The following is a 54,488-nucleotide window of genomic DNA, read 5'->3' on the forward strand; positions in this document are numbered from 1 at the left end:
ACCCTTGGGCCACTCTGGACACCTTGAATGACATTTGGGCCACCCTGGATGACCCTTGGGCCACCATGGACACCTGGAATGACCCTTGGACCACAATGAATGACCCTCAGGCCACCTTGGGCCACCTTGCCCGACCCTCAGGCCACCCTCACTCCCCTCAGCCCCACCTCCCCCCCCCTCCCTCCCCTCCCCCACCCCCTCACGTCCATCCTTGACCACAACCACGAGTCCAAACCCCTCCCCCTCCTCGGCGACGTCCGGCCGGAACCGCTCCAACCGACAGAACAAAACAAAAAAAACCAAAAATCCAAAACAAAAAAAATAAAACCACGAAGAGTTCAAGGCTCCGGCGGCTCCGGCGGCGGCGACGGCGTCCGCGAGGGCTCCGGCAGGGACGCCAAGGGTCCGGCGGCCGGGGCGGGGCCGGGCGAGCCGGGGGCGTCCGGCGGCGGCCGCGGGGGGAAGAAGAAGGGGCACTGGTGGATGAAGAGTTCGATGATTGTCTGGTAGGTCCTGGTGGCCGTCAGCGCGTCCATGGTGCTGAAGTCCGGCCGCATCAGCGTGGGCCAGAAGCAGATGGACAGGTTCTCGCTGGTCATCAGGTTGACGCGGTGCTGTTGGCTCACCCTGGGGGTGGACATGGGGAGAGTGGTCATTCAGTGGTCAGCAGATCCAAAAAACCCCAAAATGGCAAAAAAACCCTCCAAAACCCTTCAAAAATGCAGAAATTCCCATAAAAATCGGTCAAGAAATGACCCAGAAATGACCCAAAAGTGACCCAAAAATGACTCAAAGTGAGCCAGGACAAGTCCTTGGCTCAGTGGTCACTCAGGGGTCACTCAGTGGTCACTAAATCCAAAAAACCACAAAACACCCCAAAAAAACCCAAAATTGTAAAAATTCTCATTAAAATCGCCAAGAAATGACCAAAAATGACCCAAAAATGACCCAGAAATGACCCAAAAATGACCCAGGACAAGCTCTCGGCACAGTGGTCACTCAGGGGTCACTCAGGGTCACTTAGGGTCAGTCAGGGGTCACTCAGTGGTCAGTAAATCAAAATTAACTCAAAAAAACCCCAAATTGTAAAAATTCACATAAAAATTGGATAAAAAATGACCCAGCACAGGTTCTCGCTGACCATCAGGTTGACGCGGTGCTGTTGGCTCACCCTGGGGGGTGGACATGGGGAGAGTGGTCATTCAGTGGTCACTCAGTGGTCACTCAGTGGTCAGTAAATGGAAATAAACCCAAAAAACCCAAAATTGCAAAAATTCCCATGGAAATCGGTGAAGAAATGACCCAGAAATGACCTAAAAGTGACCCAGAAATGACCCAGAAATGACCTAAAAGTGACCCAAAAATGACCCAGGACAGGTTCTTGGCACAGTGGTCACTCAGTGGTCACTCAGGGGTCACTCAATCCAAAAAACCACAAAACATCCTCCAAAAAAAAACAAATTGTAAAAATTCCCATTAAAATTGGCTAAAGAATGACCCCAAACCCCCAGGACAGGTTCTCGCTGACCATCAGGTTGACGCGGTGCTGTTGGCTCACCCTGGGGGGTGGACATGGGGAGAGTGGTCACTCAGTGGTCACTCAGTGGTCAGCAAATCAAAATAAATCCAAAAAAACCCAAAACTGCAAAAATTCCCACAAAACTCGGTCAAGAAATTACCAAAAATGACCCAAAAATGACCCAAAAATGACCCAGGACAGGTTCTTGGCACAGTGGTCACACATTGGTCACTCAGGGGTCACTCAAGGTCACTCAGGGTCACTCAGTGGTCACTCAGTGGTCAGTAAATGGAAATAAACCCAAAAAAACCCAAAATTGCAAAAATTTCCATAAAAATCGGTCAAGAAATGACCCAAAAGTGACCCAAAAATTACCCAGGAAAAGCTCTTGGCACAGTGATCACTCAGAAGTTACTCATTGGTCACTCAGTGGTCACTCAGTGGTCACTCAATCCAAAAAAACACAAAACACCCCCCAAAAAATTCCAAAATTGCAAAAATTTCCATAAAAATCAGTCAAAAAATGACCAAAAATGACCCAGAAATGACCCAGGACAAAGTCTTGGCATAGTGGTCACTCAGAGGTCACTCATTGGTCACTCAGAGGTCACTCAGAGGTCACTCAGGGGTCACTCAGGGTCACTCATTGGTCACTCAGGGTCACTCAGGGGTCACTCAGGGGTCCCTCATTGGTCACTCAGTGTCACCCAGGGGTCACTCAGGGTCACCCAGGGGTCACTCAGGGGTCACTCAGGGTCACTCAGGGTCACTCATTGGTCACTCAGGGGTCACTCATTGGTCACTCAGGGTCACTCAGGGGTCACTCAGGGTCACTCAGGGGTCACTCAGGGTCACTCAGGGTCACTCATTGGTCACTCAAGGGTCACTCATTGGTCACTCATTGGTCACTCAGGGTCACTCAGTGTCACTCAGGGTCACTCACTGGTCACTCATTGGTCACTCAAGGGTCACTCATTGGTCACTCATTGGTCACTCAGGGTCACTCAGAGGTCACTCAGAGGTCACTCAGGGTTCACTCAGGGTCACTCATTGGTCACTCATTGGTCACTCAGGGTCACTCAGGGTCACTCATTGGTCACTCAGTGGTCACTCAGCGTCACTCATTGGTCACTCAGGGTCACTCAGAGGTCACTCAGGGTCACTCATTGGTCACTCAGGGTCACTCAGTGTCACTCAGTGGTCAGTGGTCAGTCATTGGTCACTCAGTGTCACTCAGAGGTCACTCAGGGGTCACTCAGAGGTCACTCAGTGGTCAGTGGTCAGTCATTGGTCACTCAGGGGTCACTCATTGGTCACTGTGGTCACCCAGGGGTCACTCAGGGTCACTCAGTGGTCAGTGTGGTCACCCAGTGGTCACTCAGTGTCACTCAGGGTCACTCAGGGGTCACTCAGTGGTCACTCAGTGTCACTCGGGGTCACTCAGTGTCACTCAGGGTCACTCATTGGTCACTCATTGGTCACTCAAGGGTCAGTCATTGGTCACTCATTGGTCACTCAGGGGTCACTCAGAGGTCACTCAGGGGTCACTCAGTGGTCACTCATTGGTCACTCATTGGTCACTCAGGGGTCACTCATTGGTCACTCATTGATCACTCAGGGTCACTCAGTGGTCACTCATTGGTCACTCAGGGTCACTCAGTGTCACTCATTGGTCATTCAGGGGTCACCCAGGGTCACCCAGGGGTCACTCAGGGGTCACTCAGGGTCACTCATTGGTCACTCATTGGTCACTCAGGGGTCACTCAGGGTCACTAAATTAAAAAAACCACAAAACACTCCCCAAAAATCCCCAAAATTGCAAAAATTCCCATAAAAATCGGTCAAAAAATGACCCAAAAATCTCAAAAAAATCTCAAAAAATTCTCTCAAAATCCCCAAAATTCTCAAACTCCCCAAACTGTCCAAAATTGCCAAAACTTGCCCAAAATTGCCTAAAGTTGCCCAGAATTTTTCTGTAAATCTCTAAAAATTGCAATAAAAATTCAAGAGAAATTCAAGAAAAACGCCAAAAAATTGTCCAAAAATTGCGAAAAAAATCCCAAAAAAATCTGAAAAAAAATCCCAAAAAATCCCCAAAATTCCCCAAATCCCCAAATCGCCCAAAATTGCCCAAAATTGCCCCAAAATTTTTATTTGAATCTCTAAAAACTGCAATAAAAATTCAAGAAAAATGCCAAAAAATCGTCAAAAAATTGCGAAAAAAATCGCCAAAAAATTCCAAAAAAATCTGAAAAAAATTTGAAAAAATTCCCAAAATTATCAAAATTCCTAAATTCCCTAATTTGCCAAAAAATACCCCAAAATTGCCCAAAATTTTTCTTTGAATCTCTAAAAATTGAAAAAAAAAATCAAGAAAAATTCAAGAAAAATGCCAAAAAATCGTAAAAAAATTGTGAAAAAATAAAAAAAAAAATCCCCCAAAAAATCCCAAAAATTATCACAATTCCTAAATTCCCTAATTTGCCCAAAATTGCCCCAAAATTGCTCAAAATTTTTCCCTCAATCTGTAAAAATAGAAAGAAAAATTCAACAAAAATTCAAGAAAAATCCCAAAAAATCCCAAAAAATCCCAAAAAAATCTCAAAAAAATATGAAAAAATCCCCAAAATTCCTAAATTCCCTAATCTGCCCAAAATTGCCCAAAATTCCCCAAAATTCTTCTTTGAATCTCTAAAAATTGAAAAAAAAATCAAGAAAAATTCAAGAAAAATTCAAGAAAAATGCCAAAAAATCGTCCAAAAATTGCAAAAAAATAAAAAAAAATTTTAAAAAATCCCCAAAATTATCAAAATTCCTAAATTCCCTAATTTGCCCAAAATTGCCCCAAAATTGCTCAAAATTTTTCTTTGAATCTCTAAAAATTGAAAGAAATATTCAAGAAAAATTCAAGAAAAATGCCAATAGTCCAAAAATTGCAAAAAAATAAAAAAAATTTTTAAAAAATCCCCAAAATTATCAAAATTCCTAAATTCCCTAATCTGCCCAAAATTGCCCAAAATTGCCCAAAATTTTTCTTTGAATCTCTAAAAATTGAAAGAAATATTCAAGAAAAATTCCAGAAAAATGCCAAAAAATCGTCCAAAATTGCAAAAAAATTAAAAAAATATTTTAAAAAATCCCCAAAATTATCAAAATTCCTAAATTCCCTAATTTGCCCAAAATTGCCCCAAAATTGCTCAAAATTTTTCTCTGAATCTGTAAAAATTGAAAGAAAAATTCAAGAAATATTTAAGAAAAATGCCAAAAAATCGTCCAAAAATTGAGAAAAAAATCCCCAAAAAATCTGAAAAAAAATCTGAAAAAATTCCCAAAATTCCCCAAATCCCAAAATTGGTCCAATTTGCTCAAAATTGTCCAAAACTGCCCAAGATTTTTCTTTGAATCTCTAAAAATTGGAAAGAAAAATTCAAGAAAAATTCCCAAAAAATTAAAAAAAATCCCAAAAAATCAACAAAAAAATCCCCAAAATATCTGAAAAAAATCCCAAAAAATTCCCCAAAATTCCCCAAATCCCCAAATTGTCCAAAACTGACCAAAATTGCCCCAATTTTTTCTTTAAAGCTCTAAAAATTGAAAGAAAAATTCAGGAAAAATTAAAAAAAAATCCAAAAACTTCAAAATAATCGAAAAAAAATTGCCAAAAAAATAAAAAAAACTCTCAAAAAAACCCCAAAAATTTCTAAAATTCCCAAACTCCCCAAATTACCTAAAATTGCCAAAAAATGCCCCAAAATTTTTCTTTGACTCTCTGAAAATTGAAAGAAAAATTCAAGGAAAATCCAAAAAAAATTAATGAAAATTAAAAAAAAAAATTAAAAATCGTCAAAAAATTGCGAAAAAATCCCAAAAAATCAAAACAAAATCCCCAAAAAATCTGAATAAATTTCCAAATTTCCCAAACTCCCCAAATTGCCTAAAATTCACCAAAAATGCCCCAAAATTTTTTTTATCTCTAGAAATTGCAATAAAAAATAAAAAAAAAAAATTTAAAAATAAAAAAAATTCCAAAAAAATCCCCCAAAAATTTGAAAAAGTCCAAAAAAATTCCCAAAATTCCCCAAGTCCCCAAATTGCCCAAAATTTTTCTTTGAATCTTTAAAAATTGAAAGAAAAATTCAAGAAAAATTAAAAAATATTCCAAAAAATCCCAAAAAGTCCCAAATATAATCTGAAAAAAAATTTCCAAAAAAATTCGAAAAAATCCCCAATATTCCTAAATTCCCCAAATTGCCCAAAATTGCCCAAAATTGCCCAAAATTTCCCAAAATTTCCCAAAATCTCAGATTTGGAGGTACCTGTTGAGGTGGGCGATGACGTATTTGAAAACCTCGTAATTCTCGCGCGGGAATTTCCTCAGCACGTCCCGGAGCGCCAAAAGCTTCTGCTCCCGGTCGTTGATCTCTGAAAAAATGGGAATTTGGGGTGAAAAATCGGGAATTTGGGAAAAAATGAAAATTTGGGGTCAGAAATGGAAATTTTGGGGTGAAAATTGGGGATTTTAGGGGAAAAAATGGGAATTTTTGGATGAAAAATGAGAATTTTGGGGGGGAAAATGGAGATTTTGTGGTGGAAAAATAAAAATTTTGGGGTGAGAAATGAAAACTTTGGGGTGAAAAATGGGGATTTTGGGAAATTTGGGGGAAAAAATGAAGATTTTGGGGATTTTTGGGGTCAGAAATGGGAATTCGGGGGTGAAAATTGGGGATTTTTGGATGAAAAATGGGAATTTTTTGGGAGGAAAATCGGGGATTTTGTGGTGGAAAAATGAAAAATTTCAGGTCAGAACAGGAAAATTTGGGGTGAAAAATGGAGATTTTTGGGAAAAAAATGAAAATTTGGTGGAGAAAAATGGAAATTTTTGGGTCAGAAATGGGATTTTGGGGGGATTTTTGAGGAGAAAAATGAAAATTTTAGGGTTGGAAATGGGAAATTTTTTTGGGAAAATGGAGATTTTTGTGGTGGAAAAATGAAAATTTTGGGGTAAGAAATGAAAAATTTGCGGTGAAAAATGGGGATTTTGGGAAATTTGGTGTGAAAAATGAAGATTTTTGGGTCAGAAACAGGAATTTTTGGGGTGAAAATTGGGGATTTTAGGAGGAGAAATGGGAATTTTGGGCTCGGAAATGGGATTTTTTTTGGAGGAAAAACTGGGGATTTTGGGAAATTTGAGATGAAAATGGAAATTCTGGGGGTCAGAAATGGGAATTTTTGGGGTGAAAAACGGAAATCTTGGGGATTTTTGGGGTGAAAAACGTGAATTTATGGGGGTCAGAAATAGGGATTTTTGGGGGTCAGAGATGGGGATTCTTGGAGGAAAATTTGGAATTTTTGGGGTGAAAACCAAAAAATCTGGGGATTTTTGGGGTCGGAAATGGAAATTTTGGGGTGAAAAATGAAAATTTTGGGAAATTTGGGGAGAAAAATGGAAAAATTTGGGGATTTTTGGGATGAAAAATGAAAATTTTGTGGATTTTTGGGGTCAGCTTCTGCTCCCGGTCGTTGATCTCTGGAAATGGAAATTTGGGGTGAAAAATCAGGATTTGGGGAAAAAATTACAATTTCAGGAAATTTGGGGAGAAAAAAGAAAGTTTTTCGGTCAGAAATGGGAATTTTTGGGGTGAAAAATGAAAATTTTGGGGATTTTTGGGGTGAAAAATGAGAATTTTGGGGGTCAGAGATGGGGATTCCTGGACGAAAAATTGGAATTTTTGGGGTGAAAACCAAAAAATCTGGGGATTTTTGGGGTCAGAAATGGAAATTTTGGGGTGAAAAATGAAAATTTGGGGGAATTTGGGATGAAAAATGAAGATTTTTGGGGATTTTTGAGGTGAAAAATGAAAATTTTGGGGATGTTTGGGGGTCAGAAATAAAAATTTTGGGGGTGAAAATTGGGGATTTTGTGGTGGAAAAATGAAAATTTTGGGGTGAGAAATGAAAACTTCGGGGTGAAAAATGCGGATTTTGGGCAATTTGGGGAGAAAAATGGAAAAATTTGGGGATTTTTGGGACGAAAAATGAAAATTTTGTGGATGTTTGGGGTCAGTTTCTGCTCCCGGTCGTTGATGTCTGGAAATGAAAATTTGGGGTGAAAAATGGGGAATTTGGGAAATTTGGGATGAAAAATGGAAATTTTGGGGTCAGAAATGGGAATTTTTGGGGTAAAAAATGAAAATTTTGGGGATTTTTGGGGTGAAAAATGAGAATTTTGGGGGTCAGAGATGGGGATTCTTGGAGGAAAAATTGGAATTTTTGGGGTGAAAACCAAAAAATCTGGGGATTTTTGGGGTCAGAAATGGAAATTTTGGGGTGAAAAATGAAAATTTTGGGGAATTTGGGATGAAAAATGAAGATTTTTGGGGTGAAAAATGGAAATTTTGGGAATTTTTTGGGGCAGCTTCTGCTCCCAGTCGTTGATCTCTGGAAAATGGGAATTTGGGGTGAAAAATGGGGAATTTGGGAAATTTGGGGATGAAAAATGGAAATTTTGGGGTCAGAAACGGGAATTTTGGGGTGAAAAATGAAAATTTTGGGGATTTTTGGGGGTTGGAAATGAAAATTTTGGGGGTGAAAATTGGGGATTTTGTGGTGGAAAAATAAAAATTTGGGGGTGAGAAATGGAAAATTTGGGGTGAAAAATGGAAATTTTGGGAAATTTGGGATGAAAATGGAAATTTTGTGGTCATAAATGGGAATTTTGGGGTGATTTTTAAGGAGAAAAACTTAAAATTTTGGGTCGGAAATGGGAATTTTTCAAATGAAAATCGGGGATTTTGTGGTGGAAAAAGGAAAATTTTGGGGTGAGAAATGAAAAATTTGGGGTGAAAAATTGGAATTTTGGGAAAAAAATGAGAATTTGGGGAGAAAAATAGAAATTTTTGGGTCAGAAATGGGAATTTTGGGAATTAATGGGAAATTAATGGGAAATCAACAGGAAATTAATGAGGAATTAATGAGGAATCCAGGAAAAAAAATTCAGGAAATAATGAGAAATTAATTAATTAATCAACCACTAATTAATGAACCAATTAATATTCCATGGGGAACATTAAAATTCAGCAAAATTTTTGTGAATTAATCTGAAATTCACAAAGAATTAACGAGAAATTCCTAAAAAAATCCAAAAAAAATTTGCGGATTTTATGAGAAATTGACCATTAATTAATTAATGAACCAATTAATATTTCAAAGGCAATTAATGAGGAATTCCTGAGAAATTCAGAAAAATTTTTGGGAATTAATGGGAAATTAACCATTAATTAGTTAATTAATGAACCAATTAATATTTCACAGGGAATTAATGAGAAATTCCTGAAAAATCCAGGAAAATTTTTGGGAATTAATGGGAAATTAATGGGAAATTAATGAGTAATCTAGGAAAAATTTCAGAAATTAATGAGAAATTAACCACTAATTAATGAACCAATTAATATTCTATGAGGAATTAATGAGGAATTCCTGAGAAAGTCAGAAAAAATTTGGGAATTAATGGGAAATTCATGAGGAATTAACGAGGAATTCCAGAGAAATTAATGAAAAATTCCTGAGAAATTCAAGAAAAATTTGAGGAATTAATGGAAAATTAACCATTAATTAGTTAATTAATGAACCAATTAATATTCCATAGGCAATTAATGAGGAATTCCTGAGAAACTCAGAAAAACTTTTGGAAATTAATTCAAAATTCACGAGAAATTAACGAAAAATTCCTAAAAAATCCCCAAAAAATTTGGGAAATTAATGGGAAATTCACCATTAACCAATTAATAATTACTTAATTAACCACTAATTAATTAATTTAATTAATTGGGGGTTTCTGTGACTCACTGTGAGCCTCCACCAGCTCCAGCTGCATCGAGTAGGGCACGAGCGGCTCCGGCAGCTCCGAGAAAAAACTTTTCATGGCTCCGGCCACGGTGTTGACGGTGAAATCCTTCTCTGCCAGGTCCAGCCCGTGGTCTGGGGGAGGAAAAATCATGGAAATTTTGGGGGAAAATCCTCAGGAATTGGGGAAATTATGTGGAAAATTTGGGGTGAAAAATGGGAATTTTATAGGGAATTTTGTGTGGAATTTCAGCCCCAAAATCCTCAATTTTAGGTCTAAAATCCTGAATTTCAGGCCCAAATTCCAGGGAAAAATCATGGAAATTTTTGGGGAAAATCCTCAGGAATTGGGGAAATTCAGAGTAAAAATTTGGGTGAAAAAATGGGAATTTTGTGTGGAATTTCAGCCTCAAAATCCTGAATTTTGGGTGTAAAATGCGGATTTTTGGCCCTAAAATCAGGAATTTTAGCCCCAAAATTCCAGCGAAAAATCATGGACATTTTGGGGAAAAATCTTCAGGAATTGGGGAAATTGTAAAGAAAAATTTGGGGTGAAAAATGGGAATTTTGTGTGGAATTTCAGCGTCAAAATCGTGAAATTTGGGTCTGAAATGTGGATTTTTGGCCCCAAAATACTGAATTTTAGCCCCAAAATTTTGACTTAAAAAGTTAAAATGCCAAAGAATTTTGGGGTAAAATCCTCAGGAATTGGGGAAATTGTAAAGAAAAATTTGGGGGAGAAATGAGAATTTTGTGCAAAATTTCAGCCCCAAAATCCTGAATTTCGGGTCTAAAATGGGGATTTTCGGCCCTAAAATCAGGAATTTTAGCCCCAAAATTCCAGCGAAAAATCATGGAAATTTTGGGGAAAAATCTTCAGGAATTGGGGAAATTGTAAAAAAAAAATTGGGTGAAAAAATGAGAATTTTGTGTGGAATTTCAGCCTCAAAATTGTGAAATTTGGGTGTAAAACGCGGATTTTTAGCCCCAAAATCCAGAATTTTAGCCCCAAAATTCCAGGGGAAAATCCAGGGAATTTTGGGGAAAAATCCTCAGGAATTGGGGAAATTCAGAGTAAAAAATTGGGTTAAAAATGAGAATTTTGTGGGGCATTTCAGCCTCAAAATCGTGAAATTCGGGTGTAAAACGCGGATTTTTGGCCCCAAAATCCAGAATTTGAGCCCCAAAATTCCAGGGAAAAATCATGGAAATTTTGGGGAAAATCCTCAGGAATTGGGAAAATTGTAAAAAAAATTTGGGTTAAAAAATTTGAATTTTGTGGGGAATTTCAGACTCAAAATCGTGAAATTTGGGTCTGAAATGTGGATTTTTGGCCCCAAAATTGGGAATTTTAGCCCCAAAATTCCAGGGGAAAAATCCTCAGGAATTGGGGAAATTGTAAAGAAAAATTTGGGTGAAAAAAATGAGAATTTTGTGTGGAATTTCAGCCCAAAAATAGCGAATTTCGGTTCTAAAACGGGGATTTTCGGAGCCAAAATTTGGAATTTTAGCCCCACAATCTTGACTTAAAAGGTTAAAAATGCCAAAGAATTTTGGGGAAAAATCCTCAGGAATTGGGGAAATTGTAAAGAAAAATCTGGGTAAAAAAATGGGAATTTTTTTTTGAATTTCAGCCCCAAAATCCTGAATTTTGGGTCTAAAATGGGGATTTTCGACCCTAAAACCCTGAATTTTAGCCCCAAAATCTTGACTTAAAAGGTAAAAATGCCAAAGAATTTTGGGGAAAAATCCTCAGGAATTGGGAAAAATGTAAAGAAAAATTTGGGTTAAAAAATGAGAATTTTGTGTGGAATTTCAGCCCCAAAATCGTGAAATTTGGGTGTAAAATGCGGATTTTTCTGAGCCAAAATCTTGAATTTTAGTCCCAAAATTCCAGGGAAAATTCAGGGAATTTTGGGGGAAAATCCTCAGGAATTGGGGAAATTATAAAAAAAAATTGGGTAAAAAAATGGGAATTTTGTGTGGAATTTCAGCCTCAAAATCGTGAAATTTGGGTCTAAAATACGGATTTTCGGAGCCAAAATATTGAATTTTAGCCCCAAAACTCCAGGGAAAAATTCAGGGAATTTTGGGGAAAAATCCTCAGGAATTGGGGAAATTGTAAAGAAAAATTTGGGTGAGAAATGAGAATTTTGTGCAAAATTTCAGACCCAAAACCCTGAATTTTGGGTCTAAAATGTGGATTTTCGGCCCCAAAATCCAGAATTTTAGCCCCAAAATTCCAGGGAAAAATCATGGAAATTTTGGGGGAAAATCCTCAGGAATTGGGAAAATTGTAAAGAAAAATTTGGGTGAAAAAATGAGAATTTTGTAGGGAGTGGAAGCGCTGAAATTGGGAATTTTGGGTCTAAACTGCGGATTTTCGACCCTAAAATCCTGAATTTTAGCCCCAAAATCTTGACTTAAAAGGTTAAAATGCCAAAGAATTTTGGGGAAAAATCCTCAGGAATTGGGGAAATTCAGAGTAAAAATTTGGGTGAAAAAATGGGAATTTTGTGTGGAATTTCAGCCTCAAAATCGTGAAATTTGGGTCAGAAATGCGGATTTTTGGCCCCAAAATCTTGAATTTTAGTTCTAAAATTCCAGGGAAAAATTCAGGGAATTTTGGGGGAAAATCCTCAGGAATTGGGGAAATTATAAAAAAAAAATCGAGGTGAAAAAATGGGAATTTTGTGTGAAATTTCAGCCTCAAAATTGTGAAATTTGGGTGTAAAACGCGGATTTTTGGCCCCAAAATCCAGAATTTTAGCCCCAAAATTCCAGGCAAAAATCCAGGGAATTTTGGGGTAAAATCCTCAGAAATTGGGGAAATTGTAAAGAAAAATTTGGGTGAAAAAATGAGAATTTTCTAGGGAGTGGAAGCGCTGAAATTGGAAATTTTGGGTCAGAAATGCGGATTTTCAGAGCCAAAATATTGAATTTTAGCCCCAAAATCTTGACTGAAAAGGTTAAAATGCCAAAGAATTTTGGGGAAAAATCCTCAGGAATTGGGAAAAATGTAAAGAAAAATTTGGGCGAAAAAATGAGAATTTTGTGTGGAATTTCAGCCTCAAAATCGTGAAATTTGGGTGTAAAATGTGGATTTTCAGAGTCAAAATCCTGAATTTTAGCTCCAAAATTCCAGGCAAAAATCCAGGGAATTTTGGGGTAAAATCCTTAGGAATTGGGAAAAATGTAAAGAAAAATTTGGGTTAAAAAATGAGAATTTTGTGTGGAATTTCAGCCCCAAAATCAGGAATTTTAGGTCTGAAATTTGGAATTTTCGGAGCCAAAATTTGGAATTTTAGCCCCAAAATTCCACAGATTTTTCCTTGGAATTTTGGGGGATTTGGGTCAGAAATTTCCTGGGATTGGGGGAAATTCCAAGGAAAAAATTGGGTGAAAAAATGGGAATTTTGGGGAAAAATCCTCAGGATTTTTTAGGGGATTTTGAGGTAATTTTGGGGTGAATTTGGGACAAATTTGGGATAATTTTGGGGGATTTTGGGGTGAATTTGGAATAAATTTGGGATAATTTTGGGGTGAATTTGGGGTGATTCTGGATTGATTTTGGGTTGAATTTGGGATAATTTTGGGGTGATTTTGAGATGAGTTTGGAGAGATTTTGGGGAGAATTTTGGGGTGAATTTGGGGTGATTTTGGGGTGAATTTGGGATAAATTTGGGGTAATTTTGGGATAAATTTGGGATAATTTTGGGATAAATTTGGGATAATTTTGGGATAAATTTGGGATAATTTTGGGGTGATTTTGAGATGAGTTTGGAGAGATTTTGGGGAGAATTTTGGGGTGAATTTGGGGTAAATTTGGGGTGAATTTGGAGTGAATTTGGGATAATTTTGGGGTGAATTTGGAGTGAATTTGGGATAATTTTTGGGTGAGTTTGGGATAATTTTGGGATAATTTTGGTGTGATTCTGGGTTGATTTTGGGATAATTCTGAGTTGATTTTGGGCTGAGTTTGGGCTGATTCTGGGTGAATTTGGGATAATTCTGGGCTGATTTTTAGCAGATTTTTGGCTGATTCTGGGCTGATTTTGGGATAATTTTGGGATAACTCTGGGCTGATTTTGGGCTGAATTTGGGCTGATTCTGGGATAATTTTGGGCTGATTTTGGGCTGATTCTGGGCTGATTTTTGGTTGACTTTGGGCTGAGTTTGGGGTGAATTTGAGCAGATTTTAGACTGATTTTGGGCTCATTCTGAGCTGATTTTGGGGTGAATTTGGGTGATTTTGGGATAATTCTATGCTGATTCTGGGCTGATTCTGGGCTGATTTGGGGCTGATTTGGGGCTGAATATGGGCTGATTTTGGGATAATTCTGGGCTGATTCTGGACTGATTTTTTGCTGATTTGGGGCTGAATTTGAGCAGATTCTGGGCTGATTTTGGGCTGATTTTGAAATAATTCTGGACTGAGTTTGGGCTGAATTTAGGTGATTTTGGGATAATTTTGGGCTGATTCTGGACTGAATCTGGGCTGATTTAGGGTTGAATTTGGGATGATTTTGGGATAATTTTGAGATGATTTTGGGGGATTTTGTGTTGATTTTGGTTTGAGTTTAAGATAATTCTGGGCTGAGTTTGGGGTGTCTTTGGGCTGATTCTGAGCTGGTTTTGGGTGAATTTGTGCTGATTCTGGGTTGATTTTGGGATAATCCTGGGCTGATTTGGGGGTAATTTTGGGCTGATTTTTAGCAGATTTTGGGCTGATTTTGAAATAATTCTGGACTGAGTTTGGGCTGATTTAGGGTTGAATTTGGGCTGATTTCGGGATAATTTTGGGATGATTTGGGGGGATTTTGTGTTGATTTTGGGCTGATTTTGGGCTGAATTTGGGCTGAGTTTGGGATAATTTTGGGGTGATCTGGGGCTGATTTTGGGATAGTTCTGAGTTGATTTTGGGTTGAGTTTGGGCTCATTCTGGGTGAATTTGGGATAATTCTGGGCTGATTTTTAGCAGATTTTTGGCTGATTCTGGGCTGATTTGGGGATAATTTTGGGATAATTCTGGGCTGATTTTGGGATAATTCTGGACTGATTTTTTGCTGATTTTGAGCAGATTTTGGGCAGATTTTGAAATAATCCTGGACTGATTTTGGGCTGAATTTGGGCTGATTTTGGGCTGATTCTGGGATAATTTTGGGCTGATTTTGGGTTGATTCTGGGCTGATTTTTGGTTGACTTTGGGCTGAGTTTGGGGTGAATTTGAGCAGATTTTAGGCTGATTTTGGGCTCATTCTGGGCTGATTTGGGGTGAATTTGGGATAATTTTGGGCTGATTTGGGGCTGATTCTGGGCTGATTTTGGAATGAATTTGGGCTGATTTTAGGCTGATTTTGGGCTGAATTTGGGTTGAATTTGGGCTGATTTTGGGATAATTCTGGGCTGTTTCTGGGATAATTTTGGGCTGATTTTGGGCTGATTTTTGGTTGATTTTGGGCTGATTTTGGGCTGATTTTGGGGTGAATTTGGGTGATTTTGGGATATTTCTGGGCTGATTCTGGAGTGATTTGGGACTGATTTGGGGCTGAATATGGGATGATTTTGGGTTGATTCTGGGATAATTTCGGGATAATTTTGGGATAATTCTGGGCTGATTCTGGGGTGAATTTGGGTGATTTTGGGATAATTTTAGTCTGATTTTGGGTTGATTTTTAGCAGATTTTGGGCTGATTCTGAGCTAATTTTGGGCTGAATTTGGGCTGATTCTGGGCTGATTTTGAGCTGATTCTGGGATAATTGTGGGCTGAATTTGAGTAGATTCTGGGCTGATTCTGGGCTGAATTTGGGTGATTTTTAGCAGATTTTGGGCTGATTTTGGGCTGATTTTGGGCTCATTCCGGGCTGATTCTGGTCTGATTCTGGGATCATTTTGGGCTGATTTTTAGCAGATTTTGGGATAATTCTGGGCTGATTTTGGGCTGAATTTGGGTTGAATTTGGGCTGATTTTGGGATAATTCTGGGCTGTTTCTGGGATAATTTTGGGCTGTTTTTGGGCTGATTTTTGGTTGACTTTGGGCTGATTCTGGGCTGATTTTGGGGTGAATTTGAGCAGATTTTGGGCTGAGTTTGTGTTGATTTGGGGCTGATTTTAGGCTGATTTTGGGGTGAATTTGGGTGATTTTGGGATAATTCTGGACTGATTTGGGGCTGATTTGGGGCTGATTTGGGGCTGATTCTGGGCTGATTCTGGGATAATTTTGGGATAATTTTGGGATAATTCTGGACTGATTTGGGGCTGATTTGGGGCTGATTTGGGGCTGATTCTGGGCTGATTCTGGGATAATTTTGGGATAATTTTGGGATAATTCTGGGCTGATTTTGGGGTGAATTTGGGTGATTTTGGGATAATTTTAGTCTGAGTTTGGGTTGATTTTTAGCAGATTTTGGGCTGATTCTGAGCTGATTTTGGGTGAATTTGGGGCTGATTTTGGGGTGATTCTGGGTTGATTTTGGTCTGAGTTTGAGCAGATTTTGGGCTGATTCTTGGCTGATTTTGGGCTGAATTTGAGCTAATTCTGGGATAATTGTGGGCTGATTTTGAGTAGATTTTGGGCTGATTTTGTGTTGATTTTGGGCTGAATTTGGGCTGACTTTAGGATAATTCTGGGCTGATTCTGGGCTGATTTTGGGATAATTCTGGGTTGATTTTGGGATAATTTTGGGCTGATTTTGGGCTCATTCTGGGCTGATTTTGGGGTGAATTTAGGATAATTTTGGGCTGATTTGGGACTGAATTTGGGCTGATTTTGGGATAATTCTGGACTGATTTGGGGCTGATTTGGGGCTGATTCTGGGGTGATTCTGGGATAATTTTGGGATAATTCTGGGCTGATTCTGGGGTGAATTTGGGTGATTTGGGATAATTTTAGTCTGATTTTGGGCTGATTTTTGCAGATTTTGGGCTGATTCTGAGCTGATTTTGGGTGAATTTGGGGCTGATTTTGGGAGAATTGTGGGTTGATTTTGGTCTGAGTTTCAGCAGATCTTGGGCCAATTCTGGGCAGATTTTGGGCTGATTCTGAGCTAATTTTGGGCTGAATTTGGGTGATTTTTAGCAGATTTTGGGCTGATTTTGTGTTGATTTTGGGCTAATTTTGGGCTGATTTTAGGATAACTCTGGTCTGATTCTGGTCTGATTCTGGGCCAAATTTGGGGTGATTTTGAGCAGATTTTAGGCTGATTTTGGGCTCATTCTGAGCTGATTTTGGGGTAAATTTGGGTGATTTTGGGATAATTCTATGCTGATTCTGGGCTGATTTGGGGCTGAATATGGGCTGAGTTTGGGATAATTTTGGGATAATTCTGGGCTGATTCTGGACTGATTTTTTGTTGATTTGGGGCTGAATTTGAGCAGATTCTGGGCTGATTTTGGGCTGATTTTGAAATAATTCTGGGCTGATTTTGGGGTGAATTTGGGTGATTTTGGGATAATTTTGGGCTGATTCTGGACTGAATCTGGGCTGATTTAGGGTTGAATTTGGGCTGAGTTTGGGATGATTTTGGGGGATTTTGTGCTGATTTTGGGCTGAGTTTGGGATAATTCTGGGCTGAGTTTGGGGTGTCTTTGGGCTGATTCTGAGCTGGTTTTGGGTGAATTTGTGCTGATTCTGGGTTGATTTTGGGATAATCCTGGACTGATTTGGGGGTAATTTTGGGCTGATTTTTAGCAGATTTTGGAATAATTCTGGACTGAGTTTGGGCTGATTCTGGGCTGATTTTGGGCTGAATTTGGGCTGAGTTTGGGATAATTTTGGGGTGATCTGGGGCTGATTTTGGGATAGTTCTGAGTTGATTTTGGGTTGAGTTTGGGCTCATTCTGGGTGAATTTGGGATAATTCTGGGCTGATTTTTAGCAGATTTTTGGCTGATTCTGGGCTGATTTGGGGATAATTTTGGGATAATTCTGGGCTGATTTTGGGATAATTCTGGGCTGATTTTTTGCTGATTTTTTGCTGATTTTGAGCAGATTTTGGGCAGATTTTGAAATAATCCTGGACTGATTTTGGGCTGAATTTGGGCTGATTTTGGGCTGATTCTGGGATAATTTTGGGCTGATTTTGGGTTGATTCTGGGCTGATTTTTGGTTGACTTTGGGCTGAGTTTGGGGTGAATTTGAGCAGATTTTAGGCTGATTTTGGGCTCATTCTGGGCTGATTTGGGGTGAATTTGGGATAATTTTGGGCTGATTTGGGGCTGATTCTGGGCTGATTTTGGAATGAATTTGGGCTGATTTTAGGCTGATTTTGGGCTGAATTTGGGTTGAATTTGGGCTGATTTTGGGATAATTCTGGGCTGTTTCTGGGATAATTTTGGGCTGATTTTGGGCTGATTTTTGGTTGATTTTGGGCTGATTTTGGGCTGATTTTGGGGTGAATTTGGGTGATTTTGGGATATTTCTGGGCTGATTCTGGAGTGATTTGGGACTGATTTGGGGCTGAATATGGGATGATTTTGGGTTGATTCTGGGATAATTTCGGGATAATTTTGGGATAATTCTGGGCTGATTCTGGGGTGAATTTGGGTGATTTTGGGATAATTTTAGTCTGATTTTGGGTTGATTTTTAGCAGATTTTGGGCTGATTCTGAGCTAATTTTGGGCTGAATTTGGGCTGATTCTGGGCTGATTTTGAGCTGATTCTGGGATAATTGTGGGCTGAATTTGAGTAGATTTTGGGCTGATTCTGGGCTGAATTTGGGTGATTTTTAGCAGATTTTGGGCTGATTTTGTGTTGATTTTGGGCTCATTCCGGGCTGATTCTGGTCTGATTCTGGGATCATTTTGGGCTGATTTTTAGCAGATTTTGGGATAATTCTGGGCTGATTTTGGGCTGAATTTGGGTTGAATTTGGGCTGATTTTGGGATAATTCTGGGCTGTTTCTGGGATAATTTTGGGCTGTTTTTGGGCTGATTTTTGGTTGACTTTGGGCTGATTCTGGGCTGATTTTGGGGTGAATTTGAGCAGATTTTGGGCTGAGTTTGTGTTGATTTGGGGCTGATTTTAGGCTGATTTTGGGGTGAATTTGGGTGATTTTGGGATAATTCTGGACTGATTTGGGGCTGATTTGGGGCTGATTTGGGGCTGATTCTGGGCTGATTCTGGGATAATTTTGGGATAATTTTGGGATAATTCTGGACTGATTTGGGGCTGATTTGGGGCTGATTTGGGGCTGATTCTGGGCTGATTCTGGGATAATTTTGGGATAATTTTGGGATAATTCTGGGCTGATTTTGGGGTGAATTTGGGTGATTTTGGGATAATTTTAGTCTGAGTTTGGGTTGATTTTTAGCAGATTTTGGGCTGATTCTGAGCTGATTTTGGGTGAATTTGGGGCTGATTTTGGGGTGATTCTGGGTTGATTTTGGTCTGAGTTTGAGCAGATTTTGGGCTGATTCTTGGCTGATTTTGGGCTGAATTTGAGCTAATTCTGGGATAATTGTGGGCTGATTTTGAGTAGATTTTGGGCTGATTTTGTGTTGATTTTGGGCTGAATTTGGGCTGACTTTAGGATAATTCTGGGCTGATTCTGGGCTGATTTTGGGATAATTCTGGGTTGATTTTGGGATAATTTTGGGCTGATTTTGGGCTCATTCTGGGCTGATTTTGGGGTGAATTTAGGATAATTTTGGGCTGATTTGGGACTGAATTTGGGCTGATTTTGGGATAATTCTGGACTGATTTGGGGCTGATTTGGGGCTGATTCTGGGGTGATTCTGGGATAATTTTGGGATAATTCTGGGCTGATTCTGGGGTGAATTTGGGTGATTTGGGATAATTTTAGTCTGATTTTGGGCTGATTTTTGCAGATTTTGGGCTGATTCTGAGCTGATTTTGGGTGAATTTGGGGCTGATTTTGGGAGAATTGTGGGTTGATTTTGGTCTGAGTTTCAGCAGATCTTGGGCCAATTCTGGGCAGATTTTGGGCTGATTCTGAGCTAATTTTGGGCTGAATTTGGGTGATTTTTAGCAGATTTTGGGCTGATTTTGTGTTGATTTTGGGCTAATTTTGGGCTGATTTTAGGATAACTCTGGTCTGATTCTGGTCTGATTCTGGGCCAAATTTGGGGTGATTTTGAGCAGATTTTGGGTTGATTTTGAGCTGATTTTGTGTTGATTCTGGGCTGATTCTGGACTGATTCTGGGCAGATTTTGAGCTGATTTTTAGCAGATTTTGGGTGAATTTGGGGCTGATTCTGGGTTGATTTTGGGATAATTCTGGGCAGAGTTTGGGCTGATTTTGAGCTCATGTTGGGATAATTCTGGGCTGATTCTGGGCAGACTGTGTGCTGATTTTATGTTGATTCTGGGTGAATTTTGGGGATTTGGGTACCCTGATCAAACTGGCGCTGCAGACTCTCCATCTCGGATTTGTTGCCGCTCACTCGATAAATCCCCTCCGTGCTCAGCCCTGAAAAAAAACAACAAAAATGGGAAAATTTCCACAAATTTCCCAAAATTTCCACCAAATTCCCCAAATTTCCACCAAATTCCTGGATGGTTTCAGAGCTCCTGCCAGGCTCCAGGGGGATTTGGGGGATTTTTTATGGCCACGGAGTCGACGCTCAATGAACCCAAAAACTGCCCTAAAAATCCCTAAAAAAATAACTATAAAATTCAGAAAAATCTGCAAATTGCCAAAAAAATTCCCAAAAAATCCCAGAAAAATCCCAAAAAATTCCCCCAAAATTCCTCAAAAATTCCCTTAAAAAATCCCAAAAAATCTCCCAAAAATTAAAAATAAATCGCAAAAAAATTTGCCAAAAAATCCCAAAAAATTCCCAAAAAATCCCCCAAAAAATCAAAAAAATTCCCCAAAATTCCCAAAAATTCCCAGACTTCCCAGACTGAGCGGTGGCCTTAATGTGCTGGATGCAGCGCTTGATGAACCCTAAAAACCCCTAAAAAACCCTTCATAATTTTTTAAAAACCCTTTAAAAATCCCAAAAACTTCCCAAAAAATCCAAGAAAATTCACCAAAAAATCCTCCCAAAAATAAAAAAAAATCCCCCCCAAAATCTGAAAAATACAAAAAAATCCCCAAAAATCCAGAAAAAAAGCAGAAAAATTCCCAAAAAAATCCCGAAAAAGTTCTGAAAATTCCCCAAAAAATCCCCCCAAATTTCCAAAAATTCCAAAAAAATTCCCACAAAAATCCCCAAAAAATCCCTAAAAATAAAAAAAAAATCCAAAAATAACTCCCAAAAAATCCCAGAAAAAATAAAAAAAAAATCCACCAAAAATCACAAAAAATCCCCCAAAAAATCCCCCAAAAATTCCCAAAAAATCCCCAAAAACGCAAAAAAAACCCCCAAAAATTCTCAAAAAATTCCCAAAAAATCCAAAAAAATTTCTGAAGCATTCCCAAAAAATCCCCAAAAAAATCCCCAAAAATTCCCAAAAAAATCCCACAAAAAATCCACAAAAAAATCCACAAAATTCCCAAAAAATTTCCGAAAATTCACAAAAAAATTCCCCAAAAAATCCTAAAAAAACCCAAAAAATCCCCAAAAAAATCCCAAAAAATCCCCAAAATGTATAAAATTCCCCAGACTGACCGGTGGCCTCGATGTACTGGATGCAGCGCTCGATGAACCCCTAAACAACCCTTAAAAAATCTTAAAAAACCCTTAAAAAATCCTAAAAAAAATCCCAAAAAAATCCCTAAAATTCCCCAAACTTCCCAGACTGAGCGGTGGCCTCGATGTACTGGATGCAGCGCTCGATGACCCTAAAAAAATCCCCAAAAAATCCCCAAAAATAAGAAAAAAAATCTGAAAAATTCCCAAAAAATCCCAAAAAATGCCCCAAAAAATCAAAAAAATTCCCAAAAAAATCCCAAAAAATCCCCAAAATCTCCCAAAACTCCCAGCCGTACCGGTGGCCTCGATGTACTGGATGCAGCGCTCGATGAAGACGGGGATGGGGCGCTCTGGGCTCACCACGCTGCTCAGGGGAACCCCGAAGTAGCTGCTCTCCCACGGAGCCTTGGACAGCGACGGCCGCGCCTTCGCCTTCGGCTTCTGGGGGGGGAACAGGGGGGAGAGGTCAGGGGGGAAATTAATGGGGGGATTGTGGGGAGAATGTGGGGGAATTGTGAGGAATTCATGGGAAATTAATGGGGAAATTATGGGGGAATTGTGGGGAAATTGTGGGAAATAAATGGGGAGAATGTGGGGGAATTGTGGGGAATTAATGGGGGGATTGTGGGGGGATTGTGGGGGAATTGTGGGGGAATTATGGGGGAATTGTGGGGAAATTAATTGGGATGTCACAGGGAAATTATTGTAAATTCATGGGAAATTAATGGGGAAATTATGGGGAAATTATGGGGGAATTGTGGGGGAATTGTGAGGAATCAATGGGAAATTGTGGGGGAATTATGGGAAAATTGTGGGGGAATTGTGGGGAGATTGTGGGGAAATTGTGGGGAATTTATGGGGGAATTATGGGGAATTGTGGGGAAATTGTGGGAAATTAATGGGGGAATTGTGGGGGAATTGTGGGGAATTATGGGGAAATTGTGGGGAAATTGTGGGAAAATTGTGGGGAAATTATGGGGGAATTGTGGGGGAATTGTGGGGGAATGATGGGGAATTAATGGGAAATTAATGGGGAAATTGTGGGGGAATTATGGGGGAATTGTGAGGAATCAATGGGAAATTGTGGGGGAATTATGGGGAAATTGTGGAAAAATTGTGGAGAAATTGTGGGGAAAATCGTGGGGAAAATTGTGGAGAAATTATGGGGAAATTAATGGGAATTTATGAGAAATTAATGGGAAAATTATGGGGATGTCATGGGAAAATCATGCGAAATTAATGGGGAAGTCATGGGGAAATCAAGGGAAAATTATGGGGAAATTCAGGAAGAAATAATGGGAAAATTATGGGGAAATTGTGGGGAATTCATGGGAAATTGTGGGGGAAATCACAGGGAAACTATGGGGGTGTCATGGGGAAATTATGGGAAATTAATGGGAATTTATGGGGAAAATTATGGGAAAACCATGGGAAAATCATGGGAAAATCACAGGAAATTAATAGGGAAGTCACGGGAAGATCATGGGAAATTCAGGGGAAAATCCTGGAAAAATTAATGGGAAATTCAGGGGAAGACCATGGAGAAATAATGGGAAAATCATGGGAAAATCCAGGAAAATTCACAGGAAATTCCAGGAAATTCATGGGAAAATCACAGAAAATTGCCAGAGAAAAACCTGGAAAAATCTCAGAAAATTCATGGAAAATTCACGGGAAATTCCAGGAAAATTCATGGGAAAATCAGGGGAAAATCACAGGAAAATCAGGAGAAAATCCTGGGAAAATCACAGGAAATTCCAGGAAATTCCCAGAAAAAAACTGGAAAATTACTGGGGAAAAAATCATGGAAAAGTCATGGGAAAATGACATGAAAATCACAGAAAATTCCAGAAAAATCACAGAAAATGCACGGAAAAATGATTAGAAAATTCACAGGAAATTCATGGGAAATTCTCAGAGAATTCCCGGAAAATTCACAGGAAATTAATGGAAAATCCATGGAAAAATTCGTGGTATATTCTGGAAAAATCCCAGAAAATTCATGGGAAAATCCTGGGAAAAATTAATGAGAAATTCATGGAAAATTCTCAGAAAATCCTGAGAAAATTCCAGAAAATTCTCAGAATATTCCAGGGGAAATCCCGGGAAAATCCAGGAAAATTCTGGAAAAATCAAAGAAAATTCCCAGAAAATTCCCCAGGAAAATCCAAAAAAATTCCTGGAAATATCCCAGAAAAATCCTGGAAACATCCTGGAAAATTCCCAGGAAATTCATGGAAAATTCTTGGAAAATTCCTGAAAAAGCCCAGGAAAATTTCCAGAAATTTCTGGAAAAATCACGGAAAATTCCTGAAAAAAATCAGGGAAAATTCCCAGAAAATCCTGGGAAATTCCCAGGAAATTCCTGGAAAATTCCTGGGAAAAATCCCCAGGAAAATCCCAGGAAAGTCAAGGGAAAATCCCAGAAAAAAAACCCTGGAAAATTTCTGAGGAAATCCTGGAAAAATACATGGAAAAGTCCCAGAAAATCCTGGAAAATTCCCAGGAAAATTCCTGAAAATTCCCAGGAAAATCCCAGAAAAATCTTCAAAAATCCCAGAAAAATTCCTGGAAAATCCCAGAAAAAACCCAGAAAATTCCCAGGAAAATCCCAGAAAATTACCAGAAAAATTCCTGGAAAATCCCAGAAAAATCCTCAAAAATTCCAGAAAAATTCCTGGAAAATCCCGGAAAATTCCCAGGGAAATTCTGGAAAAGTCCTCTGAGGATGTTCCTTGGCCTGGGGTCCACTGGGATGGCCACTGACCACTGGGATGGCCACTGGGATGGCCACTGACCACTGGGATGGCCACTGACCACTGGGATGACCACTGGGATGACCACTGACCACTGGGATGACCACTGACCACTGGGATGACCACTGGGATGGCCACTGACCACTGGGATGACCACTGACCACTGGGATCCTCCACTGACCACTGGGATGACCACTGATCACTGGGATCCTCCACTGACCACTGGGATGGCCACTGGAATGGCCACTGACCACTGGGATGGCCACTGACCACTGGGATGGCCACTGACCACTGGGATGGCCACTGACCACTGGGATGACCACTGACCACTGGGATCCTCCACTGACCACTGGGATGACCACTGGGATGGCCACTGACCACTGGGATGACCACTGACCACTGGGATCCTCCACTGACCACTGGGATGACCACTGATCACTGGGATCCTCCACTGACCACTGGGATGGCCACTGGAATGGCCACTGACCACTGGGATGGCCACTGACCACTGGGATGGCCAATGACCACTGGGATGACCACTGACCACTGGGATCTCCACTGACCACTGGGATGACCACTGGGATGACCACTGACCACTGGGATCTCCACTGACCACTGGGATGACCACTGGGATGACCACTGACCACTGGGATGACCACTGACCACTGGGATCTCCACTGACCACTGGGATGACCACTGGGATGACCACTGACCACTGGGACGTTCTACCATTCCCAGCCCTCCTTGAGCTTGACCATCACCCCAAAGTGACCCCTCCAAGACCTTCAACCTTCATCCCACCTTCCTCATCCTCCCAAGAATGTTCCTTGTCCTGGGATCCTCCACTGACCACTGGGATCTCCACTGACCACTGGGATGACCACTGACCACTGGGATGACCACTCCCACGCCCCCCATGAGTGACCACCGCAAGCCCACCTTGGTGGTCTTCCTGAGGCTCCTCAGGATGTTCCTTGCCCTGGGAACCTCCACGGACCAGGCTTTGGCCACACACTGACCAGTGGGATGACCACTGACCACTGGGATCTCCACTGACCACTGGGATCTCCACTGACCACTGAGATAACCACTGGGATGACCACTGGGATGACCACTGACCACTGGGATGGCTACTGACCACTGGGATGACCATTGACCACTGGGATGACCACTGACCACTGGGATGAGCACTGGGATGACCACTGACCACTGGGATGGCCACTGGGATGGTCACTGACCACTGGGATGACCACTGACCACTGGGATGAGCACTGGGATGACCACTGACCACTGGGATGACCACTGACCGCTGGGATGACCACTGACCACTGGGATGGCCACTGGGATGGTCACTGACCACTGGGATGACCACTGACCACTGGGATGAGCACTGGGATGACCACTGACCACTGGGATGACCACTGACCACTGGGATGACCACTCCCACCCCCCCCCCGAGTGCCCACCCCACCCCACCCCACCCCACCTTGGTGGTCCTCCTGAGGCTCCTCAGGATGTTCCTCCTGCGCGGGTCCTCTCCGTCGGCCGCCTCGTACGCCATCACGGCGTTGTCGCCCTTGTAGCCGCCCTGCCCGCCCGGCTCCTCGTCCTTCTTCCTGCCGCTGCCCAGCTCGTCGTCGCTGCCCACGCTCAGGCCGGGCCGGTAGCCGGCGAAGCGCCCGAGGCGGGCGCAGCGCGCGCGGTACAGCAGCGGCTTGGTGACGGCCGGCGGGCGGCGGCCGCGCTCCAGGGAGCTGGTGTCCATCTCGCTGTCCGAGCCGTTGCCGCTGCCGTTGGACGTGGCCTTGTTGATGTTGCGCACGGTGATGATCTTGCCCTGGGTGCTGTCGTGCGGCACCGAGTAGATGTTCTCCTCCTCGCTCCGCGGCTTCACCACGGCGTCCATGGGCTCGGCGTAGTCCGAGGGGTCGAAGCAATCCGGCGGCAGCCACGTGGAGGAGGACACCGAGCGGCGCTGGCCCTCGCGGTGGCCTTGCTCCAGGTAGGCCAGGTCGCCCTTGATGTCGAAATGGACCGGCGGCTTCGGCTTGACCGGCGGCGGCACCTTGTTGTTGAGCTTGCTCTCGAAGATGAAGGACAAGCCGTCGTTGCCCTCCAGCTCCATGGACAGCTTGGAGTGGTCCTTGGGCAGGGCGGGCACGGCCGGCTCCTCGCGGAAGGGGCTGTAGCCGGGCAGCGGCTCGGGGTCGTCCTCGGAGTCGGGCAGGTTGGAGTTGCAGAGCGGCGAGCCGGCGCGCGGCGAGTTGAAGACGTCCTCGCCGGTGCTGCAGGCCTCGGCGGCGTTGTCGTACATGTGCGTGGCCTCCACGATGTTCTTCTTGTCCAGAGCGTCCTTGAAGAAGGGCTGGAAGGCGTCCAGCTTGGGCTGGGGCTGCCCGCACGCCAGGGCGGCGAAGCGCCCCTCGATCTCCTGCGCCATCTCCTCGCCCTCGGCCACCTGCTCGCGGCTCACGTCGTTGTCCAGGAGGTCGGCCGAGCCGTCGGCCAGCGCCACCAGCTGCACGGGCACGATGTCCTGCACGTCGGCCAGGAAGGCGCGCAGCGTGGCCAGCGACGCCCTGCGCTTGGCGGCGTAGAAGAGGATGTAGCCGTGCACCAGGCGGCTCTTGCGCAGCCCGAAGGACGCGTGGTACGACAGCAGCGACAGCTCCACGCGCCGCCGCTGCGAGCCCACCGCCATGTCCAGCAGCACCGCGGCGCCGCCGCCCGGCGCCGGCCGGCACGGCTGCGCCTGCAGGATGGGCAGCAGCACCTCGTCGGCGCTCACCGGGTCGCCGCACATCAGGCACATCACCACGCGCAGCTCGGCGTCGGCCGCGTCCTTGAGGCCCGAGGTGGAGCCCACCACCAGGTTGAGGTTGCGTTTGGCGTCCAGCAGCCCCTTGAGCACTTGGCCGATCTGCTTCTCGTTGATGTTGCGGCCGTAGCCGATGCCGGCCGAGGCGGGGTCGAGGAAGACGCACTGCAGCTTGCTGGCGATCTGCTGGCCCTGCTGGATCAGGCTCTGCAGCGTCTCGCCGCCGGCGTCGCCGCCGCCGCGCTTGTTCACCAGGATCAGCGTCAGCGGCAGCTGCGCCAGGTGGTTGTCGCGCCGGCCCACGGTGGACTCGCGGCTCTTCTCGATGCTCTCCACCACGTAGGACAGCGACTCCTTGGAGTTGTAGAGGCACAGGCAGCCGTGCGGCTGGAAGGTCGGCGTCTGGAAGGCGTTGACCGGCAGCCGGACGTTGCCCTCGATGGGCCTCAAGGCCAGCTCGTACATCTTGCCCTCGATGACGTACTTGTCGTCGCTGGTGCAGAGCGCGCGGATCTCGTTGGCCAGCTCGCGCGCCAGCCCGTCCTTGCCCAGGATGACCAGGTTGATGCGGTCCACGTTGGGGTCGGCCAGAGGGTTGCGGTGCTGCCGGATGAAGCGCGAGCCCAGCAGCTGCTCCACGCGGGCGTCCACGCAGCCGGCGCAGCTGGGACACGTCTCCTTGGTGGGGTGGTAGACGAAGTGGATGTGCTTGAGGATGAGCGCGTCGCGCTCGGCCTGAAGCTTCTGCAGGGCCTTGAAGCGCTGCTCCTCGCCCAGCACCTCCTGGATGACGCCCATCTTCTCCTTGCTGGGCTTGGCGTCCAGCTCCAGCTCGTAGAAGAGCTCCGAGTACTCCAGCAGCAGCTCCTGGAAGTCCTCCTTGGCTCTGTCGATCAGCTGCTTCTGGTGCTTGCCGTAGATGTCCATGTAGACCGACTCCTCCAGCCACAGGTAGAAATCCTCGTTCATGATGAAGCTCCGCGCCTCCTCCCAGGGCTTGCCGGGCGTGACGAAGGGCGAGCTCTCCAGGTTCTCGCGGAACGCCCGGCGCATCTCGGCGCGCTTGCGCTCGTCGCGCAGCTTCTCCAGGTGAGCCTCGTAGAGCTGCTCGGCCGCCGGCGTCTCCAGCAGGTCGAAGGGGATGCGCTCGTTGTCCACGTTGTCCACGTGGCTCGTGGCGTCCCACGGCGTCTCCTCCAGCACCACGAACCACTTGAGGAAGTCGGGCTTGGCCTCCAGCAGCTTCTCGGCCTTGGCGCGGCTCAAGTGGTCGATCTCGTCCAGGTCCGGCACGAGGGCGTCCAGCGCCTGCGGCAGCTTGGCCAGGTAGGCCTTGCGGCGGCGCTCGATGTGCTCCTGCTTGAGGCGCTGCACGTGCTGCAGGAAGAGCTTCTTGGCCTTCAAGGTGCCCTCCAAGTAGACGTAATCCTGGTACTCGGGCGCCGGCTGCATCTTGCGGCTGACGTTGGCCCAGACCTCGTGGTGGCTCTTGACGATGCGGCTGACGAGCCACTCGTACTTGTCCTTGGCGGCGGCGATCTGCTGGCTCTGCTGCTTGAGCGCCTCGAAGTAAGGGATGATCTTGGCTTTGCCGCGGCTCTTGTCCACCAGCTGCACCAGGGTGCTGAAGGCCAGCTCCACGTTGACGTTGGAGCGCGCCGAGGTCTCCACCACCTGCAGGTTCTTCTTGCCCAAGGCGAAGGCGTGGGCGTCGCGGATGTAGCGCTCCACGCCCTCGTCGCACTTGGTCAGCACCACCACCACCGGCTTCTTGGTCTTGGCCAGCTGGTTGTAGAGGTTGGACACGAACTTGAGCTGCTCGTCGAAGTTGCGGTTCATGCCGCGGCTCACGTCCACGCAGAGCAGGAAGCCGTCCACCGGCAGCTTGCCGTCGGGCATCTGCTTCTGCTCAAAGTCCTGCTCCAGGCCCAGCTGGTCGGTGCAGAAATACATGAGCTTCTCCGCCGACGCCAGCTTGGTGGCCGCCGCCCTCTTGATGTAGGGCTGCAGCGCCGTGCTGCGGTGAGGTTGGAAGGTTTGGTCGTCGATGAACTCCGTCTGCTCCACCACGTGGATGCGGCACTCCACGCACTCCTCCAGCGGCCGCGCCACCTCGCCCCAGTAGAGGAAATGGTCATTGTTGACCACCCTGCCCCCAAAGTCACTGGTGCTGAGCACGGACGTGTGGTCCAAGTGGAAGTCGTCGGCGCTGGGCCGCACGAAGCGGTTGCACAGGCAGGATTTGCCGATGCCGCACTGGCCCTTCTCCTTCTCGGTGCCGGACAGTCCCACCACGCTGACGTTGTAGGTGGGCGTGCGGCCATCTTGCTTGCGGGCCATCATCATTGCGGGCTCATGGTGGCCCGGGGTCGGGCGCGGCGCGGGCGGGTGAGGGGCGGGGGGGAGCTCAGGGCAGGCGCGGCGCCGGGGCGGGGCCGCTCGGCGCTGCCATGCCGCGCGTGCCGGCACCGCTTCAGGCCGTGGTGGGCGCCGGCGTGGGGTGGCCAACGAGTCGCCCTGCGGAGAGAGGAGAGGACAAGGTGGGGTCAGGGCGGAGGATTCGCTCGTCCTCCATGATGGACACGACTTGTCCACCCAGCTGGACACTCACTGGGGTGGACACGACTTTGACAACCAACCAAGAGTCACCATGATGGACACAACTTGTCCACCCAACTGGACACTCACTGGGGTGGACATGACTTGTCCACGCCACCAAAGACCCTCCATGATGGACACAACTTGTCCTCCATGATGGACGCAACTTGTCCACCCAACTGGACACTCATCATGATGGACACGACTACACCCAATCCAACCAAAGACCCACCATGACGGACACTCCTCCACCCAACCAAGGGTCACTGTGATGGACACAAGTTCCCCACCCAACTGGACACTCATCATGGTGGACACAACTTCACTCAACCCAAGCAAAGACCCACCATGATGGACACAACTTGTCCACCCAACCGAGGGTTACCATGGTGGAAATGGCTTCTCCACCCAAATGGTCACTCATCGTGGTGGACATGACTTTGACACTCAACCCAACCAAAGACCCTCCATGATGGATACTCCTCCACCCAACCAAGTGTCACCATGATGGACACAACTCGTCCACCCAACCGAGGGTCACCATGGTGGAAATGGCTTCTCCACCCAACTGGACACTCATCATGGTGGACACAACTTTGACACCCAACCCAACCGAGGGTCACCATGGTGGAAATGGCTTCTCCACCCAACTGGACACTCATCATGGTGGACACAACTTTGACACCCAATCCAACCAAAGATTCTCCATGATGGACACAACTTGTCCACCTAGCCAAGGGTCACCACAATGAACACAACTTGTCCTCCATGATGAACACAACTTGTCCACCCAACTGGACACTCATCTTGGTGGACACAACTTGTCCACCCAACCAAGGACCCACCATGGTGGAAATGGCTTCTCCACCCAACTGGACACTCATCGTGATAGGACACAACTTCACCCAACTGGACACTCATCATGGTGGACACGACTTTGACACCCAACCCAACCAAAGACCTGCAACGATGGACACAACTTGTCCTCCATGATGGACACAAGCCCCCCATCCAACTGGACACTCATCGTGGTGGACACAAGTCCCTCACCCAACTGGACACTCACCATGATGGACACAGGTTCTCCACCCACCATGGTGGACTTTCCCATCTTCCACCTTTTCCCAACAACCAAGCCCAGCCCCGGCTCAGCGTAAAATTCCATGGAATCCAACAGATTTTACAAAAAAATTCCATGGAATCTCACGGATTTTGCCATAAAATCCACATTTTTCTAAAATCCTGTTATTTTAGAGGTGGATCCAACCAAAAATTCCCCTCAGGATCCACCTCCCGGGAAAGATTTTCAACCAAGATTCATAAAAATGTGGAGATCTCCAAAACTATGAAGAATTCCATTAAAAGAAAAATTGGGATAAAACCCCAATATTTTTATTCGAGATTTTATTTCATTTAATTAAATTTGATTTTAATTTTGGGATAAAAACCAAAAAAGCTCTGAAAATTACTGGATTGTCCCAAAATTTTGGACATTTTGAGCTCCCAAAAATCCAATTTTCTGCCTCAAAATCCCACTGGGTTTAGAGGAATTTTCCCAAAATTTTGCAAATTTTGCCTCCCAAAAATCAGATTTTCTGCCTCTATATCCTGCTGAGTTTTGAGGAATTTTCCCAAAATTTTGGACATTTTTCCCTCCCAAAAATCCAATTTTCAGCCTGAAATTTTCCTCACTAATTCCAGCAGGAAATTCCACTCTGCTTCCACAAACCCCCCAAAAAATCCCCTAAAATCCACACCAACAACAATTCCCAAAATTCCCGGGGATGAATCCTCACCCAAATCCTGTCCAGAAGTGAAAATTCCGATTTTTAAAGCTCGGAAAATTCCCGATTCGGGGCCGTTCCCGCCCGGTTTCGCTTTTCCCTGGAATTCCCTGAGTCAGGAGTTACTGATTGACTCCAAAGTCCAGGAAGGAGGGATCTGCTCCGTTAATTCCCATGGAATTCAGGGGTGGGGATTGAAGGAATTTTCCTCCTTTCCTCACAAAAATCCACCCCAAAAAAAATCCCAAAAAGGCGGAAAAATCCCTAAAAATTTCCCACCAAAAATTTGATTTTTTGTTGATTTTTTTTGGTTTTGTTTTTTATTTTTTTTCCCCAATCCAGAAATCGCGGGCGCGGTTCAAGGCTGGGATTTGCCGGAGGGGAATGAACTCGGTGTCAAAGCCCTGCCGAGGTTTTTATGGAATTCTCTTCCGGGATCCCGCGGGGAATTCGGGGATTTGGGGAATTTGGGGATTTGGGGAATTTGGGGATTTGGGGGATTTTGGGAATTTGGGGAATTTTGGGGATCTGGGTGATTCCAGGAATTCAGGGATTTGGGGAATTTGGGGATTTTGGAAATTTGGGGATCTGGGGGATTCCAGGAATTTGGGGATTTGGGGAATTTGGGAATTCGGGGACTTTGGGAATTCTGGGATCCAGGGGATTTTGGGAATCTGGGAGATTTTGGGAATTTTGGGAATTTGAGGGATTTGGGGGGAAAATCGGGGATCTGAGGGATTTGGGGAAAATTTGACATCCGGGGGATTTTGGGGATCTGGAGGATTTTGGGAATTCTGGGATCCAAGGAATTTTGGAAAAATTTGGGATCTGATTTCCCAATTTTTCCAGGGAATTTGGAGATCTGAGGGATTTTGGGAAATCTGTGGGATTTTGGGAATTCAGAAGATTTTGAGAATTTGGGGATCTGAGGAATTTTGGGAAATGTGGGGGATTCGGGGATTTTGGAGATCTGAGGGAATTTGGGAATTCGGGGATCTGAGGGATTTTGGAAAAATTTGGGATCTGGGGGATTTTGGGAATCCAGGGAATTTTGGGGATCTGAGGGATTTGGGGATCTGAGGGATTTTGGGAAATCTGTAGGATTTTGGGAATTCAGGGGATTTTGGGAATTTGGGGATCTGGGGGATTTTGGGAAAATTGGGGATCTGGGGGAATTTGGGGATCTGGAGGATTTTGGGAATTCAGGGATCCAGGGGATTTTGAGGGATCTGGGAGTTTTGGGAATTCTGGGATCCAAGAAATTTTGGGAAATCTGTGGGATTTTGGGAGTTCAGGGGATTTTGGGAATTTGGGGGATTTGAAGGAATCTGGAGGATTTTGGGAATTCTGGAATCCAAGAGATTTTTGGGAATTTGGGGATCTGGGGGATTTTGGGAATCACAGAGTTGCTGATTCCTGAGGTTTGGGGTTTTCTGGGAATGTTGATCCCGAGTTTTGCAACGTCCCAAAGTCGCCATTCCCAATTTTTGGGATTTCCTGGGATGCTTTTCCCAAATTTTGGGATTTCCTGGAGCTGCCATTCCTGAGTTTTGGGATTTTCTGGGATTTTTCCCCAATTTTGGGGATTTTCTGGGATTTTTTCCCAAATTTTGGGATTTCCTGGATGCCTTCTCCAAATTTTGGGGTGTCTCAAATCCACCATTCCAAAATTTTGGGATTTCCTGGGATTCTTTTACCAATTTTTGGGATTTCCTGAAGCTGCCATTGCTGAGTTTTGGGATTTTCCCAATTTTTGGGATTTCCTGGGATTCTTTCCCCAATTTTGGAATTTCTGGGATGTTTTTCCCAAGTTTGTTGATATCCCAAAGCGAAAATTTCCAATTTTTGGGATTTTCTGGGATGCTTTTCACAAATTTTGGGATTTCCTGGAGCTGCCATTCCCGAGTTTTGGGATTTTCTGGGATTTTTTCCCATTTTGGGGATTTTTCTGGGATTTTTTTTCCCCAAATTTTGGGATTTCCTGGAGCTGCCCTTCCTGAGTTTTGGGATTTTTCCCAATTTCTGGAATTTTTCCTGATTTTTGGATTTTTCTGGGATGCTTTCCCATCCCAAAAAACCATCCTGGATCCTTTTCCCTGAAAAAAATCCCAGCTGAGGATCAGGAATCTTCATCCCAATACTCAAAATTGAAATAAACTCAGGAATTTTGGGATAACACCCAAAAAAATTTGGGATTTTGGGATGGGAACCCTCCAAGATCATTTGGGACTTTATTTCCTCAATTTTTTTTCCAACTTTTCCCCAATTTTTTCCAATTTTTCAAATTTTTTTCCCATTCTTTCCCTTTTTTTCCCCAATGGGAAATCATTTTTCCTGGAATTCCAACCCTGGGATCCCAGAGAATTATTTGGAATTTTCCTTCTTCCCAAAAAGGGGAAAACTCCTCAAAATCCAGGAAAAAAAAAATCCCAAAATTGGGAATTTTGGGGCAGCTCAGATCCATGGGAGCCTCAATTTTTGGGAATTTTGGGATAAAAAATTGGGGGAAAGGGATAAAAAAAAACAGGAAAAACAATTTAAATCCAAGTTTTTCTGTTAAAATCTGGAATTTTTCCCAGTTTTTGTGTCCCTCATTCCCAGTTTGGGAGGGTGGGAGGAGAAATCCCAAAATTTGATTCCAGGTGGGAAAAAAATCCCAAAGATATCCCAAAAAAAAGTCACAAAAATCTTAAAAAAAAATCTTTAAGACTCCCCAAAAAATCATCAAAAAATCCTAAAAAAATCCCCCAAAAATCCTAAAAAAATCCTAAAAAAATTCCCCAAAAAATCCTAAAAAATCCTAAAAAACCCCTTTAATAATTCCAAAAGAATTCCAAAAAAGCTCAAAAAATCCCCTGAAAAAATCCTAAAAAATTCCCTCCAAATCCCAAAAATAATCCCTAAAAAATCCAATAAAATCCCCTAAAAATCCTGAAAAAATCCTAAAAAAATTCCCCAAAAATCCCCCCAAAATTCCTAAAATAATCCCAAAAAAAATCCTAAAAAATCCCAAAAAATTCCCCAAAACACCCTTAAAAAAACCAAAAAAATCCTGAAAATAATCCTAAAAAAATCCCTAAAAAATCCTTAACAAAATCCAAAAAAAATCCTAAAAAATCCCTCAAAACTTCTAAAAAAATCCCAAAAAATCCTTAAAAATCCCCCAAAAATCCTAAAAATAAATCCCTAAAAAATCCTAAAAAAATCCCCAAAAAATCTCCTAAAATCCTAAAAAAAATCCTAAAAAATCCCCCAAAAATCCCCAATTTCTCAGGGAATGGGAACCCCCCAGTTTTCCATGGAAACCCCAAAAAAAAAACCCAGCAGAAAAGATCTTTGTGCCAGGCTCCGTCTCCCGCCGGGAATTTTTTTTTTGGGAATAAAAAGGAGTTTTTTGGGTTTTTTGGTGCCTGAGGATGCCAAGAACTCTGGGAAAAAATGGGGGGAATTTGGGGGGGGGCTTTGGGGGTCTCTGAGCTGCTCGAAAATCCCAAATTTTTCCTCCCCCATTTTTGGGGCAAAAAAATGGGAAAATCCCAAAGGAATATGGGAGGAAATTGGGGGGATTTGGGGAATCCCCTCCCCCAAAAAAGGGAATTTGGGGAGGGGGATTTGAGGGGAGATCCTGAATTTGGGGAGGGGGATTTCAGGAGATCCCAAAATTTGGGGAGGGGGATTTGAGGAGTTGATCCCCAAATTTGGGGAGGGGGATTTGAGGGGATCCCAAAATTTGGGGAGGGGGATTTGAGGGAATCCCAAATTTGGGGAGGGGGATTGGAGGGAATCCCAAATTTGAGTCTCCCCTCCAATCCCCCTCCCCAAATTTGGGATCACCCCTCAAATCCCCCTCCCCAAATTTGGGATCAATCCCTCAAAACCCCCTCCCCAAATTTGGGGTCTCCTCTCAAATCCCACTCCCCAAATTTGGCTAAATGCCTCAAATCCCCCTCCCCAAATTTGGGATCCCCTCAAATCCCCCTCCCCAAATTCGGGATCAATTCCTCAAATCCCCCTCCCCAAATTTGGGATCACCCTTTCAATCCCCCTCCCCAAATTTGGGGTCTTCCCTCCCAGTCTCCCCCAAATTTGGGGTCTCCCCTCCAATCCCCCTCCCCAAATTTGGGATCACCCCTCCAACCCCCTCCCCAAATTTGGGACCAATCCCTCAAATCCCCTTCCCCAAATTTGGGGTCTCCTCTCAAATCCCCCTCCCCAAATTTGGCTAAATGCCTCAAATCCCCCTCCCCAAATTCGGGATCAATTCCTCAAATCCCCCTCCCCAAATTTGGGATCACCCTTTCAATCCCCCTCCCCAAATTTGGGGTCTTCCCTCCCAGTCTCTCCCAAATTTGGGGTCTCCCCTCCTATTCTGTCCCCAAACTGGGAGGGGTCTCCCCCACCCCCCAATCGGGGGTCTGCCCTCCCATTCCCCCCCCCAAATTGGGGGTCTCACTTCCCAGCATCCCCTCCCAATTTTGGGGGCCCTCCCCTCCGTACCCCTCCCCAAATTTGGGGTCTCGCCCCCCGTACCCCCCCCAAATTTGGGGTCCCCCCTCCCCTCGCAGCCCCCCATGAATGGGCGGCGATACCACTGAGAACGGACGGATGGGGGGGGACGGATGGGGGGCTCTGGTCCCCCCCCTCCCCCCATGGGGGGTGGTCTCTCCCGGGCCCCCCTCACGGGCCGGCTCCCCCCCCGTCCCCCACCCGCGGGGGCCATGGGCCGGCCCGGCGGGCGCGCGGCGGGGCGGGGGTGGGGCGGCCCATTGTTCTTCTGGGGGGGGGGGATTCCAAAGAAAAAGGCGGCGATGGTGGAGCTGAACGTGAGGGAGGGGGGGAAAAGATTTTTTTTTTTTTTTTTTTTTTTTTTCTTACCGGAGAAGCGGCGGCGACGGCGGCATCGGGCCGGGCCGGGGGCGGCGGGAGGAGGCGGCAGCGCCATGTCCGCGCTCGGGGCGGCGGCGGCGGGCGGGGCGAGGGCGGCGGGGGCCGCCGGGGCGGGCTCGGCCTGTAATGGCGGCGGCGCCTTCCTCCTCCTCTAACCCCCCCCCCCCTCAGCCCTCAGCCGCCTCCTCCTCCTCCTCCTCCTCCTCCTCCCTCCGCCTCCGCCTTCCCGATCACGGAGGGGGGGGGGGGAATGGCGGGAGCGCGTGCGCGGCGGGAGGGGCGGGGCGGCACCGGGAGGGGAGCGGCGGGAGGGGCGGGGCTAAGGGCGAGGGGCGGGGCCAAGGGGCGGGGCTTGGAGGAGAGCGCCGGGGATTTGGGGAGGGGGGATAATGGGATTTTTAGGGGGAAAAACGGGAATTTTGCGGGAAAAACCGGGAATTTTGTGGGGAGAACCGGGAATTACGAGGGAAAAACGGGAATTTTGGGGTTGGGAGGAAGGAGTGGGATGGGGTGAAATAGATGGGGTGGGCGTGGTTTAGGGCGTGGCCTCGAGGGGCGGGGGCGCAAAAGGCGATGGGGAGCGAATAAAGGGGGCGTGGCTAAGCGCCTTGTGGGCGTGGCTTGAGCGCGGAGGGGCGGGGCCCACAAATCTCTCTTTGAGTCCCCCCCCCCGTTCATTCCCGGGAATTTGGGGAGGGGGCGATGAGAATTTTGGGGAGGGGGCGATGAGAATTTTGGGGAGGGGGCGATGAGAATTTTGGGGAGGGGGCGGGGATTTGAGGGAGGGGCGGGAAAGGCGAGGGGAGGGTGGAAAGGGCGGGAACGGGAGGTGCCGCGCAGGCGCAGTGCGAGCGGCGCGGGGGCGCCCCCTAGCGGAAGCGGGAAGCGGCAGGGCCTGGCCGTGAGGGGGGGGCGGAACCGGGAACGGAACCGGGAACGGAACCGGGAACGGAACCGGGAACCGGGATCGGAACCGGGATCGGAACCGGGATCGGAGCCGGGGGGCGGCACCGCCATGGTGAGACACCTTGAGGGAAGCGGAGAAGCGGGAGGGACACGGGGGACAGCGGGAATTGCGAGGCTCGGGATGAGGGGGAAGGACCCGGGGGGGCCTCGGGCCTGGAGCGCCGTGAGGGGACAGGGGGAAGTTTCACTATTTTAGAGTTTTTATGGGGAGATTTTGGGGATTTTCCACTATTTAAGATCTTTTTTGGGGGTTCTGAGGGGGAAGTTTCACTATTTTGGGGGTTTACGAGGAGATTTGGGGATTTTTTGAGGAGATTTGGGGGTTTTATGAGGAGATTTCGGGGTTTTGTGAGGAGATTTTGGGGTGTTATGAGGGAATTTTAGGTTTTTATGAGGGAATTTTGGGATTTTATGAGGAGATTTTGGGGATTTTCCACTCTTTAAGGTCTTTTTTGGGGGGTTCTGAGGGGGAAGTTTCAATATTTTGGGGGTTTTATGAGGAAATTTTGGAGGTTTATGAGGAGATTTTGGGGTTTTGTGAGGAAATTTTGGGGGTTTCTGAGGAGATTTGGGGGTTTTGTGAGGAGATTTGGGGGTGTTATGAGGGAATTTTAGGTTTTTATGAGGGAATTTTGGGATTTTATGAGGAGATTTTGGGGATTTTTCACTCTTTAAGGTCTTTTTTGGGGGGTTCTGAGGGGGAAGTTTCACTATTTTGGGTTTTTATGAGGGGATTTTGGGGTTTTGTGGAGAGATTTGGGGTTTTGTGAGGAGATTTGGGGTTTTTATAGGGGGTTTTGGGGTTTTATGAGAGAATTTTGGGGTTTTATGAGGAGATTTGGGGGTTTTATGAGGAGATTTTGAGGAAATTTTGGGGTTTTGTGAGGAGATTTGGGGTTTTTATAGGGGGTTTTGGGGTTTTATGAGGGAATTTTGGGGTTTTATGAGGAGAGTTTTGGGTTTTGTGAGGAGATCTTGGGGTTTTAGGAGGGAATTTTGGGTTTTTATGAAGAGATTTTGTGTTTTATGAGGAAATTTTGGGGTTTTGTGAGAGGATTTGGGGGTTTTATGAGGGAATTTTGGGGTTTTATGAGGGGATTTGGGGTTTTTATGAGGGGGTTTTGGGTGTTATGAGGGAATTTGAGGGTTTTCTGAGGAGATTTTTTGATTTTATGAGGGGATTTTAGGGCATTTTAGGATTTTCCACTATTTAGTCTCTTTTTTTGAGGAGTTCTGAGGGGGGCTTGACTTTTTTGGGGTTTTTGTGAGGAGATTTTGGAGCGTTTTGGGTTTTTTTCCCCAATTTAGGGTCTTAATTTGGGGTCTTTCCACCATTTTAAATTCTTTTTTTGGGGCAATTTTGGAGATTTTCTCTATTTTAGGATCTGCTTTGGAGATTTCTCCCCTTTTTAGGGTTTGTTTTGGGGGATTTGGGGATTTTTTTCCCATTTTAGGACTTATTTTAGGGGGATTTTTGCTATTTTCCTTATTTTAGGGTCTGTTTTGAATGGATTTTGGGGTTTTTTCCCCATTTTAGGATCTGTTTTGGGGGGATTTGGGGATTTTTCCCATTTTTAAGGGTGGATTCTCCCTTAAAATCCCATTTTGGACGAGTCAAAATTCCCCTTTTCCCATTCATTAAAATCCTAAAAAATCCCAGTTTAATTCAAATTTTAGCGATGAAATTTTCCCGATATTGCTGATTTTTGACACTCCCAAAATCTCATTTTTTTTTCTGGAATTCTGAATCAGATTCTCTTCATCCTGATCCAGAACCGGGCTGGGAACACTCCCCTAAATCAGGAAAAAATTAAAATTTTAATGATGAAAAATCTGAATTTTAATGATGAAAAAAATCAGAATTTAAATGAAAAAATTGTAATTTTAATGAAAAAAATTGGAATTTAAATGAAAAAAATTGGAATTTAAATGACAAAAAAAATCAAAATTTCCATGAAAAAATTGGAATTTCGTTTCTGACAAAAACACCAATTTTTGAGAATGAATTTTCCCAATTTCTGCCACTCAAAAATCTCTTTTTTTCCTGGATTCCTGTTGCAGATCCGCTTCATCCTGATCCAGAACCGGGCTGGGAACACTCCCCTAAATCAGGGAAAAAAAATGAAAATTTAATGGTGAAAAAATTGAAATTTTAATGACGAAAAATCAGAATTTCCATGAAAAAATTGGAATTTTGTTTCTAACAAAAACATGAATATTTGAGAATTAATTTTCCCGATTTCTCCTCATTTTTGACACTCCCCCAATTCCATTTTTTTCTGGATTTCTGTTCCAGATCTGCTTCATCCTGATCCAGAAGCGGGCTGGGAACACTCCCCTAAATCAGGGGAAAAAAAGAAAATTTAATGATGAAAAAATTGAAATTTTAATGATGAAAAAAATGAAATTTTAATGACAAAAAAATCAGAATTTAAATGAAAAAATTGGAATTTTAATGACGAAAAATTGGAATTTCCATGAAAAAAATCAGAATTTTAATGACGAAAAAATTGAAATTTCCATGAAAAAATTGGAATTTCGTTTCTGACAAAAACACCAATTTTTGAGAATTATTTTTTCTGATTTCTCCTCATTTTTGACACTCCCCCCATCCCATTTTTTTTCTGGATTCCTGTTTCAGATTCGCTTCATCCTGATCCAGAACCGGGCTGGGAACACTCCCCTAAATCAGGAAAAAATTGAAATTTTAATGACCAAAAAATAGGAATTTAAACAAAAAAATTGGAATTTTATTGACAAAAAAATAGGAATTTAAATTTAAAAAATTGAATTTTAATGAAAAAATGGAATTTAAATGAAAAAATCTGAATTTTAATGACGAAAAAATCAGAATTTCCATGAAAAAATTGGAATTTCGATTCTGACAAAAATGTGAATTTTTGAGAATGAATTTTCCCTATTTCTGCCACTCCCAAAATCCCATTTTTTTTGGGATTCCCGTTTCAGATTCTCTTCATCCTGATCCAGAACCGGGCTGGGAACACTCCCCTAAATCAGGAAAAAAATGAAAATTTAATGATGAAAAAATTGAAATTTTAATGATGAAAAATCAGATTTTAAATGAAAAAATTGGAATTTTAATGATGAAAAATTGGAATTTCCATGAAAAAATTGGAATTTCAATGACAAAAAAAATAGGAATTTAAATGAAAAAATTGAAATTTCCGTGAAAAAAATTGGGATTTTAATGACGAAAAAATCAGAATTTCCATGAAAATATTGGAATTTCCATTCTGACAAAAACATCAATTTTTGAGAATTAATTTTTCTGATTTCTCCTCATTTTTGACACTCCCCCCATCCCATTTTTTTCTGGATTGCTGTTTCAGATCCGCTTCATTTTGATCCAGAACCGGACTGGGAACACTCCCCTAAATCAGGGAAAAATTGAAATTTTAATGATGAAATAAATGAAATTTTAATGACAAAAAATTCAGAATTTAAATGAAAAAATTGGAATTTTAATGACGAAAAATTGGAATTTCCGTGAAAAAAATCAGAATTTTAACGACGAAAAAATCAGAATTTCCATGAAAAAATTGCGATTTCGATTCTGACAAAAACACCAATTTTTGAGAATGAATTTTTCTGATTTCTCCTCATTTTTGACACTCCCCCCATCCCATTTTTTTTCTGGATTCCTGTTTCAGATTCGCTTCATCCTGATCCAGAACCGGACTGGGAACGCCCCCCTAAATCAGGAAAAATTGAAATTTTAATGATGAAAAATTAGAATTTTAATGAGAAGAAAATCAGAATTTAAATGAAAAAATTGGAATTTTAATGAAAAAAATTGGAATTTTAATGACGAAAAAATCAGAATTTCCATAAAAAAATTGGAATTTCAATTCCGACAAAAATGTGAATTTTTGAGAATTAATTTTCCTGATTTCTCCTTATTTTTGACACTCCCAAAATCTCTTTTTCTCCTGGATTGCCGTTGCAGATCCGCTTCATCCTGATCCAGAACCGGGCGGGGAAGACGCGCCTGGCCAAGTGGTACATGCAGTTCGACGATGACGAGAAGCAGAAACTGATCGAGGAGGTTCACGCCGTGGTCACCGTCAGGGACGCCAAGCACACCAACTTTGTCGAGGTGAAAACCCAAAATTCCAGATTTTCACCCCAAAATCCAAATATCTACTCCAAAAATTGCCATTTTTAAACCCAAAATTACCATTTTTAACCCAAAATTTGGCCTTTTTTTGCCCAAAATTGGCTATTTTTAGCCAAAAATTGCCATTTTTAACCCCAAAATCCCCATTTTTAACCCAAAATTTGCCATTTTTACCCCAAAATCTCGATTTTTTACTCCCAATCACAATTTTTGATCCCAAAATTACCATTTTTTACCCCTAAATTGCCATTTTTAATCCCAAAATCACCATTTTTAACCCCATAATTGCCATTTTTTACACCAAAATTGGCCACTTTTAACCTAAAATCAGCATTTTTGACCCAAAATCACCACTTTTAACCCAAAATTACCATTTTTACTCCAAAATTGCCATTTGTTACCCAAAATTTGCCATTTTTACTCCAAACCCATCAGGCACCCCAAGCACACCAACTTTGTCGAGGTGAAAAACCCAAAATCAACAAATTTCACCCCAAAATCCAAATATCTACCTCAAAAATTGCCATTTTTAAACTCAAAATCGCCTTTTTTAAACCCAAAATTCCCATTTTTGCCCCAAATTGGCCATTTTCACCCCAAAATTTGCCTTTTTTAACCTAAAATTGCGATTTTTTTACCCAAAATTGCCATTTTTAAACCCAAAATTGCCTTTATCCACCCCAAAAATCTCCATTTTTTACCCCAAAATTGCCATTTTTTACACCAAAGTTGGTCATTTTTTAACCTAAAAATCTCAATTTTTAACCCAAAATCACCATTCTTAACCCAAAATTTGCCGTTTTTACCCCAAAATTACCATTTTTTACCTAAAATTGTCATTTTTACCCCAAAATTGCCTTTTTTATCCAAAATTTGCCATTTTTTACCCCAAAATTACCATTTTTTAAAACCGAATTTGGTCATTTTTTAACCTAAAATCACCGTTTTTAACCCCAAATCACCATTTTTTACCTAAAATTGCCATTTTTTTACCCCCAAATTTGCCATTTTTACCCCAAACCCATCAGGCACCCCAAGCACACCAACTTTGTTGAGGGTAAAAACCCAAAATTCCAATTTTTCACATCAAAATCCAAGTATTTAACCCAAAATTGCCTTTTTTTACCCCAAAATTCCCATTTTTTTTCCCAAAATCTCAATTTTTTAACCCAAAACTTGCCATTTTTACCCCTAAATCTTGATTTTTTACCCACAATCACCATTTTTGATCTCGAAATTACCATTTTTTATCCCAAAATTGCCATTTTTAGACCCAAAATTACCATTTTTATCCCAAAATTACCATTTTTTACCTAAAATTGCCATTTTTTTACCCCAAAATTTGCTGGTTTTACCCCAAACCCATCAGGCACCCCAAGCACACCAACTTTGTCGAGGTGAAAACCCAAAATTCCAGATTTTCACATGAAAATCCAAATATTTAACCCAAAATTTGGCTTTTTTTACCCCAAAACTGGCAGCTTTTAACCCAAAGTCGGCAGGTTTTGCCCCAAAATTGCCTTTTTTAAACCCAAAATTGCCGTTTTTTACACCAACATTTGCCATTTTTTAACCTAAAATCTCCATTTTTAGCCCAAAATCACCATTTTTACCCAAAATTTGCCAATTTTAGCCCAAAATTGCCATTTTTTACCCCAAAATCACCATTTTTAACCCCATAATTGCCATTTTTTTACACCAAAATTGGCCACTTTTTAACCTAAAATCAGCATTTTTGACCCAAAATCACCACTTTTAACCCAAAATTACCATTTTTACTCCAAAATTGCCATTTGTTACCCAAAATTTGCCATTTTTACTCCAAACCCGTCAGGGACCCCAAGCACACCAACATTGTCGAGGTGAAAACCCAAAATCAACAATTTTCACCCCAAAATTGGAATATTTACCTCAAAAATTGCCATTTTTAAACTCAAAATCGCCTTTTTTAAACCCAAAATTCCCATTTTTGCCCCAAATTGTCATTTTTACTCCAAAATTGCCTTTTTTATCCAAAATTTGCCATTTTTTATCCCAAAATTGCCATTTTTTACACCAAAGTTGGTCGTTTTTTAACCTAAAATCTCCATTTTTAATGCAAAATCATAATTTTTTACCTAAAATTGCCATTTTTTTACCCCAAATTTGCCATTTTTACCCCAAACCCATCAGGGACCTCAAGCACACCAACTTTGTTGAGGGGAAAAACCCAAAATTCCAGATTTTCACATCAAAATCCAAATATTTAACCCAAAATTTGGCATTTTTTACCCCAAAACTGGCAGGTTTTAACCCAAAATCGGCATTTTTTGCCCCAAAATTGCCTTTTTTAAACCCAAAATTGCCGTTTTTTACACCAACATTTGCCATTTTTTAACCTAAAATCTCCATTTTTAGCCCAAAATCACCATTTTTTCCTAAAATTTGCCAATTTTAGCCCCAAATTGCCATTTTTTACCCCAAAAGCATCATTTTTAACCCCATAATTGCCATTTTTTACACCAAAATTGGCCACTTTTTAACCTAAAATCAGCATTTTTGACCCAAAATCACCACTTTTAACCCAAAATTACCATTTTTACTCCAAAATTGCCATTTGTTACCCAAAATTTGCCATTTTTACTCCAAACCCGTCAGGGACCCCAAGCACACCAACATTGTCGAGGTGAAAAACCCAAAATCAACAGTTTTCACCCCAAAATTGGAGTATTTACCTCAAAAATTACCATTTTTAAACTCAAAATCGCCTTTTTTAAACCCAAAATTCCCATTTTTGCCCCAAATTGCCCATTTTCACCCCAAAATTTGCCTTTTTTAACCTAAAATTGCGATTTTTTTACCCAAAATTGCCATTTTTAAACCCAAAATTGCCTTTATCCACCCCAAAAATCTCCATTTTTTACCCCAAAATTGCCATTTTTGCACCAAAATTGGTCATTTTTTAACCTAAAAATCTCAATTTTTAACCCAAAATCGCCATTTTTAACTTAAAATTTGCCATTTTTACCCCAAACCCATCAGGGACCCCAAGCACACCAACTTTGTTGAGGGGAAAAACCCAAAATTCCAATTTTTCACATCAAAATCCAAATATTTACCTCAAAAATTGCTATTTTTAAACCCAAAATTACCATTTTAAAACCCAAAATTGCCATTTTTGCACCAAAATTTGCCATTTTTAACCTAAAATCAACCTTTTTAAACCCAAAATTGCCTTTATCCCCCCCAAAATCACCATTTTTTACCCCAAAATCTCCATTTTTAAACCCAAAATTGCGATTTTTTTGCCCCAAAATTGGCCGTTTTTAACCCAAAATCACAACTTAGCCCAGTCCCTCCCAGTCCCTCCCAATCCATCCCAGTCCCTCCCAGTCCCTCCCAGTCCCTCCCAGTTTATCCCAGTCCCTCCCAGTCCATCCCAGTCCCTCCCAGTCCCTCCCAGTCCATCCCAGTCCATCCCAGTCCATCCCAGTCCATCCCAGTCCATCCCAGTCCCTCCCAGTCCATCCCAGTCCATCCCAGTCCATCCCAGTCCCTCCCAATCCCCTCCCAGTCCATCCCAGTCTCCTCCCAGTCCCCTCCCAGTCCCTCCCAGTCCCCTCCCAGTCCCTCCCAGTCCCTCCCAGTCCCCTCCCAGTCCCTCCCAGTCCATCCCAGTCCATCCCAGTCCATCCCAGTCCCTCCCAATCCCCTCCCAGTCCATCCCAGTCCCTCCCAGTCCCCTCCCAGTCCCTCCCAGTTCCCTCCCAGTCCATCCCAGTCTCTCCCCTCTCCCCAGTTCCGCAATTTCAAGATCATTTACCGCCGCTATGCCGGGCTCTATTTCTGCATCTGCGTCGACGTCACCGACAACAACCTGGCCTACCTGGAGGCCATCCACAACTTCGTCGAGGTGGGGGTTCATTACCTCATTAATTAGCTCATTAATTAATTCATTAATTATCTCATTGTTTGCCTCATTAACTAACTCGTTAATTAGCTCGTTAATTAGCTTGTTAATTGCCTCATAAATTGCATCATTGATTAGCTCATGAATGACCTCATTAATTCCTTAATTACATCATTAATAACTCATTAACTCATTAATTAGCTCATTAATTAGCTCATTCATTGATTCATTAATTACTTCATTTATTATCTGCTTAATTAGCTCATTAATTAACTCACTAGTTATTTCATTAATTACCTCATAAAGAACTCATTAATTGTCTCATTAATTGACTCATTACCTCCTTAATTACTTCTGTAATTAGCTCATTAATTAACTCATTACCTCATTAAATATCTCATTAATTAGCTCATTAATTAGATCGTCAGTTAGCTCATTAATTAGCACCATAATTACCTCATTAATTAGCTCATTAGTTAACTCCTTAATTGCTTCCTTCAATACATAATTAATTAGTTCATTAATTAACTCATTAATTCATTCATTAATTAACACCTCAATTAGCTCATTGATTAACTCATTAATTATCTCATTACCTCATTAATTGCTTCATTAATTAACTCCTGAATTGGCACATTAATTATCTCATTAATTAATTGCTTAATTAACTCCTTCATTACCTCATAAATTGTCTCATAAATTAACTCCTTAATTAGCCCATTAATTGCCTCATTAATGACCTCTTTAATTAGTTAATTAATTAGCTCATTAATTAACCCACTAATTAACTTCTTAATGACCTCATTAATGAACTCCTTAATTACGTCATTCATTCCTTCATTAGCTCATTAATTACCTCATTTATTAACTCCTTCATTAGCTCATTAACTCCCTAATTACCTCATTAATTGCCTCATTAATTATCTCATTAATTCCCTCATTAATTAATTTGTTAATTATCTCCTTAATTTCCTCATTATCTTCTTAATTACCTCATTATCTCCTTAATTACCTCAATACCTCTTTAATTACCTCATTAATTACCTCCATAATTAACTCATTAATTACCTCATTAGTTAACTCATGAATTAACTCTACATACCTCATTAACTGCTTAATTACATCATTGATTACCTCATTAATTACCTCCTTAATTACCTCATTAATTACTGTCATTAACTCCTTAATTACCTCTATTACCTCAATAATTAGCTCATTAATTAACTCATTCATTCGCTCATTAACACCTTAATCACCTCATTAATGATCTCATTAATTCCCTCATTAATTAATTCGTTAATTATCTCCTTAATTACCTCACTACCTCTTCAATTACCTCATTAATTACCTCCATAATTAACTCATTAATTACCTCATTGGATAACTCATGAATTAACTCTACATACCTCATTAACTGCTTAATTACATCATTGATTACCTCATTAATTACCTCATTAATTAATTCGTTAATTATCTCATTACCTCCTTAATTACCTCCATAATTAACTCATTAATCACCTCATTAGTTAACTCATTAATTAACTCTAAATACCTCATTAATTAGCTCATTAGTTAACTCCTTAATTTCGTTATTAATTAGCTCATTAATTCATTAATGACCTCATTAATTAAGTTCTTAATTACCTCATTAGTTAATTTGCTAATGATCTCATTAATTCCCTCATTAATTAATTCATTATCTCTACAATTACCTCATTAATCACCTCATTAATTACCTCATTAATTACCTCATTAATGACCTGATTAATTAATTAATGAGTGTCATTAATTGTTCCCAGGTGCTCAATGAATATTTCCACAACGTCTGCGAGCTCGACCTCGTCTTCAACTTCTACAAGGTGGGGCTGGATCAACTTTGGGGGAAAATTTGGGGCAAAATTTGGGGCAAAATTTGGGATTTTGGGATTTTGGGGAATTTTGGGATTTTTTGGGGTTTTTTATGGGATTTTTGGGGGGTTTTTGGGATTTTTTTGGGGTTTTTTTGGTTATTTTTAGGGGGTTTTTGGGCATTTTTTGGGGTTTTTTTGTTTATTTTTGAGAGGTCTTGGTTCAAATTTTGGGGTTTTGGGATTTTGGGGATTTTTTTGGGATTTTTTGGGGGAGTTTTGGTTCAATTTTGGGATTTTTTGGGCGTTTTTTGGGTGGTTTTTGGGATTTTTAAAATTTGTTTTTAAGGGGATTTTTTGGGGTTTTTTGTTCATTTTTTGGGATTTTTAATTCACTTTGGGGGGAGTTGGTTCAAATTTTGGGGGTTTGGGGTTAAATTTTGGGGGTTTTGGGATTTTTGGGATTTTTTGGGATTTTTTTGGGGGGTTTTGGTTCAATTTTGGGATTTTTTGGGATTTTTTTGGGGCTTTTAAAGTTAATTTTTAGGGGATTTTTGGGGTTTTTTGGTTCATTTTTTGGGATTTTTAATTCGCTTTGGGGGAGTTTTGGTTCAAATTTTGGGGGTTTTGGGGTTAAGTTTTGGGGTTTTGGGATTTTTGGGATTTTTTGGGGGGGTTTTGGTTCAATTTTGGGATTTTTTGGGGTTTTTTTGGGTGGTTTTTGGGATTTTTTAAATTTATTTTTGGGTTTTTTTGGGATTTCTGGTTCAGTTTTGGGAGGTCTTGGTTCAAATTTTGGGGGTTTTGGGGTAAAGTTTGGGGGTTTTGCGATTTTTTGGGGATTTTTTAAGGGGGTTTTGGTTCAATTTTGGGATTTTTTGGGGCTTTTTTGGTGTTTTTTGGGATTTTTTGGGGGTTTTTTGCTTATTTTTTGGGATTTTTGGTTCATTTTTGGGAGGTCTTGGTTCAAATTTTGGGGGTTTTGGGGTAAAATTTTGGGGGTTTTGGGATTTTTGGGGGGATTTGGTTCAATTTTGGGATTTTTTGGGGGTTTTTTTGGGATTTTTTGGGATTTTTTAGGGTGTTTTGGGGGGTTTTTTGCTTATTTTTTTTGGATTTTTGGTTCAGTTTTGGGAGGTCTTGGTTCAAATTTTGGGGGTTTTGGGGTAAAGTTTGGGGGTTTGGGATTTTTGGGATTTTTTGGGATTTTTGGGGATTTTTTGGATGGGGTTTTGGTTCAATTTTGGGATTTTTTAGGGTTTTTTGGGAATTTTTTGGGGTATTTAAAGTTAATTTTTAGGGGATTTTTGGGGATTTTTTGTTTATATTTTGGGATTTTTAATTCACTTTCAGGGAGTTTTGGTTCAAATTTTGGGGGTTTTGGGGTAAATTTTGGGGGTTTTGGGATTTTGGGGATTTTTTGGGATTTTTTGGGTGGTTTTGGTTCAATTTTGGGGTTTTTTGGGATTTTTTTGGGGTTTTTTAAGTTAATTTTTAGGGGATTTTTGGGGTTTTTTTTAATTTTTGGGATTTTTAATTTGCTTTGGAGGGGTTCAGTTCAAATTTTGGGGGTTTTGGGGTAAATTTTGGGGGTTTGGGATTTTTTGGGATTTTTTGGGAGGGGTTTTGTTTCAATTTTGGGATTTTTTGGGGTTTTTGGGGATTTTTTTTGGGTTTTTAAAGTTTATTTTTAGGGGATTTTTGGGGTTTTTTATTTTCATTTTTTGGGATTTTTAATTCACTTTGGGGGGGTTTGGTTCAAATTTTGGGGGTTTTGGGGTTAAATTTTGGGGGTTTTGGGATTTTTGGGATTTTTTGAGGGGTTTTTGGTTTAATTTTGGGATTTTTTGGGATTTTTTTTGGTGTTTTTTTGGGATTTTTTAAATTTATTTTTGGTTTTTTTTTTGATTTTTTGGTTCAGTTTTGGGAGGTCTTGGTTCAAATTTTGGGGGTTTTGGGGTAAAGTTTGGGAGTTTGGGATTTTTTGGGATTTTTTAGGGTTTTTTGGGGGATTTTTGCTTATTTTTTTGGATTTTTGGTTCATTTTTGGGAGGTCTTGGTTCAAATTTTGGGGGTTTTGGGATTTTTTGGGATTTTTTAGGGGGTTTTGGTTCAATTTTGAGATTTTTTGGGGTTTTTTGCTGGTTTTTTTGGGGGGGGTTGTTTATTTTTTGGGATTTTTCATTCTTTTTTGGGAGATCTTGTTTCAAATTTTGGGGGAATTTTGGGTCAGTTTTGGAATTTTTGGGGTGGATTTTTGGTGTTTTTTGGGATTTTTTTGTTTCAGTTTTGGGATTTTTGGTTCATTTTTTAGGGGAGTTTGGTTCAATTTTGAGGGGGTTTTGGGTCAAGTTTGGGGGATTTGGGATTTTTTGGGGTTTTGGGGATTTTTTGTGGGGGGTTGAGTTCAATTTTGGGATCTTTGGGGTCTTTTTGGTGTTTTTTGGAATTTTTTTGGTTAAATTTTGGGGTTTTTTTTAGGGGGTTTTGTTCATTTTTGGGAGGTCTTGTTTCAAATTTTGGGGGTCAATTTTGGGATTTTTAGTTCATTTTGGGGGGGTTTGAGTTCAATTTTGGGATCTTTGGGGTTTTTTGTTTATAGTTTGGAATTTTTGGTTCATTTTTTGGGATTTTTCGTTCATTTTGGGGTTTTTTGATTTTGCTTTTTCTAATTTTTTGTTTATTTTGGGAGGTTTTCTGTTTCATTTCGGGCGTTTTGATTTTGGGTTTTTTTGGGGGGTTAAATTTGTAATTTTTTTGCTTTTCCAGGTGCACACAGGCTGATTTTGGGCTGATTTAGTTTAATTTTGGATTTTTTAAATTAAAATTTATAAATTTTTTTTATTTTTCCCAGGTTTACACAGTGGTGGACGAGATGTGCCTGGCTGGGGTTTGGGTTAAAATTTGAATTTTTTAGTTCTGATTTCGGATTTTTTTTATTTTTCCAGGTACACTCAGACTGATTTTGGATTTTTTTGGGTTAAATTTATATTTATTTTTATTTTCCCCAGGTTTACACAGTGGTGGATGAGATGTTCCTGGCTGGATTTTGGGTTAAAATTTGAATTTTTTAGTTCTGATTTCAGATTTTTCCAGCTGCACATGCTGATTTTTGGGCTGATTTTGATTGATTTTGGTTAAATTTATAAATTTTTTATTTTTTTCCAGGTGCACACAGGCTGATTTTGGGCTGATTTAGTTAAATTTTGGATTTTTTAAATTAAAATTTTTATTTTTTTGGGTTTTTTTCCAGGTTTACACAGTGATGGACGAGCTGTTCCTGGCTGGGTTTTGGGTTAAAATTTGATTTTTTTTGTTCTGATTTTGGGGTTTTTTTATTTTTCCAGTTGCACACAGGCTGAATTTTGGATTTTTTAAATTAAAATTTATATTTATTTTTATTTTTCCCAGGTTTACACCGTGATGGACGAGCTGTTCTTGGCTGGGTTTGGATTAAAATTTGAATTTTTTTGTTCTGATTTCAGGTTTTTCCAGCTGCACATGCTGATTTTTGGGCTGATTTTGGATGTTTTTAATTAAAATTTATATTTATTTGTATTTTTCCCAGGTTTACACTGTGGTGGATGAGATGTTCCTGGCTGGGTTTTGGGTTAAAATTGGAATTTTTTAATGAAAATTTTGAATTTTTTTTGTTTTTCCAGGTGCACACAGGCTGATTTTGGGTTGATTTAATTAAATTTTGGATTTTTTAAATTAAAATTTGTATTTTTTTGTATTTTTCCCAGGTTTACACAGTGGTGGATGAGACGTTCCTGGTTGGGTTTTTGGTTAAAATTTGAATTTTTTTGTTCTGATTTCGGATTTTTTGAACTGCACATGCTGATTTTTGGGCTGATTTTGGTTATTTTGTTTAAATTTATAAATTTTTTATTTTTTTCCAGTTGCACACAGGCTGATTTTGGGTTGATTTAATTAAATTTTGGATTTTTTAAGTTAAAATTTATATTTTTTTTTATTTTTCCCAGGTTTACACTTTGATGGATGAGATGTTCCTGGCTGGGATTTGGGTTAAAATTTGAATTTTTTTGTTCTGATTTCAGATTTTTGAGCTGCACATGCTGATTTTTGGGCTGATTTTGGATTTTTTAAATTAAAATTTATATTTATTTTTATTTTTCCCAGGTTTACACAGTGATGAATGAGCTGTTCCTGGTTGGATTTTGGGTTAAAATTTGAATTTTTTAGTTCTGATTTCGGATTTTTTGAGCTGCACAGGCTGATTTTTGGGCTGATTTTGATTGATTTTGGTTAAATTTATAAATTTTTTATTTTTTTCCAGGTACACTCAGGCTGATTTTGGGCTGATTTAATTAAATTTTGGATTTTTTAAATTAAAATTTATATTTTTTTGTATTTTTCCCAGGTTTACACCGTGGTGGACGAGCTGTTCCTGGCTGGGTTTTGGGTTAAAATTTAAATTTTTTTGTTCTGATTTCAGGTTTTTCCAGCTGCACATGCTGATTTTTGGGCTGATTTTGATTGATTTTGGTTAAATTTATAAATTTTTTATTTTTTTCAGGTGCACACAGGCTGATTTTGGGCTGATTTAATTAAATTTCAGATTTTTTAAATTAAAATTTGTAATTTTTAATTTTTTTTTTCAGGTTTACACAGTGATGGACGAGCTGTTCCTGGCTGGGATTTGGGTTAAAATTTGAATTTTTTAGTTCTGATTTCAGATTTTTCCAGCTGCACATGCTGATTTTGGGCTGATTTTGATTGATTTGGGTTAAATTTGTAATTTTAAATTTTTTTTTCAGGTTTACACAGTGATGGATGAGATGTTCCTGGCTGGGATTTGGGTTAAAATTTGAATTTTTTAGTTCTGATTTCGGATTTTTTTTATTTTTCCAGGTACACTCTGGCTGATTTTGGATTTTTTAAATTAAAATTTATATTTTTTTGTATTTTTCCCAGGTTTACACAGTGATGGACGAGATGTTCCTGGCTGGGATTTGGGTTAAAATTTGAATTTTTTAGTTCTGATTTCAGGTTTTTTGAGCTGCACAGGCTGATTTTTGGGCTGATTTTGATTGATTTTGGTTAAATTTATATTTATTTGTATTTTTCCCAGGTTTACACGGTGGTGGATGAGATGTTCCTGGCGGGGGAGATCCGGGAGACGAGCCAGACCAAGGTGCTGAAGCAGCTGCTGATGCTGCAGTCCCTGGAGTGACCCAAAAATCCCCCAATCCACCCCAAAAATCCCCAAATCCACCCCAAAAATCCCCAAATCCACCCCAAAACCCAGCCCCAAAATCCCCCAAAGTCACCCCAAAAAAGGGGCCCCTCCCCCCCATCAGTGTTATTGTGCTGTGCAGAAAAATGTGAATTTTTGTTCTTGGGGAGGGCAAAAAGTGACCAAAAATGGGAATAAAATGAGAAAAAAATGGGGAAAAATGAGTTTAAAGTGACCAAAATGGGAAAAAATGGAATAAAAGTGAGAAAAATGGAATACAAATGAGTTTAAAGTGACCAAAAATGGGAATAAAAATGAGAAAAAAATGGGGAAAAATGAGTTTAAAGTGACCAAAATGGGAAAAATGGAATAAAGTGAGAAAAAATGGAATAAAAATGGAATAAAAATGGAATAAAAGTGAGAAAAAATGGAATAAAAATGAGAAAAAGATGGGGAAAAATGAGTTTAAAGTGACCAAAAATGGGGAAAAATGGAATAAAAGGAGAAAAAAATTGAATAAAAGTGAGATAAAATGGAATAAAAATGAGTTAAAAGTGACCAAAAATGGGAATAAAAGTGAGAAAAAAAATGGGGGAAAATGAGTTTAAAGTGACCAAAATGGGAAAAATGGAATGAAAGTGAGAGAAAGGTGAGTAAAATGAGTTTAAAGTGAGTAAAAATGGGAAAAAATGGAAAAAAATTAGTTAAAAGTGACCAAAAATGGGAAAAAAGTGGAATAAAAGTGAGAAAAAATGGGATAAAAATGAGAAAAAATGGAATAAAATTAGTTTAAAATGAGCAAAAATGGGAAAAAATGGAATAAAAGTGAGAAAAAATGGAATAAAAGTGAGAAAAAATGGGAGAAAATGAGTTAAAAGTGACCAAAAATGGGGAAAATTGAATAAAAATGAGAAAAAATGGAATTAAAATGAGTAAAAAGGGAATTAAAATGAGGAAAAATGGAATAAAAGTGAGAAAAAATTGAATAAAAATGAGAAAAAATGGGATAAAATGAGTTTAAAGTGACCAAAAATGGGAAAAAATTTAATTAAAATGAGAAAAATTGAATTAAAATGAGTTTAAAATGAGAAAAAATGGGAGAAAATGAGTTAAAAGTGACAAAAAATGGGAAAAAAATTGAATAAAAATGAGAAAAAATGGGATAAAATGAGTTTAAAGTGACCAAAATTGGAAAAAATTTGAATTAAAATGAGAAAAATAAAATTAAAATGAGTTTAAAATGAGAAAAAATGGGATAAAATGAGTTTAAAGTGACCAAAAATGGGAAAATTTGAATTAAAATGAGAAAAAATGGGATAAAATGAGTTTAAAGTGACCAAAAATGGGAAAAATTGAATTCAAATGAAAAAAAAATGGGATAAAATGAGTTTAAAGTGACCAAAAATGGAAAAAATTTGAATTAAAATGAGAAAAATTGAATTAAAATGAGAAAAAATGGGAGAAAATGAGTTGAAAGTGACCAAAAATGGGAAAATTTGAATTAAAATGAGAAAAAATTGGAATGAGTTAAAAGTGACCAAAAATGGGAAAATTTAATTAAAATGAGAAAAATTGAATTAAAATGAGTTTAAAATGAGAAAAAATGGGAGAAAGTGGATGAAAAATGGGGTAAAATGGAATAAAAATGAGAAAAAAATGGGGGTAAAATGAGTTGAAAGTGACCAAAAATGGGGGAAAACTCTGGAATTTTGGGATTTTTTATAGGATTTGGGAATTGAGAGATGTGTCCTGATATCCAACACCCCAAAAATTGGGATAAAGACCCAAATTCCTCCCAAAAATTCCTCAAAAACTCAACACAACGACACCAAACCTTCGTCAAATTCTGTTTATTGAAGCGACCAAAACCAACAGGAATTTTTTGGGGGAAAACTCTGGGATTTTGGTTTTTTTTTTCAGGATTTGGGAATTTGGAGGCATCTCCCAATATCCAACTCTCCAAAATTTGGGATAAATTCTTAAATTCCTCCAAACTTTAGGCAGAACCTCCAAAATCCTCTCAAAAACTCAACACAACGACACCAAACCTTCATCAAATTCCATTTATTGAAACGATCGAAAACGACGGGAATTTTTTTTGGGGAAAACTCCGGGATTTTGGGTTTTTTTTCAGGATTTGGGAATTTGGAGGCATCTCCCAATATCCAAACACTCCAAAAATTTGAATAAAGCCCCAAAATCCTCACAGAATTCCCCAAAAATTCAACACAACGAAACCAAACCTTTGTCAAATTCCATTTATTGACGCGACCGAAACCAACGGGAATTTTTTAGGGAAAACTCCGGAATTTTGGGATTTTTTTTAGGATTTGGGAATAGAGAGATGTGTCCTGATAGCCAATCCCTCAAAAATTGGAATAAAGTCCCAAAATCCTCCCAAAATTCCGCACAAACTCAACACAACGACACCAAAACTCCGTCAAATTCCATTTATTGAAGCAACTGAAACCAACGGGAATTTTTTTGGGGACAACTCCGGACTTTTGGGATTTTTTTCAGGATTTGTGAATTTGGCGGCATCTCCCAATATCCAACTCTCCAAAATCTGGGATAAATTCTTAAATTCCTCCAAAATTTAGGCAGAACCTCCAAAATCCTCCCAAAAACTCAACACAACGAC

General features: G+C 41.4%; 2 protein-coding genes across 2 annotated transcripts; one reads left to right on the plus strand and one right to left on the minus strand.

Annotated features, from left to right (window-relative positions):
* Positions 1-213: 213 nt before the first annotated feature.
* Positions 214-28,953, minus strand: LOC117009630 (rho GTPase-activating protein 35-like). The gene is made up of 6 exons (XM_033083900.2): positions 25,207-28,953; positions 21,261-21,405; positions 19,716-19,793; positions 9,365-9,496; positions 5,836-5,941; positions 214-627 (listed from the first exon to the last, which is right to left on the minus strand). Exons 1-6 carry the CDS (start codon positions 28,882-28,884, stop codon positions 339-341), a joined length of 4,428 nt encoding a protein of 1,475 aa, XP_032939791.1. The 5' UTR covers positions 28,885-28,953; the 3' UTR covers positions 214-338.
* A 7,750-nt stretch (positions 28,954-36,703) lies between these two features.
* LOC117009652 (AP-2 complex subunit sigma) lies at positions 36,704-52,055 on the plus strand. The gene is made up of 5 exons (XM_033083952.2): positions 36,704-36,825; positions 40,741-40,890; positions 44,690-44,803; positions 46,600-46,659; positions 51,743-52,055. Exons 1-5 carry the CDS (start codon positions 36,823-36,825, stop codon positions 51,842-51,844), a joined length of 429 nt encoding a protein of 142 aa, XP_032939843.1. The 5' UTR covers positions 36,704-36,822; the 3' UTR covers positions 51,845-52,055.
* The last annotated feature ends 2,433 nt before the right edge of the window (positions 52,056-54,488 follow it).

Source organism: Catharus ustulatus, chromosome 34 (genome assembly GCF_009819885.2).
Source record: "Catharus ustulatus isolate bCatUst1 chromosome 34, bCatUst1.pri.v2, whole genome shotgun sequence".
Lineage (NCBI taxonomy): Eukaryota > Metazoa > Chordata > Aves > Passeriformes > Turdidae > Catharus > Catharus ustulatus.

Coding starts and splice junctions, on each gene's coding strand:
- LOC117009630 (XM_033083900.2), bottom strand. CDS start 28,884: ATGATGATGGCCCGCAAGCAAGATGGCCGCACGCCCACCTACAACGTC. Junction 21,406..25,206: donor GCCTCAGGAGGACCACCAAG/GTGGGGTGGGGT, acceptor TTCCCCCCCCAG/AAGCCGAAGGCGAAGGCGCG. Junction 628..5,835: donor GTCATCGCCCACCTCAACAG/GTACCTCCAAAT, acceptor GTCCACCCCCAG/GGTGAGCCAACAGCACCGCG.
- LOC117009652 (XM_033083952.2), top strand. Junction 40,891..44,689: donor AGCACACCAACTTTGTCGAG/GTGAAAACCCAA, acceptor CCCTCTCCCCAG/TTCCGCAATTTCAAGATCAT. Junction 46,660..51,742: donor TCGTCTTCAACTTCTACAAG/GTGGGGCTGGAT, acceptor TATTTTTCCCAG/GTTTACACGGTGGTGGATGA.